Raw genomic sequence first — 72,089 nt, forward strand, 5'->3', positions numbered from 1 at the left:
TATGTTATATACATATATGTATGTATATTTATATTTCAACTAATATTAGTCAAGTTATTACAAAATATATATATATATATATATATATATATATATATATATATATATATCCAAGTCAAATCTTTAAAATATAAAAGATAAATAGTCAAACTCAAAGTTTTTCTTTGACAAAAGTTGGACCTGAAAGCCTATCAAAGTCTATAAATATTAATGGTAATAATCACATCCAACTCTTTAATCTTACACTAAATATAATTTTTTTTCTGAAACTGGGCTTATTTTGATAGTAATATTTTTTATTTCTTTCTTACTTTCTCTTCAAGCAAATAAAAGAAAACATATTCTTATCACCATTAGAGTTATTGTAGGTACTTACTCTCCCCTCCGAGCAAACCGGAGAATTGTACTGCGATATTAATCGATTTTTATTTTATTTTTTATCATTTTGAAAAGTAACTTTGTAACTAGTTTCTTAATAAAATTGTTCAAGTATTGGTTACAATAAAATATTAAGTTTAAAGTACCAACATGAAATTCTCAAGTTGCAAGATTTGCGTTCACATTTTGTGTGTACGATATCTTTTTTATCGGTAAATGTTAGTTATTATTTTTGTTAACGGAGAACTGAATTTATAATCTTTTTTTTTTACCTTCATTTTTGATAATTCAAATCAATTTTATATTTTTCAAAATTAGAGTGGTAAAAAAGGTTGGAATCCGCGAGCTAACCCGGTCCATCACGGGTTTAAATTCTGTTAAGATGAAATTTTTTTACAAATTTTAATACGGGTTAATTTTTGATCCAATTCACCTAGAATTCGGCTCACCACAGGTTCGAGTTGGCTCACCAACCCGCAAACAAAATATTACATAAGTGTTTTTTATTAGGTTGGACTTTATATTTGGGTCGGGTTATGTTGTTTTTTTAGCCAACACATTGGTTTTTTAGTGATTTTGGTTTGTAGTTGAAGTTTAACATCCTTTTGGATTGCATTTAGATTTCATTAAAGTTTATTTAGATTTTAATGAGAATTATAATTTTTAGTTTTTTTTAGATTGAAGAAAAAAATGTATTTTTTTAATTAAATGAGCCGGTGAGGCAAGCCATTTAATCCACCAATCCATGGTGGACCAGATCGAGTTCAATTTTTTTTTTGTTTGTTAATAATTAAGCCGAATTATATTAACTCACTAAATGAACAACCCGTGATGGGTCAAGCTGCACCAAGCCAAATTATCCATTTTGATAACTCTACTTAAAACATTAGTGAAAAAGTTGAATCAACGATCTATCACATAATTCCTTTCAACCTTTATTAATATGCCAACCTTATATTATAGCTTGTAATTTTCCTGTATTGTGTATGCATTCTGAATGTGTGAAGTGGCATAAGTGAGAGATTGTAATGAAGTGATAATATAGGTTGAAAGAGGTAACAGAGTGCACCGTTTTTTGATGAGAATAGACGTGGAACTGCATTTCGTACTCTCAACCAGCTGTTACCTCCAAAAGTCAAAGAACCTTTTGCAACAGTTAACATAAATGGATTCCATTGACTTAAATGAATTTTTGTGAGTGGTTTATGGTTTCATTTAATTAATAATCCTTAATTACTAGACCTAATCATTTTTAAAAATGATAACAAGCCTTGAAAATCATAAAAATTCAAAGCCTTACTTATACGTTTTTCAAATGTAGTAGTTGAGCGATTTAAATATGTTAGGCTAGAGTTTTCGGCTATCACCAAGATATAAATTCGCTTATTATTATCAAAGAGAAAAAATTCATAAAAATTACTTAAATAAAAGGAGTTTCCGTTAAAGAATAAATTAGATAGATTGTTATTATTAAGTTAAAATATTTTTTGTCTTAATTTTCGTCAATTTTGTTTAATTGAGTTTTTTTTACTAACTCCATTTAAATCATTAACAGTCATACACAGTGACTGTTACGTGTTATTTCGTGATATTTTTAGATTTTTGAATTTTTTATTTTTTATTTTTTTAAATGTCCACATGTCAATGTGTTATGTGTCAAAGTCGATGTTCTATATTCAATTTAGTTCCAATTTTGTTTAAAAATTGACCAATTTTGTTCCTATCAAAGATGTCACCAAATTTAATTTTTATATCAAAGTTATAATGATGTGAATTTTAATATATTATATAAAAATATTTAATAAAAAATGTAAATTTTAATATAAAAATTAAATTTGGTTTCAATTTCAAAAATGACCATATTGGTTCATTTAACAAAAATTGTAACTAAATTGAAAAAAATAATAAATTCAGACCGAAAATCCTTTTTATTATTATTATCATCAAAGTTAAGACTTGTGTATGTTGTTTCTTTATTATTTTTTTATGCTGGTTGAAGAATCAACGTAGATACATACAATGGCAGACATAGGAAGGGACACGGGAGCCACGGCTCCCCCAACCATTTTTTAAAATTTTTTTTTTCTATATATTTAAAAAATAATTTTTATAAATTATTATTTTATTTATATTAATTGATTTTTATTTTATTTTATTTTCTATATATTTTAAAAAAATATTTATATATTATTACTTTATTTATATATTATTATTTATTTATATATTATTACCTTATTTATATTAATTTAGTTTGAAAAATCTTTTTTAGAATTTAAAAATTATGTTTTTTTTTCTAATATAATTTTTAAAATTTTTTTATTTGGTTTCTTTCTTCCGTGCCTTCATCTCTTTCTCCCATTTTATTTTCATCTCAATTTTCACTATCAATTTCTTATTATTTTCAAAATCAAATTGCACTACGACAAAATTGAAGAGTTAAGGAACATTTTGGACCGAACAATTTCTTCTTTTGAGTAAGTTCATCTTTTCCTTTTTATTTTTGAAGCAATATGTTTCTCTCTTGTATGTGGCTTTTCTACGCTCTAGGCATATCTCTATCTGTTAGAGATCATAAAATCATGCTTTAATTGTTGATCAAACTCTTTTTTGTGTAGATAGAGCTATTTTAGGCTTTGAAGTTGTGTAAGGGAAGAACAAGATTAGGAATCTACTCTAAGGTAAGGGAAGCTAATCATTTAGAAGTTATTAATTTTCTTAAAATATTGATTCTTGCTTTTAAGATTTAATTATTCATAATTTTATCTTTTTGTAAATAGGTGAGAGGTGGAAATTTTATATTAGAAAAATTATGATAAAGAGTAAAAGAATTGATTCTTTTTTCAAGAGGAAGGCTTGTGATGAAGATGAAAAAAATGCATCTGTCATCTAAAATTGAGAAACTTCATAAGAATCCAAATATTGAAGAAAACGAAAAACAACTCTCTAAGGTTCCTAAAGTTACATATAATAAATTTGAAAATACTTTAGAACGTGATCTGGGAGAGCGTTTTCAAATTTGGCAATACCCACCAAATTAATTTGATGAGTTACGAAGGGCTTATCTAAAATGGGATCCATATCAAATGTGTTTATAAAATTATCCATTGTTATATTGTTTAGATTCTATTGTCATGAGTGCTTATTTTGAATAAAAAAAATAATATAAAGAAATTGATTTTTTTTAATTAAAAGAAATTAATTTTTTTTAATTAAAAAAATAATTTATATATAACAAATATAATTTGATCCCCTAGAATTGTTGGTCAAGTTCCGCCACAGGATACATATAACAAATTTAAATTTTATAATTCAGTTAAAGAATAAACATTGTACATAAGAAAGGTTAAAATATAATTGTCATAAAATCAACCATATATCATTTTAAAATGAATTTAAATTTAAATCATCTTTACATAATTGACATAAAATGTCTTTGATGTGTGATGTCCGACACATCTTCTTTACACACACACACATATATATATATATATATATATATATATATATATATATATATATATATATATGTCTGTTTTTTAAAAACCATCAACGAGTTTCACTAATAAAATTATAGTAATTGGCCAAGTAAACGCATATTCACTTAAGGTTAATTTGTTAAAAATTAAATATTTCTTCCAGTTGACCAATTATAGTGAAAAAAAAATATTTTTTAAGTAAATAGTCAATTGTAGTTTTTAATTAGATGAATTAAAAAAATCTTATTTTACATATTAAATTATTTAATTATAATGAAGAATTAATGTTTAAATAGTAAATGTTCATCATTTAAATTATAATGCAATTGTTTAATTTTAATTATAGTTTTTTATTTTAATTTTGATATTTTAAACATATACATAAAATGAAAGTTTGTAAGGATAAAGAATAGGGGCACATGTAAGTCTTTAATTTGAGAATTAGTATATCACGTCAACGTATATTAAAAGTGCCGGAAAATTAGAACCAAATGCGTTACTATTATTATATGTCTAATCCATAATTATCTTCTAATTTTCTGATAAAAATAATTACTAATATTTTTCAGGTATAAGCAAATTATTTTACCCTCTGGCTTGTAAAAAATCACTGATTAAGTTTTAAACTAGAAAAATTGACATGACAAAAATAAATATTAAAAGGTATTAAAACTGAAAAGTAGTTACGCTGAATTTAATGCAAAAAACTCAAACAGTGTGGAATGGGCCTTGTCCCAATTTAATGCCATAATTTAGTGACAGCATATTAGCGTCGTACGTTCTTTATTTTTATTTTTTTAATAATTCATGCAAAATATCATAGTTAGAATTACAATTTTTAATATAACTTAACAAATATCCACGTAACAAATATTTAACAAACTCATCCAGCGACAAATTGTCATATACTGTACCATAATTTGTTAACTATTAACATTAAAGTAAACTAAGATTAAAGTCTAAATAAATTATTATAAAGTTTTAAATAGGGTTAAATGTGTTTTTATCTCTTAACTTTCAGTAAATTTTGGAATTAGTTCATTTTAAAATTTTGAACCAATTTAGTCATTTTAATCAAATTTTATTAAATTTATTTGACATTTATTTTATATTTCAAGCGCATTTCATAATAGTATTTGACTTAACATTAAAGCAAAAATGTATCAAATAATATAAACAACTCAAATACAATCTTGAAATGCGTATGAAACATCAAATAAACCTAACAAATTTGATTAAAATGACTAAATCCACATATTTTGAAAGATGAAAGACTAAATTTATCTAAAATTTCGAAATAGATTAATTTCAAAATTTACTGAAAGTTGAGAAATCAAAAACATATTTAATCCTTTTAAATATTATGTTTTTGTTTTGATAAATAAAAAAATAAAAAATTGAGTCGAAAAATGGCGGCTGAGAGAGAGTGATAAATAATGGGTCCCCATTAGAAGAAGAAAATGCATGGAGAAGGTGAGGCACTCTATAAATGAAGGCAACATAGTTTGGTCTAAATCACACTTCAAGCTTTTTTTCTTTTTCACTCAAAACTTTTTGAAGTTCCTTCATTCTTTTAACATGGAAGAAGAAGGAAGAAGAAGAAGTGATGATGAGTACACGGAAGATGGAACTGTGGATCTTAAAGGAAAACCCATTCTCAAATCCAAAACTGGTCGTTGGAAAGCTTGTTCCTTTGTTGTTGGTATCTTTCTATCTATTTTTCTTATATTTCTTTTCAAAATCACTTTTTTTATCTTTAGATTCTTTCATGTAATCTTAGCATACACTAAATTCCTGTTTGATTTTTCGTTAAAATGATATAAAATTGGTAAGAATTGATTTTTTAATGTATATTAATATGTGTTTGATTTCTAAATTCAATAAAAAGATAAAAAGTTCGAATTTGGATATTTTTGCTAGTTTTTTTTGGATTGTTTCTTTAGTATATTTTCATAATATAATCATTATCACTAATTTTAAACATTTTAAAATATATTAAAAAAATATTTAAAATATCAGTAAAGAACCGCACAAAAAAGTTATCAAATAAGAAATAACTAATTATTACTTTTACATTAAGAATTGGATCTTACCCAAACACACACTAAGTTACTGCTTTGAGAGATATTTCATAAAACCAAACATTGGTCTTTGAGTTGTCTCCTTGCAATGGAAGACAGTAACCATGATATTGTAAGTAGAATGAGATAAAAGTAAATTTATTATACCGTTTTTTTTATTGATTATGAAATAAAATATTTAAACTTAATTTATGATATTTATTATTTAGGTGTTGGTATTTAAAGATTGATATTAACATTATTGATGTTTTAGTTTAAGAACGACGAGGAATGAAAATAAGTGCAGAATCAAATTGAATTTATTTAATATAATGAAAGACGAGATAATTAACCATTGAAAGACCCACTGATTACCTTTTTATACTCTTTATCCATTTTTGTTTACTAATTTATTTCTTTTACTTAAACATTTTTTTTCTTTTATCGTTTACTTTCTTTTATTCACTGTAATTTTGTACATATTTCTTTCTTTACTACAATAGGACCCGTAGTGGAGAAGTAGGTTATATTTCAAAATCTAATTTATGACATTCTGGAAGAGTTTAATTGATTCTGGCAGAAGGTAGGTGTAGCTATATAAATAAATAAATAAATAAATAAATAAATAAATAAATAAAAAAAATATATATATATATATATATATATATATATATATATATATTTCTTTAGTGTACAGAAGGGATTCATTGCTGGAAGACCACAATTCTTCACAAGAGTCTTCATGATTTTTTAACATAGGCACATTGACATTATGTGTATGGAGAAAATTCTATTAGTAATAAGTAGATTTAAGAGAAAGAAATAAAAAAGTTTTACTGGTAAAAGTTAACCTTGTGGTTTTCATAATACTTTTAATGATTAAAAATATTTACATAATTGAATGTGAGGTTATTTTTTTTCTATTTTTATTATAATAATTACAATACTTAAGAGTAATAAAAAATGTACTAATACAAGTAGTAATAATAATAATAATAAATACGTAAATAGAGTTTTGTCCATAACATTCTTTGTAATAGTTTATTCTTAACACATTCTTTTAGTAATTAAAATTCACTAGTTTTATTAGTTTAAAATAAGACCAACTACATACGATAATAAACCTCATGCTTGATGAAACTCACATCAATTTTGTTTGATAAAATAACATATTAAAAATCCATTTGGCCATTTGTTATGTGTGAGTGAGTGATGATGCATTGAATTGGATTGCAGTGTATGAGATATTTGAGAGAATGGCATACTATGGAATATCATCAAACTTGATTTTGTATCTAACAAAGAAGCTTCACCAAGGAACTGTCACCTCTTCCAACAATGTCACCAATTGGGTTGGAACCATTTGGATAACTCCCATCTTAGGAGCATATCTTGCTGATGCTCATCTTGGTCGTTATTGGACTTTCATTCTCTCCTCAATCATCTATCTATTGGTAACACTCATAGTAATTTAGATCTTCTGCTGAGTTATATTTTTACTGTCATAAAAAGATGGTAGTAAAATCAACTCAACAGATGATCTGAACTCTACTTCTTATCTCTCACATTTTCTCTGAAATGTTCTTTCAATTTGAAAAAGACAAAAAATCATAATCTTTCAATGTTGGCAGGGTATGTGTCTACTAACACTATCAGTGTCCCTTCCAAGCCTAAAGCCACCAGAGTGCCATGAATTGGATGTAACAAAATGTGAGAAAGCTTCCACACTGCATCTAGCTGTGTTCTATGGTGCACTCTACACTCTGGCACTGGGAACAGGTGGAACCAAGCCCAACATTTCCACCATTGGTGCTGATCAATTTGATGACTATGACCCCAAAGAGAAGAAGTACAAACTCTCCTTCTTCAATTGGTGGATGTTCAGCATTTTCATTGGAACCCTCTTTGCAAATTCTGTCTTAGTCTACATACAAGATAATGTGGGGTGGACTCTTGGCTATGGTCTTCCCACTCTTGGACTTGCAATTTCTGTAGCCATTTTTTTGGCAGGCACACCCTTTTACAGACACAAATTACCCACTGGGAGTCCATTCACTAAGATGGCTAAAGTCATAGTGGCTGCTATTAGAAAATGGAACATTCCTATTCCTAGTGACACTAAACAACTCTATGAGCTTGATCTGGAAGAGTATGCCAAGAAAGGGAGAGTCAAAATTCATCCTACTCCAACCTTGAGGTCTAACTTCTACCTTAATATCTCATCCACTTCATATTCTTAACTTCTCATATAATTCTGTTTAAATGTTAAAAATGATTTACCGTATGACATGGATTCTGACGTCATATTTATCCTAAACTCTAAACCATAAACGTCACAAAATTTTATCATAGTAAATCATATTTATTATGTTAGGTCATAACATATTAAGTATGACCTGACATAGTCCTATTGGAGTGTTTTGTTATCTTAATTAATGTTTCTGGCTCTACTTCCATATATATGCATGTAGGTTTCTCAACAAGGCATGTGTCAAGACAGATTCAAGTGCAAGTGGATGGAAACTAAGTCCGGTTACTCATGTAGAGGAGACCAAACAAATGTTGAGAATGATCCCAATCTTGGTTGCCACTTTCATTCCCAGTGCAATGGTTGCACAAATAGGTACCCTTTTTGTGAAGCAGGGTATAACACTTGACAGAGGCATTGGTAGCTTCAACATTCCCCCCGCAAGTTTAAGCACATTCGTGACTCTATCCATGCTTATCTGTGTGGTGCTCTATGATCGTTTCTTTGTGAAGATCATGCAAAGATTCACCAAGAACCCCAGAGGAATAACCCTTCTGCAAAGGGTTGGAATTGGCCTCATAATCCACATAGTGATCATGGTAATTGCATCTCTTACTGAAAGGTACAGACTTAGAACGGCCAAGGAACATGGGCTGGTGGCAAATGGAGGAGAAGTTCCTCTGAGCATTTTCATCTTGCTTCCTCAATACATTCTTATGGGAACTGCTGATGCATTTCTTGAAGTTGCAAAAATTGAGTTTTTCTATGACCAAGCCCCAGAAAGCATGAAGAGCCTTGGCACTTCTTATTCAATGACTGCATTAGGCATTGGGAATTTCCTGAGCACCTTTATTCTCTCAACAGTTTCACATGTCACCAAGAAACATGGCCACCATGGATGGGTTTTGAACAACTTGAATGCTTCTCGTCTTGACTACTACTATGCCCTTTTGGCCATACTCAACTTGCTGAACCTCGTCTTCTTCATGGTTGTGGCAAAGTTCTATGTTTACAGAGCTGAAATTTCAGACTCCATTAAAGTGCTTGGAGAAGAGCTCAGAGAAAAGACGTCGAACCAAGTGATTCCAAGAGATTGATTAGAGATGATAATGGTGGACATTTAACATGGGATGGTTGGGATAATTGAAAACCAGTTTAGCAGAAATCAAGAATATGTTGTAGCTGATATGATAATGTGTTTGACGTGTGATGCTTTGGACTCGATTCATGTTCATTATGGAAAGAACAAGGTAGATGAGAATATTTGAATTTGTTTATTGTAGGCTTAAATACTTTGTGATAATTAGTTGTGCATATTAAGTGTTTTTTTAACAAAATAAATAATATGTTGCTTTTTTTTCCTTATTTTTCGAAAAACTTAAACGAGGGCTGGTGGAAGATTTTTTTTTCCTGCTCATTAGCTTATACCTTTCTCTTTTTCTCTCTTAAATACTTAGCTGTACAAAATAAATGTAGGAGTATAATATAGAATCATAGTTCTATAATATATAGGTTGAATTGTTAGTCTGTGTTTATTTTTTTAAAAAGTAATCTTTTTAATAAAATAAACATATTTCGTCCAATTATTTATTTAAAAAATAAATAATTGTCTTTTCTTTAATAAATGAATTCTGCATACTTAATATTTTAAAAGTTAATTACTTCAAAATTACCTATTTTAAATTTAATGAAGGGCTACTTATGTTTTCACTCATTTTGTCTTTATTTGAATGAATGTAATCTTGTAAGTCAATTAAACACATTGAAGTGGGAATGTGTGAAATGGTATAAACAAGTCAAAATGAAACATGTTTGATATATTAACAAATTTAACATAATTGATTTAAAATAATTATATATCTATTATTTTTAAAATTTGAGACTCAAAATGTACCAAAATTTTATAAAAAATACTAATTTCAAATTCACTACAAAATTAAACTAACACACATTCGTTTGTTTGACTCAATGCAAGCACAAACATATATCCATAAATGTAACAAGAATAAAAAAAAAACAAAATATGTTACAAAAAAAAACTTACTCAACAGCAAAAAGCAAAATATGATTAGATGAGCTTGTTCTATAGTCAACTACCTTTGATAGAAACTCAAAATAAAACATAAAAAATTAGTTTTAAAATTTAGAAAAAAATCATATATTTTGTATTTAAGGGAGATGAAATACTTTAAATAAAATAAATAAATTTATTTTAGATTTTATATAACATTTATAAATTTTAAGTAATAAAATTTACACTTCGTTTGACTTAATTTTTTAAATTTATAAAATATTTCCTAATAATATTAAATAAAACACTTTTCATAAGCTGCTTTAAAATTATGGTCATATCACTAATAATTGTGTACATTTTAGGAATATTGTCCAAGATGTCATCAAGAATTCAAGCAATACAACAATAAAGATTGCATTTATTAACATAATCGATGATGAACAATGTTGGATCGAAAGGAAGGTTAGTTTGTGATAATTATCGGAAAACATGGATTGAGTAGACACAACGAATACAACGTGAATAGTTTTGAGACAATTATTATATCGATAGAAAAAAAAAAAACATAAACATAGGTTATTTAAAAGTAAGGATAACAAATTGTAGTTACAATTACAAATTATAGTTACAATTCAAATACTAGAACACATCGAACAAGAAAAACGACAAATCTAGTGATCAATATTGCAACTTGGATTACCACTTTTATAATTTTTTTGTATCAATTTTTGTTTTATCCTTATAATTTAGTTTCTTACAATTTACATTTCTAATTTATCAGTGCAATCTATCTCCATCTTCTTTACTTTCCTTTATATTTTTTTCACTTCCCACACATTATTCTATCTTTATATACAAAATACAAAAATATGATTATTAGAAAGAACACACAAGTTTACCATTCAAAATCATATCAAAAGAGATTGTAATGGATTACATATATTTGTGAGACAGATACATATTGTAAGTAATTTGTATTTCGTTACAGTTGTGGAATCATAAAACCAACACACTCTAAGTTAGATTAAAAAACAAAGAATCCATGTCAAGTAGATTTGGTTCTTCACAAATATATTGGACAAGTGTCGAACCAACATTCTTAAGAAATAACTATATATTTTAATTATTATAAATATAATAATAATAATAATAATAATAAAATAGAGTAATTGCAATAATAATAAAAGTAGAAAGTTATCTATTTGATTTATGATTTTTTTTTAATTTATCTTCGTCGTTGTTGTCGACTCTCCTTGATCCATTCTATATTGACTCGATGTTATATTTTTATGCTTTTTAATTTGATCTTTAATTTTAGTTTAATTTGATTTTTTTTGTTTAGTTTAGATGTATATTTATCTAAAAACCAAATCAAACTGCACCAGAAACACTCTAGTTATATACAAAATTTTGCATATTATAACTATATATTATCCTATTAATTTTATTTTAATAATGATAAATTGAAATTTAGTATAATAATTATATTAAAAAATAATTATTAAATAAAAACAGAAAAATGTAATTACCCTCACACAAGTTTTTATTTGAATATCTTTAAAAAGTCACCACCATTCTGTATCAAAATTGTTGTGATCCATATTCTTGTATGAAGACATTATTTGATCCATATTCTTCACATGGATTTATTTATTGCACTTGCTAACCTGTGACGAATAAGTTTGGCAGCTGCAACCATATTAGTGAGAGCAGGCTTGACCTCAGTGTACTTGCGTGTCTTGAGGCCACAATCTGGGTTGACCCACAGAATGTTGCTTTCAACAACTGCAAGCATTTTGTTGATCCTCTCAGCAATTTCATCTGTGGGTGGAATCCTTGGTGAGTGAATATCATAAACGCCAGGACCAATCCCAGCACCATACTTCACTCCCTCGCGGAACACTGAAAGCAATTTCTCATCTGATCTGGAGTTCTCAATGGTGATCACATCGGCATCCATGTCTATGATTGAGTGGATGATGTCATTGAAGTTGGAGTAGCACATATGAGTGTGAATCTATTAAACATCAAAGTATATTAATATTATTAATAAATTAGTAGATATCAGAAGATGAGAAATGAAGGTGAACCTGAGTGGTGTCTCTCACACCACAGTTGGTAATCCTAAATGAGTGAACTGCCCAGTTTAGATAGAAAGCCTCTTCAGACTTCCTCAGCGGTAAACCTTCTCTTAGAGCAGCCTCATCAATCTGGATTACAGTAATACCAGCATTCTCAAGATCATCAACCTCATTCTTGATAGCCAAAGCAATCTGGTAGCATGTTTCAAATCTAATAACAAATAGATAATGTTAAGTAAGACAATATCCACTCAAACCTGCAAGGTAGCAAAATAAAGGTTTTCATACCTTGGCTGGTCATCTCTAACGAAGGACCAGTTCAGAATAGTAACAGGGCCAGTAAGCATTCCCTTCATAGGTCGTTTGGTCAAACTTTGAGCTGTTGAAGACCAGAAAACAGTCATGGGCTTGGGACGGCTCACGTCACCATAAATGATGGGAGGCTTCACACATCGCGATCCATATGATTGCACCCACCCATTGGCAGTAAAAGCAAAGCCAGATAATTGCTCTCCAAAGTACTCAACCATGTCATTCCTCTAAATTGCCAAACATTTTTCAACAATTAAGTTTTATATTTTTCTTCAGAAAGAAGTTTTTTTTATTAAACTACTACTAATCAAAAATATCATCTACACACCTCAGGCTCTCCATGAACCAAGACGTCAATACCAAGTTCTTCCTGGAGCTTCACAACATTGTTAATTTCCTCCTTAATGAAACGGATATAATCTTCCTCAGAGATCCTATTCACAGTAATTATATAGCATTCTAAATGTCATACTGTAATGATAGTTGGATTTGGCAGGTGGCAGGAGATGAACACTTTATACTCACTTATTAGCCTTGAATTCACGCCGAACTCTTCTAAGATCTGCAGTCTGAGGAAAAGATCCAATTGTAGTGGTTGGAAGAATAGGAAGATTCAGTTTCTTCTGTTGAGCATCCAACCTGGCACTAACATTTGTGACCCTGCGATGATTAGATCCCTTCAGAGTTGCAACCTGAGGAAAAAACATATTAAGCCTTCTAAAATTGGTTGGTCTTTCCTTTTGCAGGTTCTGAAATAGTTTGGTATACATGATAGATTCTGTCATTGGGTTAAATTGGTTTTGGAATCTGCTAAGCTATATCTTTTTCTTTTAATGGGAATGTTGTTGGCTTTATTAGTTGTTTGTACAAGAAGCGTCCAACAGGGTTATCATCCATCACCCCTTCTCTTTTGTTTTCCAGTTAACAGGTTCTTGGTAGGGGTCTCCCTCAGCTGTTATGAAAAGGGATTAATTACTCCTTTTGTTGGTCTTTCTGGTAACACTAAAATAAGCCTATGCTTTTGTTTCAGGCTCTGGTAAAACACTTCCTCTATCCAAAGTTTTCTGGTATAAATTTATTCCTGCTGCTGTGTCTTTTTTTGGTTCGAGATTGTTGCTTAAGCTGCCAACTAATGATATGCTTATTATACTTGGCTATTATATTGTTTCTACGTGTAAACACTGTCAACATGCATTTGAAACTGCTGATCACCATATTTTCATTGCTCCTATGCTAAAACAGTAGTTCTAGCTTGAAAATTTATGTTGATCATGATGATATTCAGTCCCGTTCATTACATATGCTCCAACTTTAGTTGTAGTGTTAGGGATATGAGTTGATTATGTTAGAGATATGGTTTGATTACATTAAATAGGAAGATATGATATGATTTGATACGGATATATTGAAACCAAATATTTCTCATCATTAGATATTAATTTTGTTCCTTATTATTATATCCTTTCTTTGCTATAAGAGTACATGCATGTACTAACACAAGGAATTCATTATATTCCCTCACAATTTCTCTCTTCTCAACATAGTAAGAAAGTGATCACATCCTCTGTGACCAGTTTAGTAAATAGTCCTTTCAACAATAGTGATGATTCTGCATACGTATCTTCTAAAACAATCCTCAAGTAAAAGAACCAAATTGAAAATCTAAATCAGCACTTACGGCCTTTTGGACGGCCTCATTTGTCACCCTTGGGGAGGACTTCCTTGAAGCCAAGGCTGCAGCATTAGCAGAAAAGTAAACCTGCAAAAAGATAGGCCATAAAAAAACAAAATGATGTAAGTTTGTAACAAAAAGTTTTCAATTCAATGGGTATGATGTACCTCATCCTTCTGTCCAGACAATGCCTTGGCCAACGCATTGACTTCAACAACCTTTTGTGCCGCAAATGAAAGCCAAGATTTAATCTCTTGGTCCAACTTGGTCTCATTCACAAGATCAACTGCAGTGTGAAGAAGAGAACAGGATGTAGAAACCACAACCTTGTCTGCAGAAGTAAAAGATGGTTCAGATTTAATTTCTGGTATGCTGAATATATGTCAATAACAATGCTAATTGACAACAAGTACCAGTCCCAACAATGTCCTCAAGTGCCTGCAAGGTGTTCAGAGAAGATGCAAGATTATTGGCCCAAATATTTCTTCCATCAACAACACCAGCAAAAAGAAATTTTCCAGATGGAAATCCCTGCTTGATCAAATCAAGGGTCTTTGTTCCACGAACAATGTCAAACCCATATGCAGTAACAGCCTTCAAAGAGGTGAGAGTTTTGTATGCTTCAGCAGGAATGTCAGCAAAATATGTCTCAATCAGAACATTCAAACCAGACAAACTTGATTCTAGTTCTGCATAGGCATGAGTAAATGCTTGTAACTGGTGGGCATCAAGATCCTTCACAAGGGTAGGTTCATCAAACTGGACCCAAGTAGCACCGGCTGCCTTCAAATCAACCACAACCTTCCTAAAATATTTAACGAAGTATGATTGAAGCAACATTAATATACAATTCCAGCACATATCAGCACTTTAAGACCATACCTGTAGACAGGAAGGATCTTGTCAATTAGGGAAAGAAGGGAAAACGACTTATCAACACCCTTTGCTGGTTTTGACAGCAACAAGTAGGATACAGGTCCCACAAGCACAGGTACAGTATTAATTCCCAGCTACATTATAGAAAGACAAAGGTTATAAGCATCGGTGAATGAAATTAACAATTCAAAATAATTTATTTCACCCTTTGGCCACTAACATTCTTTGCATATCAGAGACCTTTGCAATATGTCAATAGTTAAGGTAGTAAAAATTCTTCTAAGCCTAGAGTCTACAGAGGTTTATTATGAACTTTTCAGATCAATCTAGGATAGTTGTGCTAAATCTATTTAGAACTTACAACTTTGGCCTCTTTGTATTCAACCACAGCCTTGTGTGATGAGTATGAGAACTTAACATCTGGACCCAATTCAGGAACAATGTAATGACTGTAACATAAGGGATCATAAGTTTTGCATTAATGAGAACTAAACAAATATCAAAACAATTGCCATATTAAATTTTGCATTAATAGATTTAAATCAACTACAGTGTCAAGAGTGAACGTATGTGTGTGCTCCTGCAGTCATTCAAAGTCCCCAACAAAATCTCCATCATACACTAACTTACACCTTTCATGTTAATCGTATTTAATCTAACTATATGTAAAACTCAAAAATTTAGAAGGGGTGATTTTACTTACTAGTTGGTGTCAAACCACTTGGTCAATTCCATAGCTGGTACGGATGCATTCCCTCTTGCCATTGAGAAGTAAACATCAAACCCAATCTCCCCGCCATTCCAATTATATCTAGCAGGAACTGCCCCGAGCATGGCTGTTGTATCCAGCACTTGATCATAGTATGAGAAGGTGTTGCTTGGAATATACTTTGTACCAGCTTCGGCCATCTGCTTCCAGATAGCAGACCTAAGGTCTGCAGCAACCTGCTGCAGCTCCTCAGCACTACTCTTTCCATCCCAAAAGGATTCCAAGGAAAATTTAAGCTCTCTCTTGGGTCCTATGCGTGGATAACCAACAATATGAGATGCCATTGCTCTGTCATTGCAATATTCAAATCCACAATTTCAATATACAGTTACAAACGAAGAGTAAGGCTACAATGTATAGCATGTGGTTTTCCATGTTAGGTTTCACTGATTATGGCCAGAATACAAATAGATGTGAGACGACTATAATTGACATTACACCTCCACTAGAACATCTAGTCATGGAATCTGAATTTAGAACACCATTCATCAGATTGTTTATGTACTTTCCCCATAAAGGTGAATGAACTATCTGGAACTAAATCCACATCATTCCAGATATGTGAATTTTCATAGATTAAATTGTAGCACAAATATGAACGTTCTATTTGTATGTTTTTCTAAATTCAGATTCCATAACTAGATGTTGTAGTGGAGGTGTAATGTCAGTCTATCTCATCTATTTGTATTCTGGCCCTAATCAATGAAACCTAACATGCATGCTATACATTGTTATACATTGTTATACATTGTAGCATTACTGCCAGATAATAAAACTACATAAGAACACAGTCAGCCTAGGCATCATCTAAACCATTTGATGTCCACGAAACGCAAAGACAGGTTTGAAAAGAACGAAAAGAGCTACTCATCTTTGAAGTGGGCCCAAACGCGATCCAACCGCTGAAGATGATGCTACTGATACCAAATGATGACAAATGGTTCGGTAGAACATTCTCGAACCCTCGTTCTCGCAGCGGAACTGGTGAATGATCGGTGAATGATGCAGCGGAAGTGAAGAACGATGGAAGCAAACGAGGGTTCCAATCATGGAGCTCGGTGCTTACGGTGAAGCAAGGTTAGGAGGAGAACCCTAACTCTGGTTCGATTTGAACTCTGAAGGTGAAAGGAGAAAAGCTAAAAGGCTAGTCACTCTCGTATATTTTCAAAGTTAACCGCTACAAAAGGTTGGCCTGCCTTTTTATGATGAAGGCAAGCCGGAAAACGTTAACAGAGAACGGAAATGAAGAAGGTAGTCGTCTATCAATCCTAATAACAAGAAAATGTGTAGAAGGAAACGTGGCCACTTAGTCTATGCAGCCACAACTAAGAAAGTGTCCCTTACCCACGTGTTGAGGGCCCAATAAAAATGGGCTGCATGAACAAGTTGAGGGCCCAATAAGTTAACTTCCGTGATTCACTTGCTGAAGATGCAGCTGGCTTCTGGCCCAAACAACTTTATAACAATTAATCAATGTTAAATTTGAACAACATAACTTACTTAATTAGAAATTCAAGCATGGAGTGAAGGAACAACAAAATGAGTTTTGTCTAACATAGAAATTAAAATATAATTTTTTCTTCAGGCAAATCATTTCATTATGTCTCGTTAATGGCATTGCAGATCATGCAAAGGACAATGATATTTTAATTTATTTCTAACTCACCACTTCAATCATTCTTATATCAACACATCACATCATTAAAATAATCAAAACAGATGATTTAAAAGTGACAAGAGTAATGGATTAAAGTGAGTCCAAAAAAATGGATTAAAATATCATTATCCTTCTACAAAACCTAAATAAGTCTGCAGACTAGAAAATTTAATATGTCTTACTCTTTCTTGTGAGCTAACGGAATAGTCCACATAATTCACCCATATACTCATCCTAATTTTACTCGATTTACAAAATTCTTTCTTACAAAAATACTTATACCATTGTTTCCAATTTTTAAATATCTTCAGCCAACATTAAACCAATTATAAACTATGTCAAATAATCATATACACTACAATATAAACAACATATTATTCATTTTCAATATCATAAACTAAATAATAATATATCAGTGCAAGAATTTTAATGTTATTTAACACTTTAATCACAAAAACTTGATGATACAAAATAATAATACATGCATGTTAAATTTTTTTTCTCAGCAGCCATTAAAGACATCAACCCTATACTTTTATAATAATATTAAGTCTTCAGCCAATAAAGTTGATAAATACATATGCTATTTTTTTAGTTATCTTAAATTCCATATTATACAATACACATCACATATTTTATTTCATACACAATCACTGAAATAGGTTATAAATGATAAACAAAAGGGTCATAAATTATGCTCACTCTTAAGTTACTATAAAAATTCATTTCATTGGTTGCAAGATCAGTCTAAGGTTTCTTAGTATTTTATTTTATATTTAATTTTTTCTACAGAGAAATTGAGAAGTATGATTAATATTTAAATTTTTAAAACTATATTATGTAATTTTCTAATTGTAACAATTAGATTTCCTCTAATATATAATTTCATTTTATTTTCTCACTCCATAATAAATAGCCAAGAGTATAAAAAAGAAAATATTACTTCTTTGACTTGCAAAAGAAAAATTAAAATAAGCTTTTTCACTAGAAAAGTCAAGTAGAATCTGCATGTTAGGTCACACATCTCAAGAGAATCTCAATTAATACAAAAAAAATTAGTATTTATTTTAGGTACCAATTCATTATCAATCGAGATAACCCATGATATCATGTATGTATATTATAAGAAAATGTGGTGAGAGAATATATTTATATGATATTATATTAATAAATAATTATTTATTTAAGTACGTAGTAAAAAACTTATTTTCTAAGCATTTGTATATATTAGACTTGAATACATTTTCATAACCTAAGATATTAGTATCTAATATTTTTATATATCTCTTGTACACCAAAAGGAGAATATGGATACGTTAACATTGTGTATTTTCATGATATTATTATAAATTCCGTAAATACGTGTTAGACGTATGTAATTGTTCATAACTTAATTGAATTAAATGTTACAAAAATTGTTGAAATCATTACTAGTAAAAAAATTATATTTTTATAACCAATAAGTCAATTTTAATGAGATTGTTTTTAATTTTTTTTCGTTTATTTTATAATTTTTTGGAACATGTATGTCTTCATTTTCAACTTATATTTAACAAATAACAAATATATGTATAAAAATTTGTCATCAGTATCACTTATGGTAAGAGTAGTCATAATAATATTTCTTTTCATTAGTCAACACCATTTATACCATCTCATCTTTTGAATAATAGCATATTTTGCTATTGCGAGAAGAAACTTAAATGTAACAATTGTCACTATTATGGTTAATAAGACTTGTAATAAAGGTGTTGTTTATATGATCATTTATAATTTATTTATCTAAATTATTTTTATATTTTTTTATTAAACATACATTCATAAGGTCAAAATGTATTTATTTAATATTTAAAACTTTAATTACAATAAAGTATTAAATATTTATTAATTAAATAATTGGTGAGATTAATATTATTTATTAAAAGAAATAATTATTTATCAAAATGAAAAAAATATAATATAATAGTTACTGACAAATTCAAAAACAATAAATGCATAAAAGTTCATATTATATTAAAATTTATTAATTTAATATTTACAACATTAGCTACAATGGAATGTTTATTAGTTATATAATTAGTCAAACTACTATTCTCAATTAAATTTATTAATTTATTTAAATTTATTAAATGAGTAATTACTATTTATTAATTAAATAATTAGTAAAAATTATTCTTCTCTTGATAGACATCTCAATAGGCTTTTACATATTTAAGTGTATCAATTTTTGTGGGATTCTTAAAGCACGATTTATTCAGTCTTTAGTTGATAAGATTTGTAATTAGATTGATTTTTGGAAAGGGAGATTGTTTAGTATAATAGGAAGAATTTAACTAGTAAATTCGGTAATTGTTGGCTTGTTATCTTTTAACTTTAAGGTTTACAAATAGCCTATATATTAAGCTTCTTTTTGAGGTGGAACAATGGATTCGAAATTTTGTTTGGATTGGTGATTACAAAATTGGGGACTGTTAACTATTAAATGGTCAATCTTGTGCGATTCTAAGGAGAATTCTAGTTTGGAGGTTACAAATATTCATTTAGAGGTTAGTAATATTTAGTTGGAGAATAAAGTTTGTTTGCTATGTTTAGCCTGAATTGAACTTATGTGTATTTCATTTCTTAAGTCTAAGTATAAGAAATATATGTTCATTAAATAATCATCAATCTGGCATGATATTAAGATGCATATGATGTTGTTCTTAAAAATATTTTTTAAACATTAGGTAAGGGTGATTGTATTATGTTGACAAGGGAAGATTGTCATACAATATACAAGTTTTTGATGATGTCCATATGCACATTGATAGTGTCCTAGATCTGTTACTAGCTTTGTTAGAGCTGCCCAAATCTATAATGGTAGTGTCAATCTAGAACTATTGTAAGCCAAGCTTAATGCATTTAAAATCAACCTAATCAAGGATAAATCTAAACCAAGCAAAGTTTTCTATATCTCAATAATTGATTAGCTAACTAATCTAATCAATTAAGTTGATCATTAGAGCCACTAATACAAGACCTGAATTCGATAATCGATTATATTATTTCCCCAATCAATTAATCTCATCAAAAGCAACCTTATCTTTAAAAATCAACATTGTCTCTCATGTAAAATAGGAATTTTGAAGTAAAAAAGGGGAATTACTAAGATTGAGAGAGTTCTCGAGTTCTTGGTGAAAAGCTTGCCTAGGACTTTGAAGTTCACCAAGAATCAATTAAGATAGGTTTGATCTTAAGGCTTCTTGCTTGGCAATAGGATTGGGTTGTAAAATCTGCACTTTCATATGTACTCGTTTCATTTACTTGTTGTATTTCTCAATTTTGTAAAATTTGCACCTCTAGGTGCACCATTTTTATTTTAACATTTTATTTATAACATTTGTTTGCATATATACTCATAAATAAATATTTAAGCTTTTAAATATTTTCTAAGCTTTGAATTGATCGATTAACATTTTTAATTTGACAAATTTACACTTACATGTTAAATTACTCTATTATAATTAATAATTGGAACTTAATTTGTAAATGTTAATGATTTAAATTATAATGATATTTCATATTTACATTTTTACAAAAATATAATATGAATTTTTTTTTTAAATTTTAAAAAATATATAAAAAATAAAAATGGTTTAACGATTCAAGACGAGCTAATTCGTCTTTGGCAGACCAGATCAAAACGAACTGACGGATTGAAAAATATAATCTAACCCACCCTATTTTGGCAAGCTGACAGGCTAGTAGACTAACCCGTCGAATCCAGTTCGCTTTGTCATCCATAGTTTTAGTTTAGAGGGTGTCAACATATAGAATCATAATGATGTCAGCATACTTCCACATTAATTATGCTCATTTAGGCAAAAGTACATGGGAACCATTGGAATTTAATTTCTTTTCATTTAATTTAAGACAAAATCATGACAATTTTTTTTTTTCAATAGAGTCATTAATTTGTAACTGCATTTATCCGTGGTAACATAAAAAAGTTTTCATAACAAGTTATTGTTCATTAATTACTTATTACTAATTTTGTATGCATATATTTATATAAGTTGACAAATATTTTATGGAAGAAAGAGATTTTTTGGGTGCTGAACGTTGAAAGTAGCATAGTTGTGTGTGAAGAGAAAGAAGATCATTTGCGTGTTTGGTTGAGTCTAAGAAAGTCATAGGATGTTCATTAAACGCGAAACATGAGTGATTGTTCTGTGCGTAGTTTCAGAATTTTGATGAGAATTTATAGGCAAACGTGGGAATCTGAAGACAAATCCAAAGACATAGTTTTGGTTTTGTTCAGAAGTGAAGATTTTTTTGGGTATGGAAAGAGGAAGAAGAGTGAGTGATTATGCAGAAGATGGAACTGTGGATCTCAAAGGAAAACCTGTTCTCAAAGCTAAGAGTGGTGGTTGGAAAGCTTGTTCTTTTCTTCTTGGTAACCTTCTTCTTCTCACTTTTATCATCATTTCACAACTTTAACACTTTTTTAACATTTACATGTTTATATCTATCCAAATTTTAGATTCCATGTAGAAAATTAATTTTAACCATCATAAAATAACTAGTTTTTTTCTTTATATATATTTACATATTTTTTTTCATATATTTTGTTTAGTTTCGTAAACTAATTTTGAAGACATTGCTACGTGTTTAAAAGATTGTTTTCTTGGTAAGAAGAGAAAAAAAAAATTGAAACGATGAAGAGGAAGAAAGAAAGGATATAAGAAGTGAGATTGCAGAGAGAGAGAGAAGAGTGAAAAAAGAGAGATGATGTGATTTTGGAATATAAAAAAGAAGAAAAATTGAAGTTGAACGTGGAATGTTAGTTTGTCAACGTATTTTGGCATATATGTTATTATATAGGTTTCTTCTAAAATTTAAACTTGTTTATAATAATAAATCATGTGGATATGCTATCAATATTATGTTTTAAGTTATGTAAAAAAAAATCATGTTTAGATCTTTTATGTTCATATTATTAGTTATAATTAGATGATTAATAAAAAAATATTAATTAAAATGATTAACATAATAAAAAGCATCTTAAATTGATGTGATTAGATTATTGCTAGGTGAGTAATTAAGTTAAATAATTATTTATTATTTTATCAATTACTTATACTTTTATTGAATGAGGGGTGAATTAAGTTCTTGAATGTGTCTTATGTTATCAAATTTAATCCTTGAAATGATTTATTAAAGGTGTGAATTGGTTATATAGCTTGACGAGTATATTGGTTGTGATTTATAAAAGTGTTAAAATGAATGTAATCATATAAGTTAATATGAAGAACTCTTAAAATGAGTTACGTCGATACCAAAATATTTATGGCATAAAATATATTATTTTTTTTTATTTACTATGGTTTAATTTAAGGCCTATTTTATAAAGTTTGTTATATGATATGATATTGTACTCAAAATTTGTACAAAAAGATTACTCCAAAAGATACCAAAACATTAACTAAAATTTATTAACCAGCAGAAAATCCAAATTCAGAAAGTAGTATATAAAATTTACTTACTTAATCCTTATAATGGTATGACTTTACTTAGAACTTGGATTCTCCGCTGAATTTTGTTGTGTTATTTTTCTACTGTACCTTTCATAATATACTGATTACCATTAATTTTAATGTTTTAAAATATATTAAAAAGATATTTAAAATACCAATCCAGTGTATTTTTAATGTTCATTAAAAAACAACACAAAAAAACCAGTAGAGAATCTGGACTTCCACTTTATGGATAACATCTTTTGAAGTAGCTGCAATTGAATGGAACTATTTGTTGTTTAGGTCTATGCTGTGATTTTCTAGGTGAATCCTTACCATTATATTGTTGTATGAACATGCAGTCATGCATAAGCCAAACATTGTCATATGTTTCTCATAAGGTTGTGAATATGTAAAACAGAATTGCATTGTCTATTGAATCGATTGGATTTGATTTGGTTGAATAAATCAATGAGATGTGTGATGCAGTATACGAGGTGTTTGAAAGAATGACATACTATGGGATATCATCAAACTTGGTTCTGTATCTGACAAGGAAGCTTCACCAAGGCACTGTCACTGCTTCTGACAATGTCAATAATTGGGTTGGCACGAACTATATAACTCCTATATTAGGTGCCTATGTTGCTGATGCTCACCTTGGTCGCTATTGGACTTTCGTCATTTCCTCTGTTATCTATCTACTGGTATGTCTTTCTACACATTTTACACATCCTTATCAAGTTCAAAGCCAATTCTGCCATGATTTTGTGAAATGAAGTTGTTGTATGTCCAAATCTTTGTGCAAATCACACTAACATGTCTTGTTGAGTGCATCATCAATGAATGAATAAGAAGAGTCAATGTTTAGGTTTATCTTCAGTTTAGGTATTGTACATTGGCTTAGCTTCTACTACCTATCAATTTTTCTGCTAAATTGTTAAATCTGTTGGCTGGGTTGAGAAATTAATGTGTATTGGCATTGGCAGGGTATGTGTCTGCTTACACTATCAGTTTCCCTTCCAAGTTTAAAGCCTCCAGAGTGCCATGAAATGGATGTGACAAAATGCAAGAAGGCCACCACACTACAGTTAGGTGTGTTCTATGGTGCACTATACATCTTAGCAGTGGGTGGTGGTGGAACCAAGCCCAACATTTCCACCATTGGTGCAGACCAATTTGATGATTTTGACCCCAAAGAGAAGGCATATAAACTCTCATTCTTTAACTGGTGGTTTTCCAGCATCTTCGTTGGGACCCTTTTTTCATTCACAGTTCTTGTGTACATACAAGACAATGTGGGGTGGGCTCTTGGTTATGGTATTCCAACTATTGGGCTTGCTATAGCATTCATCACATTCATGGCAGGCACACCCTTCTATAGACACAGATTGGCCTCAGGGAGTTCCTTCACTAGAATTGCAAGGGTTATAGTGGCTGCTGTGAGGAAAAGGAATGTGAATGTTCCTGTTGACTCTACACAACTACATGAGCTTGATGTGGAAGAATACAGAAAGAAAGGGAAATTCAGGATTAATTCCACTCATACATTGAGGTACTATGATCTGTCTGATTCTCTTCTAATTTTTTTGTTTTAAAAATTTTCCTTTCACACTGATGGATAATAATTTCTCATCCAAACTCTACTTAAACTTGGAAGTAAAATTAGAATTTGTTCTTGTCTCAACTTTAGTATATTTTGATCTCCAAACTTAAATAATGAATAGATATAACTATTTTAAACCAAGGACATTAATTGTTAAATGACGTTCGAAGTTGACATTTGAGTTGGAACATGTCAAACATTGTAAACTGTTCAAATATTAGCCTAAAATACTATTTTACACATCTAAAAAAATTAACTCAAGTTAGGTTAGAAGGATTGTATCTATTCATTTCTAAAATTTGAAAACCAAATTATGTCCAAGTTTAAATTCTAATTTCGCGTCAATGTTTTGAAACTAAATATATATTTAACCCATTTTGAAAATAGTTTCTGAAATAATTTTTAAAAGCCAAAGAAGAGAAAGAGTTAGGAGAAGCTTTCTCATCCTGTTCTGTTCTCTTCAAACTTTGTTCAGGGGAAAAACTTTTAGAAAACAAAAAAAAGAAATGTGCATAGAGGACAAAATACTTTCAAATGTGCTTAGGCTACAACAGTTTACACAACATAGAATTGTTTTTGAAACCTGCAAACAAACAAGGTGTAGTTCTAGCCTATTTTCTCATTCATTTGATGTGTGATCTTGTTACTATGAAATGTTATGTTCACAAGTACAAATATGCAGGTTCCTCAACAAGGCTTGTGTGAGAAGTAGTTCAAGTACTAGTGAATGGATGCTGTGCACAGTTACTCAAGTAGAGGAAACTAAACAAATCCTGAGGATGATCCCCATCTGGGTTGCTACATTTATTCCAAGCACAATGCTTGCTCAGACAAACACCCTTTTTGTAAAGCAAGGAGTTACTCTTGATAGACACATTGGCAGATTCAACATTCCACCTGCAAGTTTGATTGCATTCACATCTTTCACCATGCTTGTCTGTGTTGTACTCTATGACCGTGTCTTTGTTAAGATCATGAAGAGATTCACCAAGAATCCCAGAGGGATCACTCTTCTTCAAAGAATGGGCATAGGAATCATGATCCACATAGTGACTATGATAGTAGCATCTTTGACAGAAAGGTATAGACTTAAAGTGGCAAAGGAACATGGGGTAGTTCAAAATGGAAAACAAGTTCCTTTGAGCATATTCATTTTGGCTCCTCAATTTGTGCTGATGGGATTAGGTGAAGCCTTCTTAGAGGTTTCAAAGATAGAGTTCTTCTATGACCAAGCCCCAGAAAGCATGAAGAGCCTTGGAACTTCATTTTCCATTACTACTGTTGGCATTGGGAGTTTCATCAGCTCTTTTCTTCTCTCCACAGTTTCAAGCATCACTAAGAAAAATGGCCACAAAGGATGGGTTTTGAACAACCTGAATGCTTCTCATCTTGATTACTACTACGCATTTTTCGTGGTTCTAAACTTTCTGAATTTCATCTTCTTCATGTTTGCTGCAAAGTACTTTGTGTACAGAGCTGAAATTTCAGATTCTATTGATGTGCTTGCACAAGAACTGAAGGAGAAGAGATGCGATGTGTCAAACTAAGTTTCAAGTGATTAGTTGATTCAATATCGATTTATAGACAGCTTAATGTTGTAAACTCCTATTTAACACTTTCAATCTAGTTTTTTTCTCTCTTCTATTTTATCATCACATTCTATTTCTCCTGTTAATTAGAGATTGAAAGTGGAAGAAAGAGCATAGCAACAGCTTAAGTGTCAGAATAAAGAACTTAGGAATAGTTTAGTATTTGTAAGCTTATTAAGTTGTTTAGGGTGTGACCATTTTGCTTTTCACTCTCTTCACAATTGGAGAGATATCACATTGCATATTTTGACAGAAAACAAGATTGGAGAAAGAAATATGATTTAATATAGCTGAGCAAGCAAAAGATAGTGTGTATGCTTTCTAATGAAAATGAAAGATGAATTTGCACATGATTTTTTTTTATCTTTAACTACTGTGTGAAAGTTTAGTATTCTCCATCTGCTCCATCTAAGAAAAACAATTAAATCAGCTTTGCTAGTTGCTTTGGGACTAAATTATAGTACGCACTAAATTGGAATAAAATCTGGTTTATATAATGAAATAATTGTGGTTCAGAAAAATGAGAAAAGTAACTGGGTAATCTACTAATCATTAAGAAATTCAAAGATCTTTCAAATCAAATTATTATTCTGGTAAAAAAATATTAAGAAAAATTTACAATATTAGGGAGGGTTAACCCTCTCACACACACACCCTAATTTTTTGGTCTAAATTTCTGTATATACGTGATTGGTAGCAATTGACACTTTTTTTCAACAAAATCTTATATATTTTACCCCAAATCCTTCCGATTTCTTTATTTCACTCACAATCATGTGTTTAGTTTCACTCAACAGAAAATTCAATGGCAATTCAATATGAATCTTTATTTTAATTTTATAAATTTCATGGTCATTTTTTAATTGTTTTCACCCTTTAAATTCAATTCAATTTAGTTAAATATTTATTGTTATTTTAAATTTGTACTATTAAAAAATATATTGTAAAATGATAGTACAAATAAGTCTCCTAATTTTTATATTTGATTTATTCTATAAATAAAAAGATCATAACAAATAAATTATTGAAGAAATGCAAAGGTATGAAATTATTTTCCTACTACAAAAATTCTTTTGGTCATAGTTTGCCAAAAGTTGTGCTTGTTTGACAATTGTTTTGACTGAACAGCATGTATTGCCAAGACGTACAAAATGACAAAAAAGTTAATAATATGCTATAATATGCTATAATTATAGCATATTACAAGAATATGCTATAAGAACAGTTAATAATATGCTATAAGAACAAAACACCAAATATAGGTAGAACTTCGGCTGCTGTTACAATAAAGAGTGGCAAAATCAAAACACAGCAATTTGGAAGAAGTATTTCATAGAAGTCAAAAATGTCTCTTGCATATAAAAGAAATAAGGAAATGACCTTGGTGCCGGGATTATAATTCTAGCCGAAAATTATCAAAGTATACATATGTTTCAGTCCATGCATATGAATCAACAGACTTCGAACAAGCAAGTTGAGAATGGTTGTTGAATAACATGTTCTTCTAAGAAAGTTAACCCAAATAAATAATTCAATCAAATCCGGTGGACATGATACCTCATGATTCACTGATAACATGCGTAAGCATGAATTGTTTCTCAAAATTAATACAGTATACAGATATTATTAACAAATTACAGGAAAATGTGTCAAATGACAAGCAGGTACACAGTTTAAACTCTCCCAAATGGATTCCCAGGTATGGTCCAGCCAATAACTGCTACAACATGAAAAAAGTAAATAGAAGTAGCGATAAAGCTACAGTAACCTGATCCACCTATTTTTGCAAAATGACTGGTAATGTTTTATTCTGATTCTTTTTATCCACCAGACAGTCATACCCCTGCATATAATACAATTCGTATGTAAAGAGCGGTCAGGCATCAAACATCATATAAGCAAACATCTTCCCATTGCATAGCATAGTTAATGTTGATATTTAAGTATGAATTTTCTTTCATATTTTTTATATTAAGATGGACTCAATCGGTAGCAATGTCAATGCGAAAGACGTTTGTCAACATTTATAAAATAAAGATATAAACCTAGCATTGGTTTCAGGTTAACCTTGCCAGTCAAAAGCATCTCAATCTCACATGTTAAAAACTAACTATACAACATCAATAATATAAAAAAAAAATAAAAAAGAAACTATTTTGAACTCCACCACGGACAAAGAAATTATAATGGGATAACTGGTCTTTGACAAAAATATATGAAGTGATAAAGTAAAGGTTCACGTACACTCTTCATACGAAGTGGGCTAAGTTTACACGTGACTTAATACAAATTAAGGGTAGATAAGCCTTTACTCTTCATATTGCTAATAGAGCATACAACATAAACATAATTCTTTCAGCGATATATTTCAATGAGAAATAAATGTTACATAAATCAAACTAATCTTAGAAAGTCAATTTTAAACATGACTCAACCTCACAAAATCGACCTAAAATAAGATTTCCACCTATCTACATACTATAATTTGACTATGTCTTTAGTTAATTTGATATATCTTATACACTACCTCACTTTGAAAATTGGACATCATGAGTATGTATGAGACTAGATATTTAGGTGATTTGATAGCAGCACAATAGCAAGTAGAAAACAAGCTACTTATTAGTGAAAAACGACTACGAATAGACCTACTAGAGATAGTTCTCCATTCTCCACAGCTTTCTTATTGATTTGAGGACTTCATAATATTGGATGACATTTTTAAAATCCCTCTAGTTTGAAAGTTTACCCATAATTTTCATTTCATCTTCTAAAGTCCCTAAGATCTATCAAATCTCCAATAAGAGTGCTTACACTAAACTGAACCAAAGGGAAGGGGGGAGTGCAATTTACTTGGAATAAGTTCGGGTCACAACTTTCTACCTACAAAAAATTTTGCTTTTATCGAAATATATAAACCAAAAACTCTGCTTTTGTTAGCCAAACACTAGAACTTTCTCTAAGGTAGTTAATTTAACAAGCAATATCCTGAAAATAGATTTCATCAACACGTAGATGTCCCACATTTATCACTTCAGGAATAACATACTACTAAAGTTGAACTCTAGGACACCTTATTATGCATTTAAGTTCGTACTAGCTCTGAATAGGTATCTGATGCGTCTTTAGGCTGTTGTTTAGGATGTTATGTATCTGAAGTATTTGTTGGTGTACTATTTGTCTTCAGGCAGTTATAGATTTGTGGTGTTACCATATATATACATGGCATAACAGTTTCTGTGTTCTAAAGGTAATTGGTAGGGATTGTATTTGAAAGAGAAAATGCCTGTGTTGGGGATTAGACGACCAGTTTATTGTTTATTGAGAGAGGTCATTCTGTGAGAGACTTTGCCCTGTGTTCGTCCTTTGTTGTTTGATCAGATATCTGTTTTAAGTTATTTTCAGATTTAATCCAGAAAATATATAAAGAGAACTATCTGGTTTGTATATGCAATTCTCTTGGGTCTAATCATGCCTCTCTTGTGCCTCTCCAAACATCAAGTTGTTCACTACAAAAATTTGAAAGCAAATATATTCTTTTATCTATTTAACCCTGTTTTTATCTAGCATTTCCAAGCTTGATCAAACAAATATGGAAAAGTCTGATAAAGAGATGTTCCCTTAAATGATTAAAAGGGTAAAGTAAGGTAACTAAGTTAAGAAACAACCTTAGTAATAGCCTAACCAGTGGCCTGCAGCAGCTCCCTTTCAGCATTCTCTCTAATCCTTCTCTCAAGCTCAGGCCTGAAATGCCTGATAAGACCCTGCACTGGCCATGCAGCAGCATCACCCAATGCACAAATTGTATGACCCTCAATTTGTTTAGTTAACTCCTGAAGCATATCAATTTCTTCTAGCTTGGCATTGCCAACTTTCATTCTTTCCATGATCGTCCAAAGCCAGCCAGTTCCCTCCCTGCATGGGGTGCACTGCCCACAGCTCTCATGCTTGTAGAAGTAAGAAAGCCTTGCAATAGCATCCACAACATCAGTAGATTTATCCATCACAATTACAGCTGCAGTTCCCAACCCAGACTGGACAGCCTTTAACGCATCATAATCCATCAAGACATCATCACATATATTCTTTGGAAGCAGAGGAACAGACGATCCTCCTGGGATCACTGCAAGTAAATTATCCCATCCTCCTCTAACACCTCCACAGTGCCTCTCTATCAACTCCTTCAGTGGAATACTCATTTCCTCTTCAACAGTGCAAGGCTTGTTGACATGCCCTGACACACAATACAGCTTTGTCCCAGCATTGTTCTTCCTACCAAAACTGGCAAACCATTCAGGCCCACGCCTTAGAATGGTTGGAGAAACAGCCACAGTCTCCACGTTTGTAACAGTGGTAGGACAACCATACAACCCAGCATTGGCTGGGAAAGGTGGCTTCAATCTTGGTTTACCTTGTTTCCCTTCAAGACTCTCCAAGAGGGCTGTTTCCTCACCACAAATATAAGCTCCAGCACCAAAGTGGATATGAACATCAAAATCATAGCCTGAGCCACAAGCATTCTTACCCAATAAACCAGCTGCGTAAGCCTCTTGCCTGGCCTTTTCAAGATTCTTACGTTCATTCACATATTCACCCCTGATGTAGATGTAGGCAGCAGTAGCCCTCATTCCCACTCCAGCAATTAAGCAACCTTCTAACAGCTTATGTGGGTCATGCCGCATGATCTCCCTGTCTTTGCAAGTTCCAGGTTCACTTTCATCAGCATTAACGACAAGATAGGAAGGGCGGCCATCAGATACTTTGGGCATGAATGACCATTTAAGGCCCGAAGGGAAACCAGCACCACCACGCCCACGGAGGCCAGACTTTTTCATTTCATTCACAATCCAATCAGTACCCTTGGTTACGAGATCTTTCGTTCGATACCAATCACCACGTTTCATGGCACCTTTCAGAAAAGGGTCATGTAGCCCATATAAGTTAGTAAATATCCTGTCCTCATCCTTAAGGCCACCAAAATGGGTTTTTTCTGGCGGTGGAGGAGGTGGTGGCGGCTGTGGTGAGGTAGGAGTAGAAGCACCCTGAGTGCTAAATTGTCTTAAACCAAAACCCAATTTCTCACTACGATGTTGAACCAAGGCTGTCCTTAGTGAAAGAATTCCCCTCATGATTGCCTTACCTGACATTAATTCCAAGTTTCAGAACAAATTATTTTGGGTTAATCAAATCGTCCACAACTATACATCATCAAATAAAATTGACTATTGACTACGGGACACATGAACACAATAATTAAAATTACCAATTACAATTACTCATAATCAAACCCTATTCAGCGCAATCAAATCAAATAACATAAACAAGGACAAAACTTAGATGCAGTTTCATTTGTAGGCATCACAATTGGAGTTTTATCTCTGTTAACTATGTTCACCTTTAAAACAAACCTTAATCACTAAAATTATCAAGATAAAACTCTGATTCTCTTCTGATTGAAGAAAACAGTGCCAAAAACAACTACGGGGCTGTATCTAAGTTTTTTCCCAAAAAGAAAAAAAAAAAAAAAACAACCCAATAAGAAAAATTCAAATTTTCTCTCAACATAAAATCCACACAATAATTTCACACACACACAAAATAGCGTTTTATGAGAAATTGGGGAAACATCAGAAAGACAAATAAACGTGATGGGTCTCATGCATCTGCAAGTCTGGGAAGAATGAAGAAAGGGTCAGATTGCATTGCAGGCGAATCGTAACCACGAATATGTTTTGAAGGTGAAATCTGAAGCAAAGAAAACTAGGGCACAGGTTTGAGAAATTCCAACATTGTTGGATTTGGGAAGAAGAAGGGTGAGAAACACGAAAAAAACGTACCAGTGGAGATGCAATTGATTGTTCAATGGGATCTGATGAGTGTTGAAATGGGAACACTTCTTCCTGCTGCTCTGTGTTGTGTTCTGGATTTGATTGCTATGAGGATCGTTTCGTTCCGTGTTTTTTTTTTTTTTGTGTGTGTTGGGTTAGATTTTGGGCTTCTATTTAGCCACGTTGCGTTTTTGAAAAAGGGGTTTTTCATTCAATGCTAAAAAAAGAAAACTTGAAAGAGACATAAGTTTTATGACGAAAAATACATTCTACCAAACTCTTTGATTTTTATTTATTTTTTTGCTTTTAATTTTTCTTTGTTAGAAAATTGGAGAAATTTCAAGAGGTAAAATTGTGGAGTTTACTTTAAAAATAAATTATCTATAATTTTTACTATATACATATTTGAAATGATTTTTTTAATCTTAATAAATGATTGTAAATGAATTCTATTTTAAAAAGTGTATTCTTTAATAGATTTTTCTATTTGACTGTTAAATAAAATTTAATCACTAAAATAATTTTTTATTATTCTATTGACATTACATGGTGGTTAATTTATATTGATCAACATAACGTAGAACAGTTAAAAGAACTCCAAATAAACTATAAGTTTTAGTTCCATAGTTTAATACTGTAGTTTGAAGATCACACTTTGAGCTAGCTTTCAAAAACAATGGAAAATTGGAATTGATTCTATAACATATTCAATTATAATAACAAAAAATAATAATTAATATATATATATAGAGAGAGATTTTCAATTGGATACAATTTTTTAACTATAAATATCTTATAAAAAATAGCAAATAATTCTCTTATTTGATAATATTACATAAAAGATATTCCCTCTTTTTAACTGTAGTGATGTCATTTTTTAATTAAACACACTTATCCTTTAACAAATAAAAAAGAATTTATTTATTCATTTAATAAGTGTATAATTTAATCTATAAAAAATAACAAATAAAAAAAGAATTTATTTATTTATTAAAAAAAATTATTTTTAATAACATTTTTACAAAGTTTTTTTTTAAAGAATATTATTTAACTGAAATAAAAGGCAAATATAAATGCACTATGAACGTATAAGATTGCAAAATAAATTCGTAATTTCTTAAAAATCATGAGGTTATTAATATAAAATAATTTTGGTCAACTATAATTTAAATAAATAAAGAAATGATACATAATTCAAATAAATAAGGAAATGATACAAGATGCTTGCGATTTAAATGGATTCCTTTTTAAGGTAAAAAAAATTGTCTGAATTAGACATAAAAATAATACGTAAACTAGTTCAAACTAAACCAATTGTACCACACGATCAAAAATTGACTAGTTTTAACTCAGTATTATTATTTTACTTTTTTTAACAAATATACTAAAACAATACTAATCTGAAAACCAACAAATTTAATACATTATATTTTAATTGAGCAACAAATAAACTCTTACCAAATACTAATCTCTTCCAAAAACAACTACAGAAAAAAAAAAAAAAAGTTCTTCATATTAAGAACCTGCTTCCAACCAATTTTCCCTGATTTTACTCATCCATGACCAGTTCAACCAATTTTAGACTCATTCCCCAGTTATCTAAATTTGAGTCACAGTATCATTTTTTTAACATGTGAAGATGATGCAACATAAATGATAAACAGTCTTGTAAGGCATGATTTCAGCAGTAAAATTTGGACCCTAACATCAGATAACAGAAAATGTTAACCTACAAACCAATCAATATCTATAAGTTGTACAAAAATGTGTGAATTGCACATCTTTGTCAGAACTTCAACTTCAACAGTAACATAATTACAGAAAAAGAAACTATGATATTTAACATATTGAAGTTTGATAGAAGGTGAATTGAGGAATATACACCTTATAACATTTTTCTAAGCAAACAATATCCCAGTCAGCTAAAAAAACCAGCAATCCAAAACCAGAGATTTCAGGATCTGCTGGCTTCCAAATCTATCAACTCCAATCTAACAAAAGAATGTGAGAAAATGAACAATCAGTAGACATCCACATTTGTTTGTGTCCATGGTCTTCAACATGTCCTGTAAAAAATATTTGTATAGATCATTGTGATTCGCTTTTTTCAGGAACTTCCATTTGAGGAGGTAAGAGATTTAAGAAGCTCCCTCTCACAGGTTGATTCGCAGCCACAGCTGATTCATCCTCTGTATCACACAGTAAAACTGATTCATTAGAGAATGTATCAAGCCGTTTGAAGATATAGTGACAAAAGGTAACAGCAACTGCATGAGAAAATTATCATGACTTGTGAACTTCTGAAACCTCTTAATTTGCTTTATGGCAGCTTCTAAAGCATTTTTTATATACACACATTATCTAAAGTGATTGAGAGTTAGCTACCATATGATTTTCTGATGAGAGTTACTCTTGTTGATTTTAAGAAGACAATGTGTTTGTGTTTACGTTTCTTAAGAAAGTCTCATGAAGATCCTCATTGAACATTAAGATAACAAGGTTATTTTAATGTGAAGGTTCAAATTAACAAAAGAAAGAACAAAGAACACAAGATAAAAAGACAACATAAAAGTGCGGAAGCATTAAATGGACTAAAATCTTAAAAGAAAGTTTTTTCTATGCATGTCTTAGAAACTACAGAATTGGGATTAGGGAGAAAAAAGGGAAGGAGAAAATTTGTTAAAATTCATGTGGTTGAGGTTTACTTTCCCCTCTTTTTCTTGATCTTTATCTATTTCCTTCTAAGACAACATAAAATATAATCTTGAAATATGTCAGAAGAAACTGTCTGTGATACAAAGTAGAAGGAAGAAGTATATGCAGTTCTAGAATGGAATCATTCGGGTATCACTTATACTTTCATTGGATATATAGAAAGACAAATATCTGAAAAAGAATAACATATTCTTACCAAATAGGGCCTTAATAGATGGTCTTTTAGGTTTTGTGGTCTTCTTCTTCAGTTCAGCTGATAATGTACACAAAAAAAATAGTTGTGAAGAGAAATGCAGTGATGGCTATAAAGTGAAAAAATGAAAAAGAAAGAAATGATCTCAACAAAAAATTATGGTAAAATCAAAATTAAAATTATTCAACCCATCAAGATCCAAAATTAGTTATTATCTCATGCAGGAAACCATATATAACATGGGAATAAGACAACATTTAGAAACAAATCTGCTTCATTTTAATTGTATGGCAATAAAACAAATAGTTAATGAAATATCAATTATACAGCTTTGGAATCAAATTAAATTAACAAGAGAATCAAATATCAATTAGATTAAATGGTCAAAAGAATCTTTAAATACACAATAAAGAAAATATCTGTTTTTGTTGTTCTGGAAAGAAAATGATGAAAATGAAATGAAAAGTTACATAGTAGAACAGTTATAACACATAGATATATACATAGGTACACACACACACACACACACACACACACACATATATATATATAGAGAGAGAGAGAGAGAGAGATTTGTAAATACCAATTCCTGGTATTTCATGATCATTTACGATTTCAAAATTCTTGTATGTGTAGCCAACGAAGTTAACATCTTTAGATGGCAGCATCTGCAGCAAAATGTACTCAGAGTAAATTGCAAACCAAATGTTTTAGTGGCAATCTGCTACAAGCATAATAGCAGATTCCAGAGATAATGAATCAACCTTCTGGAAATTACTCAAACCAATTCTAAGCACCTTATTTTCTCAATTACATTCAAGTTAAATTGTCAAGATGTTTCATCACATGAGAAACCAATGAAAAATTTATAATAGATAGATTAATGGATAGGTAGATACATTAAAATAATAGAGAGATAGACTCGTTCTAGCAGTTTTACTTGTGATGAATAACCCAAAATAATCTGATTATGTATAATTTGAACTTGGCAGAGTACACTCCTGATAAACCTAGACTCCAATATGTACACAGTGAATGAAGGAAATTCTGAAATTCAATATAGTATATTAATCAAAAAGCATCTCTAATCAAATATATATCCCATCAGTCTATTTATAACCCAATATCCAGAAACATAATAAACTATTTCTATTCTAAGTTGGAATAAGATATCCAAAACAGAATAAGATCCCTTAATCAAAGTAACAATAAAAAATTCCAGATGAAAGACTAATTGCGAGAGCAAAATCCTAAATATCAAATCTAATGGCCTAATCCACATCAATGACATTAACAAACGGTACAAATAAAGCAGCTCTTGTAGACCAACTATATACAAAATGTAAATAAAAAGAACCAACCTTTCTCCAGGGCCCTGCTTTTGAGCAAGCTACAGTTTGCTTGTCTACCTACACATCATTGGTAGAACAAAAAGAGCATGACAATGGTGACAAAAATAAATAAATAAATGAACTCTTCTATATCCATGAACATCAAGACACATAACATACCTCTTCAAACTTCTCAAAGTTTTGAGTATCTAATTCATCATTGACCTCAGGTATGAAAGCAGCTTTCATTTTGTACAGTTTGTCCCATTCAATGCCTTTGAACCATGGATGGGCCTGGACAAAATGATCAACCGCTCATTTGTTAATGTACAACTGTATTGTAAGGTAGATTGTAAAATTTAGCAAAGAACACACCACAACACCTTTATTTCATCGGCTCCTTTGGTTCCAAGCCTCTGCTCCACATTACACAGGAGTCTACAAATAAGATCTTTTGCCTCTACTGAAAGTTTAGCTTCTTCTGGAAATTTCAAATTAGTTCTCCAATTTACTATCTGCATATTGAAGGTGACGTACAACACAATTATAATTGACGAAGACAAAAAAAATGTTACAATAAAAGGAACACAATGGAAAACAGTTAAACATTTCACGCTAATTGCCATGAGAAACAGTTAAATCTTGCAGAACACAATGGACTCAAAATCAGACATGGTGTAATCCAATTCATACTAAATGCATTATGAATTGGAATGGAATCCATTAAGATCAGATCTGCATGTTACCTTTCTACAAGTCAACATTGGTTCATCTGAGTAAAAGGGTGGATACCCCACAAGCATTTCATACATTATAGCTCCGAGAGACCACCTGGAAGAATTCACATAACATCAGAATGAACTGAAACAATAAAAAGTTCACAAGAAATTGGGGGGCTTTGTGTAGACTTTTGAATGGAGAAGTAGAAGATATTATCTAATACCAATCACATTCCACGCCATATCCTTTCTTCAGTAGAACTTCTGGAGCAATATAATCAGGTGTTCCAACTGTAGAATAGGCCTGCGTTATTGCAAAGAAAGAAAGGCTTAAAACTGAGGCAAAATCAAGTGTTCAACAACTTACATGTTAAATTATACCATTTGATATAGGAAGGAAGAAATGAGACTTCAAATAACAAAAATGTATATTGACATATGGTGCGGATGATATTTTCCAAAAGACAGGGCACTAACACTTATTTATACTAAGACTTAGATTTACACTTCTAGTCCAAATAAAATAGCATAAATAGCACTAACCCCTATTTACTTTAGGGATGAGAATGGAATAGTAAAACCAAAACCCACCCATCCCATTGTCATCCCTAAACCCAAGAGGAAATGATGTAAAATTCAAGAATGCCAAAAACTTTCTCAATAAACACTGCAACCACAGCCTCCCTTCTTTGACCAACCTCCTATTTATACTACTAACTACAGAACAGTTAATTACAACTATAACTACTCTTAGTTCGTTAAAAATGTATTCCAGTTAGTTATAACTACTCTAACTGCTCCAAGTTAGTTACAACTGTATTTGTATCCCTATCGTCATTTATGTTCCTCTATCTTCTCACATACACTTTCCTAATGAGAGGTGGTGTATCACTTTGATATCCACCTAAAAAATGCCTATAAAAATAAACATATCAACATCCAAAACCTGTAAGTAATTAACAGCGAATTGTCTATTTAATCCTAGAAATGGTTCTGGCCTGAAAATAAACAAGGAATTAAAATGATCATAAACGTATGTGGAAACTAATATTGAGGGTTAATATTGAGGGTCTTACAAGCATTCGTCGATTTTTCTGCCAATGCTGCAGTTGTTCCTGTTGAGTTCGTTTAGGAGCCACTGGACGTCCATCACTTTGGAGGGCTCCACTTCGATTAGTTCCAACAGAAAAGTCCTTTTCTTGAAGATTACTGCAGTCTAGTGGTTTACATAATCCAAAATCTGACAACTTCATGTGACCATTTCTATCTAGCAGCAAGTTGTCAGGCTTGATATCTCTGGAATGCATTTAAAAATCAAATCATCAAAAGAATTTATAGATCCAAAAGAAGGCCACTCTAAATATCGGTGATCCATGTCATAAAAGAATACTACAATTTTCCATCATTTATGTTTGAGTTTACCTATGAATATAATTATGTTTGTGAATTGACTCTATGGCTAGGACAGTCTCCCCAACATAGAATCTGGCTTCATCTTCTGTCAGTATATCCTTCCGCATCAGCAATGTCATCATATCTCCACCAGGTAGATACTCCATTATGAGATATAAGTATTCCTCATCTTGAAAGGAACAATAAAGTTTAACAATGCAATTGCTGTCAACTTCAGCAAGTAGGTTTCTCTCAGCTTTTACATGTTCAACCTGAAAAAGTATCCAAAAAGTTTAAGAAAGCACAATTTACTCCAACAATGTGATCATTTCAATACCTGGCCACGACGAAGCATCTCTGATTTCTTTAGCTTCTTCATAGCATAAACATGACCAGTGGCCTTCTCCCGGCAGACTCTAACCTATGAACAGATGGAATTGCAACATTGTAACAAATCATTAGACAAGTTTATATAATCAGAGTTTCAAAAAAATACTCATTACTTGCCAAAGAGGCTATCCAATAACAGCAATGTCTCCAAGCCAAATTCTTCATAAAACTTCACAGGTTACTCAATGGTGGAAACAGCTAATATGCATAAAACAAACTAGAGTTTTCTTTGCAACTAAAATAATTGATATAATTCAGCAATTCAGTAGAGTTTAAACCAGCACAATGTCAAAATACAATGGTTCTTTAAATGTTAAATTGAAGGTTCTTGATCGCAAAACTTCATCATCACTATAAATTTTGAAATGCCGATATCCCTCTTTGCAAGACCACTTCTCCCTAGCATACCTTAGTTATATCCTTAATCTAAAAATTTCTAACATGTGTAGAAACAAGTGCAATATAAAAATGATGGGCCAATGGCAGTTGGGCCTCCAACTGAATTTTATGAGAAAGAAGGGGTTAAGGGTATAATTGAGAAGGAGAATTCTATTACCGAAACAGTGTAGGGGGACTAACAGAATGGACAACTGTAACAAGGAGATTGGAGAGGTAGGTATGGGGAAATCATGCAGAAGACATGGATATGAGAGAGGGGGAGGGGGGGGGGGTTGGAGAGCAAGGAGTGAGGAGGATGATTTTTGTCACTGAGCAGAGAGCATTCTCTGAGTAGATTTTCTTTTTGCCATTTCTATTTTTATTCTTTCTTATACTAATCGTACTGCAATCAAGGCTAGTTCCTTAAATTCCCATCAAACATTAATAGTAAATTTCAGTTCCTGTCAATATAGTAGAGTTAAATAACTAATATGAGTGCCATTACTCAATATGACTAGCAATTCTACCTCCAAATATCAGGAACAGAAATGAAAATAGAGAAGAACAAAACTGATCTGATTGTTAAAGAGAGCTATAAACTTGTAACCAGAATTTATGGTTTCAAATTGCAATCAACATCACCAGCCACCACACATACATATCAGTCAACTCATTTTAGTCACTGGAGGTAACAGAACTCAATGCAATCTACTCAAGATTCTACAAAGGACCTACCTAAAAGGCAAAATTATACTGATATACACATGTATATGCATACAAAATAATATAGATAAGGAAAACACCCTCTAAATCACAACATTAAACTATCTTAAATAGGAAAATCATAATCATAAATATTAATAAATAGCCGATAAATGTGAAACAATTAACCTTCTTTCCTTTCAGTTGATAAAAATAGCACATTTAAATTTGAAAAGAAAATAAAAAGTAATGGCAATTATGATATATGAATCAGAAAACCGAAACTCATTCAATTATGAAACATAAATAAGAAAATCACCACACATATTGCATGTACCCGTTTCAGGCTAACTACTGTCAATTTCAGTTCATTACAGCATTTTACCCTAAAAAAAAGTCATCGGCCATCATTTCTACTCCCTAATTCTAATAGAAACAAAAAAAGACACTAAAAGTTATCATTCCGATAATATTGCATCATTCAGCTTTTTGTGTGTGCTGAGAGCCAACAAACAACCTACAGCCCCGAAGTAAATAGCAATGGCAACAACAGCCAGAACAGCAATGATAGTTGCAATTAAGAATATGGACAATTGCCGCCATGGCACCCACCAACACCCTGTTCTGGCATTAATGCTAAAGGATAAAAGTCAAGGCCATCCACCTAGGAAAATAGAGGGTGACAGACAGATGGCTTTGTTGCACTCGCAGAATAGAAAGGCAGAGACTAATATTATGAGTTTTTGGAACCTAACAGAAAACGGGAAACTCATTCAGGATCATTAATCCTGTGATTACATGGTCAAGATCACAATCCAAAGAAATCTGACCTGCAACTGCAAAGTTAGCTCGCTCTAGGGGCCAAAATTCGTAGAGTTGTACAAGTCAACAAGTTAAATCACAATTTTAACAACACTTACTGTAACATTATTGCCAAGATCTGTTCATATAAAATTAAGGTCAAACATAAAGATGGTTTTACTTGGATGCACAAAGATAGTTTCATTTAAATACATATATAGATAGTGTATACCTCTCCAAATGCACCCTTCCCGATCATAGTCAGCGGCTCAAAGTCATCAGCACCCATCTTATGTCTCTGAAGCCGCATGTACTCCCTCTCCTTTTTCTCCAAATACTGAAGCAAGTTGTGCTGCTCTTCCTCAGACACTTCGGCATCTGCCAACTTCTTTTCTAGCATATTACGTCTGCAAAAAAAAATAATTTAGGTCTTATTAAAGACTTAAAACAATTTCCATTTCCATTAGCTATTTGCACATAATAACATATCACTTCAGAGACCATTGAAGACGATCTCACACAAAACTATATTCCATAATCAGTTGGAAGAGAGCTTGCTTGGCAACAAAAAAGCAGTGGCAGTAAGGAAAACACATTTCAATCAGCTCAGATATGACAATAAGCATGCTAGAAAATTACTTCATATGTACAGAACTCATCAAGAACACTAGATTGAATTGTCATCATGGGCTAAAATATATAATTGAAGTGAAGATACCTTTCCTTCCTCTCCTGCAGGCTTTGCATCTGCTTCTTGTAATGATTTTCTATGTACTGCTTTGCAGCTTCAACTTTCTGTTTGGTTACATTTGAAGGCGGTTCTTCATTTGTTGGGGGCTTTGGCCCTTCTTTGGTCACACCTGTAGTTTCTTTTGCAGACTTCATTTTATCATTTCCCTTGAACTTACTAAACCACCGCCTTGTAGTTTCCATTTTATTCGTTCACCTCTTATGTTTCCGTTTTGTGTTTCTACTTCACTAAAGATCAAAAGTTTTGCCAAACAATGATCTCGTTTTATTACCAGACATGAAAATCAAGGTACTATTGTTCCTCACCAGAAGAACCCAAGGCACATTAACTGCTATGTCTGTCCAAAGAAGAAAATAAACAACACTCAGCTAACAATCCAGCACATAGTAATAACTGATCGGAATTAAAACTTTAACACACATTCAAGTATAGAAGCAGCAATCAATAATCATTAAATAGGAAGCACCTAATAAAAGAAAAGAAAACAAAAATAACTCAATGGTTTGTTTGTTAAGCAAGTAAAGGATAAATCAGATGAAAAGGTTGATCATAACTAATCTCACTTCAAGTAAAGGAACTGTCAGAGAAACTGCAGAACTAAAAGTAAAATTTAAACCTAAACACTCATTGTCAAACTTGTTAGTCGAAGAAAACTTATGGGCTCCCGAACATATATACTTGGAAGTTTACTTACCTAGTATAAAAATCCGTATAGAAAACTATTAATGACACATGCATAGCATAATACTCTTAACATGGCAAGAATTAACATTTCAACTTCATCAAAAAGACAAGTAGCAAATAACAATAATAAAGTTGGATAGTACATTATTAGCACTAAATAAGATCAAACCATATAAATGGCCAAATCATATATAAATTCATCAAAACATAAGTTCCAAAAGTGAAAATATTTGAAAAAGATTTAAAATATTGAAATCATTTAAACCCTAGTACAACACTGTCACTTTCAGTTCAATTGGAGGCAAAATTTTCAATTGATTTCAAGCTTGTTACCTGGCTTCTTCAGTCTAAGAATGACATAATTTAAGTTCATCTAGAAACAGTTTCATTTGCAATTTAACTCATTTTCTCTACTCACAATCATAAACTCTCAAGAGTTCACAAGTTAAGGAGTTAACTCGAGAATTTAACAAACAAGCCTAAAATGTTTCATAAGTGAAGCCACCAGTCACAAATTTCAGAAAACTGAAACATTGCCAACAATCCCCATTTCACAACAAACCTTCCAAAACCATCTGATTTTCCACGCCACCATGCGTTTCCATAACTTCTAGGTTTCTTCAAGAGCGCACACAAAATACACGCAAAGGATATCATATGCAAAACCAACGAAATCAAAAGCCAGAATACATATCCAGTTCATTGTAATCAAACAATTCACAGTGCATGTCAAAATTACTCTTCTGGGCAGCAAGGAACATGGTCAAAACACAATCTTTCTGGACAATCCAAAAAAAAAAACGATTTTTTCCTTTTCCCACATGTTCCCGCTGACCCAGTGACAGAAATAGGATAAGACCCCCACACACACCCAAAAGAATAAATAAACAAAACCAAAAATCAAAGTCAAAACTGATTAAACAACAGCAGCACAAGTAGAAATTTAGATTGAAAGAGGAGGAAAAAAGGAACCTTGAATCTGGAAGTTGCGAGAGAAAGAAGTGAAGAAGGGTGGTGTAAGAGCGTAGAGAAGCAGTTTGCGTTGTTGTAGTTGTTGTGGTTGATGATGACGATGGTGGTAGTGACAGTGATGTGAATGCGATTCAATTTGCTGGTTTTAGTTTTTTGTTTTGTTGTGAGTTGAAAGTTCACAGTTGAAAGTTGTAAGGCACTTTTAGAATAATATTAAAGTTGGATGGATATTGGATACATAGTGGAAACCGAGTTCTCTCTTCTTTCCCTTCTTTCTATTCCACCTTACCCAACCTACACCCAACACAACACACTACGTTACTTTTTTCTCGTCTTTTGTTGTTACCCTAATAACACGGATTCATTAATTGTTTCGATTTTCAAACATCCATGACTAAACACGCTCTAAATTTATTTTCTAATCTTTTTAATTCAATTTTATTCTATTAAAAGTTGCTTTCTTTTATGATAGTCACTTCATAAGTGCAAAGTGTTTAACTTTTGATAATAATCATAAATTTAAACTTTAAATGGGATTTTAAAGAATTCAAGACTTCAATTCAAATCATTATTGCTATATTTAATATTTCTATATGCAACGTGAAATTTTAATGTAATTTTTAACTGTGTATAACAGATTTGCAACGTGAGATCTGAAAAAGAGAAGAAATAGATAAGTTACTCTGATTGTGACTATACTGGTCAATTTTATTTTAGTTTGATGGATCTTTATTATGATAAGTATGAGAAGATTTGTTAAAACATTATTATTAGACCATATAAATATATATTTAATTTTGAAAAGAAAATGGTAAGACCATAACAAATGCATGAGAATAAGTGGGAAAAACATAATTTTATTCCATATGGAGGAAACATGGATATATAGGTATGTGTGTGTCCAATTTTTCAATTATAATAAAAATATAAAAAGTTAAAAACTTATTATGTTAACTGGTATCACTGTAGGAAATTTTATTGTAGGAAAATTTTAATTTTTTTAGATATTTTTTCATTATTTATTTTAAACTAAAAGAAGAATTAAATTTTAGGAAAAAATGTCAAGGAGAACAGTTATGTTGGAAAGAAAATGTCACTTAAAAAGATAAAATTGATAAAAACAATTATTTTGATTTCAAAAGTATGTTTAAAGATAAAATTGGAAACAAAATATAATCCTCTATTATTATATAGATAAATATAGATAATTATCAAAATAAAAATTATTATTTAAATTATTAAATATGTATTAATTACGTTGTATTGTTTTTTATAATATTTATAATTTTTCATTGCAGCAATTAATATTTATAATTAATAATTTTGTATAGATTATTAAGTTAATAAAAATAACGTTTACGTTGAACAATTTTGTATGGGTTGTTATATAATATAATTAATTATCTTCGTTACATAATATATATATATATATATATATATATATTTAAATTATTAAATATGTATTAATTACATTTTATTGTTTTTAATAATATTTATAATTTTTCACTGCAGCAATTAATATTTATAATTAATAAATTTGAATAGATTATTGAGTTAATAAGAATAACGAATGTTTACATTGAATAATTTTATATACGTTATTATATTAATATAATATTCAATATGTTATATATATATATATATATATATATATATATATATATATATATATATATATATATATATAAACGTGTTTTAACAAAGTTTGAGTTAATTAAGTTATAAGTGAGTAGATTATAGTTTTGCTTGGAATAAGGAAAATATGATATGAGTTGAAATGAAAGTTTATGTATATTGTGATAGGTATGATAAATTAAAACTAATGTTTTAATAATTTTGGTAATATAAATTTAAATATTATTATAATAATATTTATTATTTTTATTATTATAATATAGTTATTAGGTTTAAAATTTAATGGAATAGAATAAAAAAATTGGGAGAATAAAAACTCCATACACAATAGAATAATAGCACAAAACAATAATTTAGTCAATTAGAGAGTCATAATCGATTCTACACACAAAGAAAATCGATTCTTGTATTTCTCATGCTGCATGTGCAGTGAACAACCTATTTCTAAAAAAGGTGTAAGGTAATTTCATTCTTTCACGTTGTAGACATATTATATCATGTTTATCTCCCCACCAATGCATGGATGCAAATAACACACTCACATGCAAATCCAATTTTTCAAATACCTTCAAATCCATCAAAACAAGCAACCTATCTACTCACAAATCCATACGGAATAATTTTGTTGTTGAGTTTTTAGGGTTAGTTTAAAGATATAGTTTTGGGAATATTACTTCATAAATTTTAAAAGTTGAATAAAGAATTATAGTTGTGTTTTAAGTTTAATTTTGATTATTTTAATTTTATTGTATTTTTAAAATATTTGTCTTTATTTTTCTTAAAGAATTATTTTCTCTAACTTAATACTAAAAGTTTGGGAATTTATCTTTCTCTATATATCTCATTCTTTTAAAAATAGTCAAACCAATTTTAAGACATATATCAAGAAATTTGTTTAAGATAAAAAAGTCCTACTTAAAATTTAAATTGTTTTTAGCTTACATGTTAATATGTTTGGAGTTACTAGTTTTACATGAATATTATGTTAAAATTACATTTAGTTTAAGTACACTATTTTGTCCCTTTCAAAAATTTTAGTCAATATTTGTCATTGTATATTGATATTGAAAACCTTGGCTTACATTGTTTTTTAATATTTGTTGTTGTTTGTTTTGTTAACGAACAATTGAACATTAAATATTAAAAACAACAAAGCATAAAGCATTACCTTACTTTGTAAAATGCAAATCTTGATTAAAAATAAGTGTTTTATTTGTTAGATGATATAACATAATGTAGTTTTGTTTTTACATATGATAAGCATCAACATGCTTAAATAATACACATATAGTCTCAAGATGACATCGCATTTCACAAATATTGTTATGTTTGTTCCATATTGCAGTGAATGTTCATTTCTTACATTTGACCAAAATAATTTTCCTTTAAACTTATATCACGTCAACTATCTCTAAAAACTCGTGTTGAAGTTTGTTTGTTTCATCAATTCCTGACAATAACTTTGTCAAATATAAAAAATACTATGAATTTGTGTGTTTACATGAATTCAAGTAAAGGTTGTCTAATTAAAACTCGATTAAGTTCAATCATTCATCAAACTGCTTAATAAAGAGGAAGAATACATCTGATGCATATTCTATGTCAAAGTTATCGAGATGTAGGGAAGTATAATGTTGACTCAATTGTTTGAAAAGGAATTGCAAATGTTTTTGTCTTCTACATCCATGTAAAGCCATTTTTCAATAAGAAATAAAAGACATTTGAGTTGTAAAAGTGTTAACTTGTTGATAAAATATATATGACCCTATATAGCTTAGCAAAAAACATTATTTGTGTTCATTTAGCGAATTAGTAAAAAGTTCATGACATGTAAATGTAAAAAGACAATATTTTTTAGTGAGCGAAACTTGTGGTTTGTTGATCACAAAGACATTTTACTTTGTTTTAAGACAACAATAGTTTGTAGTTTAAATAATACTTGTGTTAAGACAATAATGACTTGATATTTAAAGAATACTTGTGCTAACTTATGAGAAATTTTTTGTTGAAAAATGCTCATATTAAGTTAGTAATGATTTGTTGAAATAATACTTTAGTTTTTTAGCTAAACATGGTTAAATGTCACAAAATATTCAACGGATTAGCAAAGAGTGACAACATTACGAAATAGACTTGTATGGGGTTAGCCAAAAGTGGCCATAAGCCAAAAAAATAAATACTCGTTTGTATTTCACAATAGTAGTATATTTAGTGAAACTTGGCTAATTTATCAAGAATTGAAAGTAGTTATCAATATAAAATATGGTATAAAAATACTAAGTAGTATTGTTGCCCTATTTTGTTACATTGCATTTTAATTCTAGTGTGTTAATTAAATAAGTTGAGCATTTGCAAAAAGGAATTTTAGAAACTCATTAACAGATCGTCATATAAACAATCATTTGACTATTCAGTATTAAATGATACTTTGTAAGAAAAATATTTTAAATACAATTCAACCATCCTTTTTTTTGTGATTTTCCTATTTTCAAAAGCTTTTTACATATCTCACCTAATGAGTTACTCATGACTCAAGCGATGAAGTACATTGCTTGAGTGACGAGGTACACTGCTTAAGCAACAACCAATTACATAAACGAAAAGAGGGTTGAATGCCTTATTTGTTTTAACAAATGACATTACTTTAATGAAGAACAAAATATCGCTCAAGTGATAAGGAAATCAAACGTATCATTTAATTGTATTACTAATTTTAATTATATTACTGAGACAATGACGTATTGCTTAAGTTATATTTCCCTTTTTATATGACATGTTTCATTGTTTAAAATTATTTTATAAATGATATCACTTCCACATAATTATATTATTACATGATATTTTGTCTTTTGTGTTAAAAGGTTGAAGGTCAAACATTAAAGAGTAGTTTGATATCGAGATATGGATTGTATAAATGACTTGAGTGTTACTTACTTAATAGGTAAATTGATATGATTTGGGTATAATGTGAATATTTAGTGTTGGAATAAGATATCAAAATTTAAGTGATAATCAAAATCACACAAATAAAGATATTATGTGCTAAAATATTAATGAATAAGGTAAATTATGTGAATGCTAGTTACCTAAGTGAAACATTAATATGGTTTGAACATAATATGAGACATGTGTATTACAGTCATTATGAAAATGAGATATTCACACTTCAAAAATCATGTAGACGAAAGTACCACATATAAAGAAATCAATGAATACGTGAATTTGCTTAAAACTTTTTTTTTTTAAACTATTGAATGTTGATTATTTGTACTTGAATATATTGTGTGGTACATTTATAATGATGAAATTTTGGAAGTTATAAGTCTTTGGTAAAACAAATTTTGATGTAATTAGTCTTTGATGAGACAAATTTTAAAATTATAAGATCTAACAAGCCTTTGATTAAACAAAATTTGACCTTGTAAATTTTTAGAGAAACCATATTTAATGTTGTAAGCATCTCGTAAGAGGATATTTAATATTGTTCTTGTACGAAACCAAACAATCTCAACAGTCTCCTTCCCTTAACTTGTACTCCTCCCGACTTGCCTGGACTACTCCCTTGGCAAGACTCCCAGAGGGTGTATACCTGCAGACACTATGACGCTCAAGTTAGGAATATTTTGATATGATATCTAATGTATGTTAAGCTCATAAAAACATACATTTTGTAAACATGGACCCTTACTTTATATTATTTCCCACTAATTCTGACTTTATTACCTTTAGCTATGTTTTTATCCTTCCATAAACATTAATAACTCTCATCAATACCACATCGCAAACCTCACCTTCCAAGCCGGTTTTGTGGGGTTGAGTTAGGCTTAAAGCCCACTTCTAACATGGTATCAGAGTCTGGTTAGAGCCTATCCTAGCGAACTTTCTTGGACATTCTGTTCCACCCGATATCGGGTCGCTAACGGACCACCTACTAATTTCTTGTCCCACGCACGAGATGAATATGCCTCGGCGTGAGAGGGTGTGTTGGAAGTCCCATATTGACTAGAAATAAGGTCATTTCATAGTATATAAGTGAGGTGCAAACCTCACATTCCAAGTCGGTTTTGTGGAGTTGAGTTAAGCTTAAAACTCACTTTTAACAGTTTTTTTTTTTATAATTTTGTTTCAAAACTAAATTTGACTAAAATTTCGAATATAACTTTTACCAAAAAAATTTCAATAGAAAAAACATGATTTAACCCTTTTCTAAATAATGAACTATCCAAACTTTTACCTCTTACAGATAAAATAAAGATTATTTCAAAATCTAGCCCTACCATCTTTGGACCTAAACACTTCAAAGAAAAAGAAAAAATCAGCACCTTAGAATATTACATTTAAAAGGTACTATGTATGTATAATATTTAAATTAGATTATACAATATGAAATCAATAATTTTCCAAGAAGATCAATCCAAATAAGATTATATAATTATTTTATCTTCTGAAACATATTAATACTATTTTTTTTTATCTGTGCAAGGTGTAATTTCTTAAAGAAATAAATTATAAAATATCATTTTAAAAAACTAATAATAATATTATTTGTTGAATCTATAACTATATATACATAAAGAGATTTTATTTTTTGTCCATTTTTCATAATTTCAACTTTATCCTTTACGATGTAATTATTTGTTAAATTTTTTAAAACTAATAGTTACTTTTACAAGTTTTAAAAAACTATTTACTTATTCCCTTCTTCTTTTTTCTCTTATTCATTAACAAATATTTTTTCATATTTTCTCTACACATCTCACTTTATTTTTGATAAATATAATTTTTTTTATTAACTTAATAACATTACAATATCATCAACTACTAATATAATAATATGCATATTCAAAAAATACGTACACACAAACGTTATTACAAATATAATTATATTAAGTAATAATTATATTTTTGTTTTTATATATTTTAGACTAAAAGCTTTAATATTTTCTCGTAAATTTTTAGAGTAAAGAATTAATTTAGTTCATAAATTACATTTTCTTATATTTTTAATAACTGCAATTTAAAAAAATTTTAAATAAAATTTTGAAAAATCTCCAATAATATATAAAGAGATATATTTTTATGTTTATATTTTATTATTTTAGTATTATTCTTAATTATTTTATAAATAATTTATTTTTAATCGTTATTTTAATTTTTTTTTATTTTAAACTCTTATTTTAAAAAATTGTTTTATATACATATTTTATTTTTTAATTTTATGTTTAATAATTATTTTAAAAATTGATTACATATCTTTTATTAATCTTATATTAAATTTTTATGAAAATTAAAGAAAAAAGCAAATATGTATTTTTGCTAGTTTAAGAATTAAAACGAATGGAACTATTTAAAAAAAAAAAAATGAAAACTTTAGAATATTTCAAGACCATATTTATTTAAGTTTTTCTTAGTTTGAGATAGTGGCATTAACAAAAGGCACAAACACAGCAAACCAAAGAAAAACCCTAAACAAAACCCTGTGCTGTTGCTTGCAAAATCCATGGCGAAATCATCAAAACGCAGCAGCAGTGGTAACAGCACTGATTCGAAGAAGAAGAAGAAGAAGAGCAAGCAATCAGGTCCTGAAGGCGTAGCCATGAAAGTGAAGGCCAAAAACAGCAAGAGTACTGGCGGCGGCAGCGGCAGCAATCCCTTCGAGTCGATTTGGTCGCGGCGGAAATTCGAGGTGCTGGGTCAGAAGCGGAAGGGCGAGGCCCGCCGCATGGGACTGGCCCGAACCCTGGCAATCCAGAAGAGGAACAACACTCTATTGAAGGAGTACCAGCAGAGTGCAAAATCATCGCTTTTCGTGGACAAGCGAATAGGAGAGAATGACCACGCACTAGATGAGTTTGGGAAAGCCATCTTGCGATCCCAACGTGAACGTCAGGTTCTGGATAATTTATTATTATTATTTTGTAGAGACTGATAGAAAATAAGTGGAGACTTATAAAAAATTGATTAACTTTAGTTTTAGTACAGTGTAGACTATAAAAACCTATTAAAATGACTGGTTTTTAATATAGTTATGGTACTGTTCGAGAACCTTAGCTTTGGAGGAGTGCTGGCTACACATTTTGGTTAAAAGACATCCAAGCAAGAGTTTTTAAAGTAGTGAGAAACTCACAAAAGGCTGTGATTTTCGATGGATTTTGGTTAATGGGAGAATGAGTGTTTACGTGAGTGTTGTTGTTGAAGATTGGGTTGCGAGCATTTTTTTTCTTTTGCATGCATAGATGGCAGTGTAAATTTTGTTGAGGAATCTCATTAACGTGCCCCTGTTAAAATTCCTTCAAGTAAGAGTTTTTTATATAAGAAGTTAGAGACACACAAGTTTGCTATTTCCAAAAAGTTTTAACTAATGACGGAAATTGTGTTAAAGTGAATATGTTAGAGATTGTGTTGCAAGCATTTTTCTTTAGCATTCATGAGTGGATGACATTGACAGTTTAAAAAAGTTTTGAGAAGTTGTAGTAACACACTGTATGTTAGAGTTTTTGTTAGCATCTGTCTGATGTTTTATACTTTTCAGTGTATTTGATTTAATATTAGTATTTTCTAAATTTATTTTAGAATAAATATCACATGCAATGGTGATGGATTACAATGTTTTCCAATCACAAACTGCCTATATGTTGGTGTTTATGATAATTATATTAGAATTCATATGAATTTTGATTAGTTGGCAGTGAGAAAACTATGTTTTTTTAACTTATTGTTTCTGATGTGCTATTACTTAATTTATTTCTTTGCGATGTTTTTAGTTGAACATGAAGCTGAGTAAGAAAAGCAAGTATCACTTGTCAGATGGAGAGGAAGATGATTTTGAGGGAATTGATTCTCTTGGAAGAGATGATTTTGAGGAAGAGATGCTTCCCGAAGATGTTGATGCTGAGACTTATGGTATGCTAACTATGTGATACTTAGGTGATTTTATGCAATGTTTTTTCTTGACTGCTGAAATCAATGGCTTATTTGTGAACATTCTGCTTCAACTGTAATGAATGACTTAGTAAGCTGGTGAGTTATTTTTGTATGTTGGGTTTATGTTGACTGCTGGTTTTGCAGAGGAAAGATATTTGGTTCAGCATAGGATGCAGATACCTCGGGAAAATGCGGTTGACGGGGAGGAAAATGTGAGTGCCTACGTAATGTGTTATATCATGTATGGATTGCTTAATCTGCTAGTGATTTCTCACGTGGTGATTATCAGAAATATTAATATCCTGTCCATGCAAAATTTTTGCAAATGTTGCTCAATATTTGAAATACTTTGAAGTTGATTCTTAAATGTGATATTTTCTGCAGAGACACAAAAGCAAGAAGGAAGTGATGGAGGAAATTATCACAAAAAGCAAATTTTACAAGGTGTGAAATATTTCTCTTTAATTAGGGCTAAAGTGGTTTATTTGTCTTTTATATTTGTGACATCTTTTCTTCACTCCAATATTTCCAGGCTCAAAAGGCTAGAGATAAGGAAGAAAATGAACACTTGGTGGACGAGTTGGACAAGGACTTTACATCCTTGGTTCACTCTCAGGCCTTGTTATCTTTGACTGAGCCAAACAAGATGAAAGCTTTGAAGGCTCTAGTGAACACTAATGAACAAATTAATAAGGACCACGTACCTGCCAGTCGTACAATAGAAAATTTGGTGCAGGTACCATTTATCCACGAACTTCCTCTTATTTATAAGAACATCCGACATTCTAACTTTCTCTTTATGGCAGGAAAAACCTGATGACTATGACAAACTTGTCAAACAAATGGGATTGGAAATGCGTGCTCGCCCTTCAGACAGGACAAAGACACCAGAAGAGATTGCTCAGGAGGAAAAAGAACGTCTAGAGCAATTGGAGGTATGCTTGCACGACTTTTAACTGAAAGTTTGTTTCTGTACATTTGATAAATTACCCTTACATATGAAGGACCGTTTTTCCACATATTTGGGTAATAAAGCTCTGATCTTAGCTACATAGCTAAGCTACATTTTAAAGTGGTTTAGACTATTGTTATGGTTGAAGTGGAGGAATGGGAACCCTGGGCTGCTAAACTAAATTCATGAATCATGAGTGATATTTGTATTTAGTATAATATATTTTGTTTTTTGGGGTGAGTGAAACTGGTGACTCAGTAAGGTTGCTGCCTTTATAATCCTGCGGATGTGGATTCCAATCATAGACTATGTGCACAAGGCAAAGTTTTATTTATATATATTTAGAGTAAACTAATGAATTCTGTTATTCTTTAATTAAGGAAGAGCGGCAGAAGAGGATGGTTGCTGCTGAAGATTCAAGTGATGAAGACAATGATGATGATTCAGAAAAGGCATCTGAACAGAAACCGAGATCTCTCTCTGGGGATGATCTAGGTGATTCCTTCTCTGTCAGTGAACAGATTGTGACTAAGAAGGGGTGGGTTGATGAGATTCTTGAAAGGAAAGATGAAGATTCTGCTAGTGAAGATGGCGATGATGACGATTCTGATGATTTGGGAAGCTCTGAAGATGCTGATGAAGAATCAGATGAGGGGGAAGAACATGCGAAGGATCTTTCTTTAAAAGATTGGGAACAAAGTGATGATGATGATATTGGTGCAGATTCAGAAGATGGAGACGAAGATGATAGTGATGATGACAAAGAAACAAATTCAGAAGACCTTGATGGGGTAGAAAGATTAGATGATGCGGTTCATATAAAGGCAAAGAAAAATGATTCTGTTAAAAGTGTGAAAAGGGATAAGGATTTTTCAAATGAAAAGAAGATAGCTGTTGGAGGAAAACAGTCAAAAGAGTCGGACATTCCCTATATAATTGAAGCTCCCAAGACCTTTGAAGAATTATGTACACTGGTTGATAAATATTCAAACTCCAACATTATTTTGATTGTCAATCGGATTCGCAAAAGTAATCCAATCACACTTGCTGCAGAAAATCGAAAGAAAATGCAAGTATGAAACTCATACCTTTCTTACTTTTTTTCTAGATTTGGATATTCTCTTCTCACTTGTGCATACGTGTACTGCATCTATAATTGTTTTATTGGAAAAGTGCAATCTCTTGGATGTTTTCAACTTGGCAATACTTTTTCCTTTGATATGAACTTCAAAGTTTCATTGACAATTAATGAAAAACCTGTATCAATACCTAAAATATTTCCCTTAACGGTGTTAATATATTGGTGTTTATAGCTTTCATACTTTATAATTTAATGAAACCTAGCTTAGGGAACGAAATACTGTTGCTGTAGCTACTCCCTATAGGATCATTACTGTCTATAGTTTAGTGATTGAAAAACTTTTCCCAAATTGATTTGATTCAATTATGTCATTCTTTATTGACGGAATGCTGCATTGTTGGTTTGGTCAAACTGATGGATTAATAATACAGGCCACATGATGTCTTTTGTTATATATAGACTTAGTTTGTATGCATGTGCCTGTGTGCCTATATTATGTTGTAAATTTTTAACTGTTCATTCATTGAAATTTAATTATTTTGCTTTTGAAAGCCATTCATGTAGATGTACACTCTTTTATTATCCTCTGTTGGTAACATCCCAGAATCAAGCATTGGGTAGTTAGATATGAAGCTCCAGTTTGTATTTCCATTTATGGGGATGAAATGGATAGGTATTATGAATAGCTCACTATGTATTGGAAATTTGTTAAGATTAGGAGTCTAGGGTGAAATCTTTAATACTTAATATAATTTGAGAGAAGAATTGACCTAGAGATACAAGCCAACAGATGGCCGATCTGCTGGTTAACAGTCAGGAAAATAAGTTAAGGACATCTGAACAATTCCCTTTTTATATGTTTGAAATCTTATTTAAAGACAAATCCTAACCATTCGAATTCATTTAATCCTAGTTTTCTTTATTAACTTGGATAAAATGTAAGTGGAAGGTTAAAATAAAATGTCAACTAAGAATGTTACAATGCAGTGGACTGTATGTAAACTAAAAAGTTTGTACAATAATTGTACAATGGTATGATCGTTGAATTGTAACTCAGTCCTTATTTTGCTGTTACTTGCTACTGCACCACAGATAGTTAATTTAGTTTATGTTTCCATTGATGTATATATGGCGAGGTAGTTTACCTGATCGTTACTTTTGTTCTTTTTGCGGTAGACCAGATTGTATTAGCACTATTTTTGGATGAAACATTTGACACTTTTACTTTCTGTTCCTAAATGTTTTGTCAGGATATTGTGGTTTGTTATTGTTATATGTCTAACTATATGAGAGGTGTTTATTATATATCTTCTCTTTTCAGGTATTCTATGGAATATTGTTGCAATATTTTGCTGTTTTGGCAAATACGAAACCACTGAATGTCGAGTTACTCAATCTGCTGGTGAAACCATTGATAGAGATGAGTACGGAAATCCCATACTTTGCTGCAATATGTGCTCGCCGCAGAATTGAAAGTACTAGAAAGCAATTCATTGAGAGTATCAAGAAATCAGGTCAAAATTAAATATAGTTGAATAGTTGCATTCTTTATGCTAACATGTTGAGAACTATTTGTTAGATGTTTTGGTAACACTGTCTCTAATTGTTCTCTTGGCACAGAAAGTAGCTATTGGCCTTCTTCAAAAACATTGTGCCTCCTGCGTTTGTGGTCCATGATATTTCCATGCTCTGATTTTAGGCATCCAGTTATGACCCCTGTGGTATTGTTGATGTGTGAATATCTGATGCGTTGCCCAATTGTATCTTGTCGGGATATTGCCATCGGCTCTTTCTTATGCTCTATGCTTCTCTCAGTAAGTACTTCTTGCAACATATTTCATTGAGTTTATTTTGTCTAACTTGTATGCTTATCATCTGCTTTTAATCTATTTGAATTCTATCTTTGAATGGTGGCTGTCAAAATGGAAAATTTCATTAGTGGTATATGATTCCACAAATGAGTTTAGTTTTTGAATGATTACTTAGATATTTATTGCATTGTGGAACTTCAATTTTCACTTTTCTCCCTTGTTTAATTTTGTGCTTGCTTATGTACTGAACAAAAAATGGCACAGGTATTTAGACATTCTAGAAAATTCTGTCCGGAAGCAATAATGTTTCTTCGAACTTCACTGTTGGCAACTACTGAAAGTAAACATATTTCAGAAGAAGATTCCCAGGTATATATTTCCATTGATCATTTGTAGTTTTAGTCATATTATGTGACGGGTGTATGCATGTTATTGGCCGCCTCCATTCTTCTTTGAACAAGAAAATAATTGTAGATATTTTAGTACTGTGGTAGAAAACTGTCGTCCTCACAAATATTGGGAATATTGTTGTCTACTCTTTTCATTTAGACAGTACCCACATTTCCTTGCAAACAGTTTTTTTTTTTTTTGCTACTGCAAGAGTAAACAAGAGCATTCGGACAGTTGCTGTACATTTTTTGGCCTTTTGTTCTGATGCCCTATACCTTAGCATTGTCATTTTCCAAGTTTACAATTCCAAGGCTAAATTACTCTTGACAATTAGTAATAAATATGGGAACGAACCATTTTACTTTTTCTTTTATTAATTAATTACTATACTTTTAACATAATAATAGCAGAACATATTTGATGGATGATTATTATGATATCCTAGCACCTACTAAATCCATAACCTAGTTAAATCCTGAATTTGGGGTACAATATTGAGATGTGGCGCTGTTCTTCATGGCTGTACTACAGTTTCATGTTTGGACACTGAAATGACCATATAATTTGTTTTATCCCAGATATATCATCTTATGGAACTGAAAGCGCTCAAGCCTCTCCTATGCATACATGAGACAGTGAATGCGATTAGCCCTCTGAATTTCTTCAAGATTATAGACATGCCAGAAGACTCCTCTTTCTTCAGTGAAGTTGGTTTCAGGTAACTAATAAGTTGTTAGAACCATTTATCCAAAAAGGAAAAAACAGGTTACCTGCGTGTTGTTATTATGTTGACTGTCTTTGTTTTGAATGTGGTCCCGATGCTTTTTAAACCAAAAAATGTTAGTACGAATACTGTATGATATGTGCTTGAGTTGCATTATCAATAACTGGTGATTTAGATTGTATTATAGCTATAGTTTTGATAATTAAATACTGGCTGCTACTAATATTGAAGATTGTTCAGAGTATGGCTTGTTGATTTCTTTTTGAAGGCTTATGGTTTTCATTTATCTTGGCTAATTATGATTCATTCATTACAGGGCTAGTGTGTTGGTTACAGTGGTTGAAACTTTACAAGGATATGTTGACATCTATAAAGACCTAAGTTCATTTCCTGAAATATTCTTACCAATTTTGAGAATATTAAATGAGCTAGAAGAACAGAAAAATATGCCAAATGCATTACGAGATAAAATTAAAAATGTGGCTGAGATTATTAAGTTGAAAGTGGACGAGCTTCACTCTTCGAGACGACCACTTCAAATGCGAAAACAAAAGCCAGTACCGATCAAACTACTGAATCCTAAGTTTGAGGAAAAGTAAGTCCCTCCTTTTCCTTTGCTTGCATTTGATAACATGTTTCCTTAGTCACAGTGAATCAGAATATCAACATAAACAATGTAATATTTTCTTTTTGTTTTCCAGCTATGTCAAGGGTAGAGATTATGATCCTGACCGGGAACGTGCTGAAATGAGAAAATTGAAGAAGCAGTTGAAGCGTGAAGCCAAGGGGGCTGCACGAGAATTGCGTAAAGACAACTACTTCTTGCTTGAGGTGAAGGAAAAAGAGAAGTCTTTACAGGAAAAAGATAGGGCAGAGAAGTATGGAAGAGCTAAAGCTTTCCTTCAAGAGCAAGAACATGCCTTCAAATCAGGACAACTTGGAAAAGGGAGGAAAAGAAGGAGATAAAAGCTTTGCATATTTTTCCACATTCACTGTGTTAAAAGACGCAGGGCTTACCTTCATATTAATCAGCTCAAGGAGTGGTTTTCTATTGCCTAGCTTCTAGAGTGGATAAATGATGAACAAGCTTGGAAGAATATTTATGATGTGGTTTGAGATAAGCTAGGCCTTACTTTCCCCACTCAATATCAAAAGTTGAAGCAAATGGTAGTGATAAAAGAGCTGAATATTCATTTGACAATACTCTTGCCTTCCCAATTTCATCTTCTGGGAAGGAAGGTGTTTGTTTACTCATGTGTTCAAGTTTTGGGATTAGGAGATGCAACTTTTCATGTAAGTTCTCTGTAAACAATCACAGCCGTTGAACCAAGGTAAAAATTTTGCGAATGAATTTTCTATCTAATTTGTGCTTTATTTCCTTTCTGCAATGATATGGATTTTTTTTATTCAATCATGATTTAAGGATTTTTGTAGTAAGCAATTTTTAAGGACTTCCACGAGTCTGGAGTTTTGAGGCTATGTTGATCATGATGACAAATGCAATTGCTTGAAAATTGATTTTTTCCAGTTTTTTTTTTTCTTGAAAAAAGCATTTGGTAGTGTAACATTTGTTCGTTTATTTCTAAACGTTATTTAAGGCAATGCTACAAATTAAGATATATAGTGAGTATTTTTATTTGATAGGAAAATTCTAATTATTATCCTCGAAACATATTACGAGAACTAGTTAAGAACAAAAGGTTCAAATGTTTAAAGAAATCCATTTTTAAAAATTGCAGTAAAAATATGTGAAAAAAATGTAATTAATAATTTCTAAAAATTACATTCAAACGTTAAAATTACTTCTGAAATATAAAACCAAACAGGCCAAACCACATTTTATATATTCTCTAAACTGCATTGTCAAGCAGATCAACGTCTGTAGATTTCCTTTTAATGAACCTCTGGAATTTAACTCACGAAAATGTTCTGTATTAAAACAAAACAATAAAAAGTTTCCTCTTAATTCAAATAAAAAAATATTCAAGGACATAAAAAATAATTTAACCGTATAATAAATACATCACACGCTAACTCATAAATAAACAAGAAATGTTTAACCAAAAAATACTTCAGTCTCATCAAGAAACAGCAAACATAGTGTTTGATACTACACTTCAAATATCAACACAAATTACAACATATTTGGAACAACATCAAATCACCCAAATCATGCCACGCATGCACCATCCAAAACACAAACAGGCCTTAATATAACAACCAACACCACTTAATAAGTTCAAAGAAGTAAAAAGTACTGCTTTGGCGTGGGTTTACTTCAACATTTCAAACCAAACACGCATGTTGATCATTACGCAGATTACGAAAATAATCTCTAGGATTGCGTTCAAAGTTGTCTCTAAAAATGCGACAGTTCCTCCCTGGAGCCGTCATTGTCTTCCTTCTTCTTCTGCAACAACGACAGTAACAACGGTAAAAACATCTGAAAATCAGCATAATCATCTTCCAAAGAAACCAAACAACAAGAATGGCCACCACAGCCACCCCAACAGCACCAGCAACACGCAACCACGTTTCTCCATCAATTCCAACTTCATCACAAGAGTTATCCTTAACATTGAATGTATATCCTGTGAATTTTTCGAGTATTGGATTAATCTTTGCCCCTAAACAACTTATCAGGGACACCAACCTGAAACATAGCACCATTTCTCTTTGTTTCAGTCAACCATATCAAATTGGATTCATAGATTATCTTACCAACATAAAGATACCATCAAATTATAATAAATCTTATTTTTAAATGTATTAATTTATATTTTTATAATAATAAGTAAAAGAATCTCGAATCAATGACAAGAATCTCACCAGTTGATGACAGAATCCATCATAGTTTGAAGACTCGGAAGAAAGCTGGAACCCCTGAATAGGAAGAAAAAAAGCTCTCAATAGTTTGAAAAAACCCCAAACCAATGTCACTTTTATGAACTTCAATAGCTACGTTTTAAAGTTGGAACCATTTCATTTCTGTCCTTAAAAGTAAACAAAAAAAAAAATGCTCTAATACATGATTAAACTAAAACTAAAATCTGCATAGTGCATGGAAAGTTAACTCCAAAAAACAAGAAAATAACCTAAAAAAGATGTATATAATCTGGATACATCGACAATGACATAATCTTACCAATCGGTGAAACGATCCATGGTGGATTGAGACTCTAACAGTGTAGAAGCCCTCAGAAGAAAGTGTGAAGCTGTATTGATGAGACCGTCCATGGTGAAGAAATGATGAGCCTTTGAAGAAGAAGAAGAAGAATTTGGATGGATATTTGAAAATGTTGGAAAAAGAGAAGGAAGCAAGGATTGGTGGAACATAAAGTGAAAGAAAAAGAACGGAGTGAAGTGTTTTTAGTAGCTTCCTCGTAAATAGATTTTATATATGTAAAAACAAATATAATAAATAAGGTTTTATGATATCCATTTAGTATTTCAAAACCAATTTAACATGACATGAAGTTGATTTGTACGGAGAATTCAAAAGTCAGTCAACACAATAACTTAATTGCTAAGCAGCACAAATATTCTATTATATTTCTAAATATTTATACTTTACTGATAAAAAAATAGCATAAATTAAGTTATAGTAGTATTTAAGTGCTTAGTAAATTAAAACACGACAAACCAAGGGTATTATAAAAAATATGAAAATGTTTCCAGAGGCACAAAATTTGACATAGGGACAATGATAATGTTATACCTGTGCTTTTTCTTTTTTCAAAACTCCACAAATTAACTTGTTTTGTCATGTAAAAATGTTATTTTTATCGATTTGTTTATTTTTAGTTCATAAAATACACATCATGATTATCAGAGAGATATCATTTAATCAATTCAAATAATTAAATAATTAAATCTTTAATGGATCGTACACAATATGATAATTGATTTATTAAATCTTATTAAATGATTTTTTATACTTATAACAATATATTTCATAATAAAATATTATTTTATATAGACTTAATTAGTATTTTAGTTTTGATGTTCCTTCCACTTTGATTATGTTAAAACACACCCGGTTTTACATTCTTATTAATCGGCTGAAGCAATGATTTTTTATTATCTAATTTATTGATAAGTTTTTCAAGAGTAGAGATGGCAAATAAACCTGTGCCCGTGGGTATCACCCGAACCCGTCCCCGTTTTGACTGGGTATGGGTATGGGTATGGATAATACCCGAAATTTTCAACTGAGGATGGGGATGGGATATATATATACCCGCCCAAATACCCGTCCCCGCTTAAATTACTAAACTATTTATAATTTATTAAATAATCTAAAAAATATATATAAATAAATAATATATTTACACATAAAATATAATATAATATAATATAATATAATATAATATAATATAGTATATATACATATAAATAAAATATACTTATATATATATATATATATAATATATATATATATATTTACACATATACATTTAATATAATATAATATAATATAATATAATATATATACATAATAATATAATATAATATATATAATATATACGTATAAAACAAATTAATCATTTAACTAGTGAGATCTTTTATAAACAAATTTATAACATTACAAATTTATAAAAATTTAAAAGAAATATATATATATATATATATATATATATATATATATATAAAAGCATAAAATATCTACGCATATACATATAATATATATACATAATAATATAATATATATTATTATATTTATATTATTATATAATATAATATAATATATACTTAAAATAAATATATATCTATAAAAATATATATATATATAAATATATATATATATATATATATATATATATATATATATATAAACATAAGATATCCACACATATAATATATATACATAGTAATAATAATATATAATATAATATAATATAATATATATAAATAATTATATATATATATAAACATAAGATATCCACACATATAATATATATATATACATAGTAATATAATATATAATATAATATATATATATATATATATATATATATATATATATATAACATATTTCTCATTCTCTTTGTTTTTTGTTATATAACATATTGGCAATTGCTTCAGTTTTAGATCCAAGGTACAAGATGAACATGTTAGAATATTATTTTTATAAATTGTATGGTAATGATTTTGATCTGAAACTTAGTAGGATTCGTCAAATGTGCTATGATTTGGTTTTGGAATATCAATCAAAAAAGAATGAAACTTCTTCTTATAGAGCTACATCATTGGAGTTGGGAAAGGATGTTGATAATGATGCGAATGAATTTTTAGAGTTTATGGCAAAAAAGAAAAAATCTAGAACTACAGTTATGAAAACAGAGTTGGATTATTACTTGGAAGAAGATAATTTGCCGGTTACACAAGAATTTGATATCCTATCATGGTGGGTTAAAGTTTCCAACCCTTCAAGCAATTGCAAGGGATGTTTTAGCTATTCCAATAACAACTGTAGCTTCTGAATCTGCTTTTAGTACTGGTGGTCAGATATTAACTTCTCACCGTAGTCGACTTCATCATATTACTATAGAGGCTTTGATGTGTACAAGAAGTTGGATATGGAACTCAAACCATCTAGGTAAGTTACTCAAATTTATTAATATTTTTTGTTAGTATTTTTTGTGAATTCTCATCTAATATTCTACATTTGGTGTTTGTAGGTGTTAAAAAATTAAAAGGAAAAGATGTTCTCATGAGTGAAAATGAATCTGATGAAGAAGGTACATTATATTCTAGTAATTAAAATTTTCAATTTCAATTATTATATCATATCTAATTTTTCATTTTTTTTCTATGTGTAGGTGGATCGAATGCAAATGAAACCACTGATCATTTGTAAAATTAATAAATATTTTGGTTATTATAAAATTTTAGTAATGTGTAATTTTTTAGCTTTTATATAATTATTTGAATTTTATTTAGTTGTTATTTGATACTTTAATTTGAGATTTATACTATTATAATATTTTTCTTAATATTTGACATCATGAAAATAAAAAAGAGTATGTTATTTTAATATTGAATATTTTGATAGTATCATGATTTCGTTGGTGTGATTTTTAAATTTTTTTTATAAAAAATATTTAATTGATATATGGAACAATAAAAAAATGGGTATGGGTATGGGTATAAGAAAATACCCGTTATCCGGTGGGGATGGGGATGAATTTTTATTATGGGGATGAGGATGGGATCATGATACCCGTACCCGCCCCGCTCCGTTGCCATCCCTATTCAAGAGAAAATCAAAAGAAATACAACATTAATGAAACAAAAGTTGTGAAAGCTTAGAGAAAAGTTGATAGAATAGTAGTGATTTTAAAATAATAACGTTATAATATTTTAATAAAAAGGTTCAAACTGTAAAACAAATTTTTAATAATTTAAGTTAATTATTATAAAACTACTACCTCTTAGTTCTTTCTGTTTCCTCTCTAAGATATGGACTTATGTTTTTTATCCTTTTGAAGGTATCGTAAAATTCATTGTGGCGAAGAAATACATTAGATAAAGTAAAATAATGAACAAATTCAAAATAATTGATAGAATTAGGCTTTAGGGTTTTGTTACGTTAACAATACCAAAACTATTTTAAATAGTTTTCTAAAATATTCATAATATTAATAGGTTTCCATCTATTTTTACCTGTAAAATATAATTTTACACGACTACTTATTTCATCAAATCCAACTTCTCGTGTTGGAATATATATTTATTCTTTTTGTAAAAGATATTCCACAATAAAAAATAAAATGTTAATATATTTATTTTATTATTTGTTAACTTCAAATAAATGACTCGTTAGAAATTTTGGTGAAAATTTTGTCCATTTATTCAAAGCCTGTAATTTGGTACAAAGTATCATTAGTTAACAATATTTAAGTTGATATATTTAATATCGAATACATTTATTCATATTTTTGTTAGTATTAGTAAAACACGGTTACTTAACATTTATGAAATATAATACCTTTTTTAAGCGATTATGAAAAATAACAATCTTCATATTTTTTATGTATGGATTAATAAAACGTGTTATAAAGTTATTATTGTTTTATATTAACAGAAAACAAGAAACAAATATTTTAAATATATTGGTATTGTTGGTAAAATCTAATTACATCATGATCGAAGTTCACATAATGTCAGTAACAATTCCTTTTTTCATTTCAATTTTCATGTGAATTTTAAATCTTCATTTAATTCTATTATGAAATTTCCGATGTGGAATGTGTGACAATATCCTTGTAAAATTCAATTGTTTATTTTTCTCCAAGACGAAAGTATTGTTATCGCTGTAAATCATATAGTCATAAAAACACAATAATATATAGTTATGATTCCATAAATTTTAAAAGTAAACAATTTAATTAGTACAAATAAACACAACAATATATAGTTATAATTCAATATCAATCTAGCATAGTATTTTTCGATATTATCGTGAACATCACTTATTTTTTCTTTTAGACTCCGAAATTAGATATTCATTTCATATATAATCATAGAGTAAATAAATATTGCAAATATTAATGCTATATTAAAGCTGGTTTCCTCTCAATATTTATATACTGTTTGAAGCTTGTGTTCAAGAGATTGTTGTTATATTTTTTCATAAGTTTTTCTCAATCAATAAAATTATGTTTTTCTTTCTTTTCTCACACTTTCGATACTCAATATATGTCCGTGAGTATATAATCTCGTCTAGGTGAATAAAATTTGTGTTCGAAAGAAAATAAAGTTTTTAATTAATAAATAAATAAATAAAATAACTTTTCTTTTAAAAAATTTATAATTAGTAATAAATTTAAAAAAATTAAAATAATATATTTAAAATTTATATATTTAATTATTGTTATTAAATATATAAATAATGATATATAATATAATATTACTGAATTGCAAAAAAGTCATACATATTTTTAGGATTATCTTCTGTGTTTTCAAATCCTCAAACCTAATAATAATTAAATAAAAACTGAAATTTTCAGTTACTTATTTTTAAACGTAAATAATTATATTTTCAACAACAACTTCATCTTCTTTTCCTATATCATTTTTCAAAAATGAATTTGTTATTTATTCTTCATCAATATACTTATTTTTATTTTAAAAAATAGTCTTAAAAAATAATTTATCATATATTTAATAACAAAATTCAGAGACGTAATTACTAAAGAGAAATCTATAATAATTTTGTCAGCAATTAAAAAATAATTATGAAAGAAATATACACTACATTATTTTTTATTTTATATTCATACAAAATGAATATACAAATGCTTGTAAGATAAAAAAAATACTAATTATTAAACTAAAAAAATATTATAAATTCCTTTTTAGTGTTAGAAACAAAAACAAAGTAAGTCAGAGATAAATACAGTACAGTAAACATTCGTTTAAGTCAGCATTTTGATCTAAGAGTTTGATGTGAACTTAATTGAGATGTAGACTTGTGAAAATTTTAAATCATATTACAATATGAAGTAGTAGGAGTCATATATATAATTAGAATATAAAATATTATGAGTTGAAAATTTGTAGAGATCACAAAAATATGAAAAATATATATGAAAAATATAAGAGAAATGTTACAAGAGAAATTTATTTTATTTTATTCATATACTTTCTTTCTCAATACAATATATAAATATATATATATATATATATATTATATTTTATAAAAAAATACCTAATTTAATTTTTACCAATTCGAAATATACACAGCATATAATTTAAAATTTTTAAAAACCTTCAAAATTTTCTGACATATAAGTTTAAAAATTTTCAAAAAAAATGGGGACCATAGCACTCTATTCATGAGAAAATCCGCTATAACCTTGGAATTTTGTATAATCTTATAATATATATATATATATATATTAATATTATCTAGATTTTGAGATATTAATTGTGATACTCTAACGTGTTTATATATATTTATCACGGATACAAACATAATGCTGTATAAAGAAAAAAAAATTCCATGCGATACGTGTAAACTGTAATGGTTAATATTTGTTTGTATATGCAACATTTTAATGATTCATGATTACGATTCTACGTAAATTTAACATACGAATGAAAATGGTACCAAAATCTAAATCTAGAATAACATGTTTTTATTTAATTATATGTGATCTATGTGATAAAAGTATAATTTTACAAATAAAAACTTAAACTAAAACTCATACAAATTTAGCCATCCAGGTGAGGATTTTACCTCTTAATGAAATTTAAATTCTTCAAAACAAGAAATGACTATTGAAAAATATTTTTTTTCCACACACACACACACACACACACACACACATATATATATATATATATATATATATATATATATATATATATATATATATATATATATATAGTAATAATACATTGACACCCCAAACTTACCACTTTCATGACCACCTGACGTGGCAACAACATTTGGATTTTAATTTTTTATTTTTTAACTGAAAAATTAAATTTGCATTCGGAAGTGTCATTTCCCGCACAAGCGCGTGTAGCCACAGCCACTTGCCCACTCCTCACACACCAGCGCAAACATTTTTCGTTTTTGAAAATTTCTCTCCTGCACCGCTCTAGTTTCTCCAAAGTGGCCAACAAACCCTCTGCTCGCCTTCTTCCCGCACACACACAGACCCCTGTGCTGGCCTTCTTCCTGCACACACAGACCCCTGTGCTGGCCTTCTTCCTGCACACACACAGCCCCAAATAACCCTTCCCGCATCACACACACACTTCTGGTCCAGCCGCCGCAAACCCCAAAACCCCTCTCTGCGAGAAACCCTAACCCGAATCCCTCTCGACACTCCCAATTTCATAACCTAACCTATATTTTGCCCCAATTTCAACGCTCACCATTGCTGCTCCCACCACTCAGGGTCACTATATTTGAAGAAGGTCCACCAATATTTGTTGTCAATTATCAACTACACATTTATTAAAAGAAATTAAATATTGTCTGCCTCCAAAGGGGGGAACAAACTGGGGCCCAATAATGAGGTGTCATGATTATTTTATTGAAATATGTCAGAACAAATTTATACAAAAAATATATCCTGGGTTACAACTTACATTTCATTGGGTCGCATGTTAAATTTCAGCAAGGTCCACAAATGTTTTTAGTCACTTATAACATATGCATTCAGTACAAAAAATTACATATTGTCTGTCTTCAAAGGGGGGAACAAAATGGGGTACACCCTTGCCCTGGGATAATTATTTCATTCAAAATTCGTACAAGTAATTTGTCCAAAAACTGTATCCTGGGTTACAACTTACATTTCACTGAGTTTGCATGATAAATTTCAAAAAGGTTCACCAATGTTTTTAGTCACTTATAACATATGCATTGAGTAGAACAAATTAAATATTGTTTGCCTTCAAAGGGGGAACAACGTGGGGTCCACCAATGCCCTGGGATAATTATTTTATTCAAAATTCCTACAAGTAATTTGTCCAAAAAGTCTATCCTGGGTTACAACTTATATTTCACTGAGTCGCATGATAAATTCCAAAAAGGTCCACCAATGTTTTTAGTCACTTATAACATATGCATTGAGTAGAACAAATTAAATATTGTTTGCCTTCAAAGTGGGGAACAATGTGGGGTCCACCAATGCCCTGGGATAATTATTTTATTCAAAATTCCTACAAGTAATTTGTCCAAAAAGTCTATCCTGGGTTACAGCTTATATTTCACTGAGTCGCATGATAATTTCCAAAAAGGTCCACCAATGTTTTTAGTCACTTATAACATATGCATTCAGTACAATAAATTAAAGATTTTCTGCATTCAAAGGGAGGAACAAACTTGAGTCCACCAATGCCCTGAGATTATTATTTTATTCAAAATTCCTACAAGTAATTTGTCCAAAAAGTCTATCCTGGGTTACAACTTACATCTCACTGAGTCGCATGATAAATTTCAAAAAGGTCCACCAATGTTTTTAGTCACTTATAACATATGCATTAAGTACAACAAATTAAAGATTGTCTGCCTTCAAAGGGGGAACAAGATATTTGTCCAAAAACTATTTGCGTGATTACAATTTAAATGTGCTTGGGTAGCATGTTAGATGTCAGTAAGGGTCACCCAACACTTCCGACAATTAAAATTAATACTTCGCTGCAATAGAAAATAATGTGGTGTGTTTTAATGGTGTGCACATCATGGGGTCAATCAATGATTACTAAAATAGTATCTTTCTCCATTAATAAAACACATTCACTCATGAAATGATAAGCAGCGGTGGTGACCGTTGAAATTGGGGCAAAATATAGGTTAGGTTATGAAATTGGGGAATTGGGAGTGTCGAGAGGGATTCGGGTTAGGGTTTCTCGTAGAGAGGGGTTTTGGGGTTTGCGGCGGTTGGACCAGAAGTGTGTGTGGTGCGGGAAGGGTTATTTGGGGTTGTGTGTGTGCTGGAAGAAGGCCAGCACAGGGGTCTGTGTGTGTGGGAAGAAGGCGAGCAGAGGGTTTGCTGGGCCACTTTGGAGAAACTGGAGCGGTGCAGGAGAGAAGTTTTCAAAAACGAAAAATGTTTGCGCTGGTGTGTGAGGAGTGGGCAAGTGACTGTGGCTACACGCGCTTGTGCGGGAAATGACGCTTCTGAATGCCAATTTCATTTTTCAGTTAAAAAATAAAAAATTCAAATTCAAATGCTGCTGCCACATCAGGTGGTCATGAAAGTGGTAAGTTTGGGGTGTCAATATATCATTACTCATATATATATATATATATATATATATATATATATATATATATATATTATACAAAAATCAAACTTTTCTTTTACATTTTACATTTCAATATAATTTTTTATAATTCAAGTGTGGTACTAAGGACAGTGAAACAGAAAAAGAAAGAGAGTACCTTAAAATTTAACTACCTTAACCATGGAACAGTGTGACACATATTTCCCTTTTCCCATTTGCCACTTCCCTAAATAGAAAATCTAAAGCAAACACTCAAATCTGATTACCTCTTTCATTCCATATCATATTCCTTCTCTCTAAATCTGAGTTCTTAACTTTCTCTTATCACACCCCAGACTAAGATTTCATCCATCCCAGTAAGCTTCTTCTTCTTTTCCTTCGCTTTCTCTGTTGATTTTGCCTCAAGTTTTCATTTTTTGCTGGATCTGGATCGTTTTTCCTTCTGGCTTCGTTTGATTTCGCCCTTCCAATGCTCACGGAAATCTTTGCTTGTGTATATATTTAATGTACCCATGATTGCAGTTTTTTTTTTTTTTTTAATTTGTTGTTGTTGTCGTCGTTGTTGTTGTTTTTGTATTGAATGGTGGTTGAGTTATCAACTACTTCTACCCTTTTTGATGTTGATGTTGTTTCCCATTGTGCTAGATCTGGGAGTTCCATTGAATTCTTGGACTGATATTTGATTTAGATCGAATGTTGTTTCATAATCGGGTTTTCATTATTCATGATGCATTCAGTCATCAGAGTCGTGGGATCTTTATGGATCCATCATTTTCATTGGTTATGTATCAATGGATTTGAGGTCATTATCGCTTTCTTTCATCTCATTTCTTTTAATCTTTTATTATTTTTTTGTTAGCGCACACAGTTTGAGGAAAACTAGGAGTGAATGTTATGGAACGGGTTTCACCTTTCTGGTGGAATTAATTAGAATATCTTCACTTACACTCATTTATTGCATGTTAGAACTTCTGTTAGCTAAGACCATAAATCTTTGATTCCTATTGATGTTAATTATCCTTGGCCATTTAGTAGGATTACTTTAGTTGACAGGGTATAATTGGTAACATTTGATCATGTTACCAATTATTGCTATCATCATCTTCTATTTCTTTCTACTTACGTGCTTACATCTCATCAAACTCACATCATACTAGAAAAGCAAAAAAGTTTTAAATTGGTTTTTGTATTTGGACCTGTTCTTGTTTTAATTATTTTAGCTCTATGATTTAAGAAGACAAATTAGTAGTGAAACTGCATTTATTTGCTGACTGCAATCCCCTTCCATTTTTGCAGGTTAATCTTTGAATCAGTTTTCAGTGGGTCAATTTCTGACAAACTTTGTTAGGAAGCTGGTTTGGACTGTTGGGGGTTGCTAGTTTAAGTGTTGTTTTGGGTGGTAAATTTGGTGCCTCATGTCTGGTGAAACAAGATCTGTGCTGTGATCAGTTTCAGTCCATAATTTAGCTGTGAAAAATCTATTTGGATTTGCATTACTGTCATAAATGTCGAGGGGAAGATCTGATGGATCGCAAAAGAAGCGTGTAATTGCTTATGCTTGTGGCGTGGCAATCTTTATCGGATTTCTGTATGTGTACCAAGGATCCATCTTTGGTTCTCAGAATGTTAGTTCATCTGCACTTGAATATGGCAGCAAGTCATTGAAAAGACTCGGGGCATCATATTTGGGTACAGATGATGCTTCTGATAGCAAGCAAGAGGATTCTTCACCAAGGATTGGGCAGGGAGATGCTGAGGATGATATTGTACCGAAGAGTTTCCCTGTAAGTGTTTGTGCAAGCTTATACTCAAGTCAGATTTCAGTCTATTGTTTCATGAACACTCCTTTTTGGTTCTCAGCTTGCACTTTATGACTCTGCTATTATATATCATGAAGAGTTATTTTGGTTCTATATACTAGTTATTTTAATTCGGTTGCTTACGGTTTACATAACAGTATTAATAATTCGTAAGTGAATATGTAACTACACATTTTATCTAGTTACCAATAAACAATGCAGGTCCATTGATATGACAAAACTTGAACAAAAGTAATAGCAAACTCAAGCAACTAAGGTCTTGATTGCATAATTAAAATAAAATTTGTAGTTTCATAATATAATCAAGAGAGCACAGCCTCACAATAGTGGAAGAGGTAAAACTAAGCATGATAATTAAAATTTTCATTATTTTCCTCACCATATTCAGGTTCTATTTCTTGGTCTCTGATGAGATACATTCACCACCTGTATTGTAAAGGTTATCTAAGTCGGTATATTTTTAACCCCCATCTACTTGAAGGTGGTTCATGTAATATCAACAAGATAGTGGAATTCATAACATTTCTTTTTTTTTTTGAAGGTTTGTGATGATAGTCATTCGGAGTTGATTCCCTGCTTAGACAGACACCTTATCTATCAATTGAGATTGAAGCTGGATCTTTCTTTGATGGAACATTACGAGAGACACTGTCCTCCTCCAGAGAGGAGATTCAATTGTTTGATTCCTCCTCCGGCAGGATACAAGGTAAAGAGTACGCTGAGAGTAGACGTGATTTGCAATTTCAACATTTCCTTGTCGATACATTTGTATTGTGTTTGTCAATGCCAAACAATTGTTGTTCCTTTGGTGTTGCAGATCCCTATAAAGTGGCCACAGAGCAGAGATGAGGTATGGAAAGCAAACATACCACACACTCACCTTGCACATGAGAAGTCTGACCAGAACTGGATGATTGTAAAAGGTGAAAAGATAGTGTTTCCTGGAGGAGGGACACATTTTCACCATGGAGCTGACAAGTACATTGCATCAATTGCAAAAGTAAGGCTTACTGGTATATGTATTATTTTCTACAATTGTAGCATCATTGGACTTTATGCATGTTATGCCGTTTGCCTTCATTTGATTAACAGAAATGTGATCTATAAGCTAACGAGCTTTCCAGTACCATGTTCGACAGTGTTTATTGTTTGGTGCATTTTTATTATTAAAATTCACTTTACGGATCTCACTGTGAGTTTGTATTGACAGATGCTCAATTTTTCACAAAATATTCTTAATAATGAAGGAAGACTGCGGACAGTTCTTGATGTTGGATGTGGTGTTGCGAGTTTTGGAGCTTATCTTCTTTCATCGGATATCATTGCAATGTCCTTGGCACCCAATGATGTGCATCAAAATCAAATTCAATTTGCTCTAGAGAGAGGAATTCCTGCATATCTTGGTGTCTTGGGAACCAAGAGACTCCCTTACCCTAGCAGATCTTTTGAACTTGCACATTGTTCTCGGTGCCGGATCGACTGGCTTCAGAGGGATGGAATACTACTCCTTGAGCTAGACCGGTTGCTTAGGCCAGGAGGTTACTTTGCATACTCATCTCCAGAAGCATATGCTCAGGATGAAGAGGATAGAAGGATATGGAGGGAAATGAGTGCCCTTGTGGGACGTATGTGTTGGAGAATTGCTGCAAAACGGGACCAGACTGTCATCTGGCAAAAACCTCTTACAAATGAATGTTATATGGAGAGAGAACCCGGCACTCGGCCTCCTCTTTGCCAGTCTGATGACGACCCAGATGCAGTTTGGGGAGTAAATATGGAAGCTTGCATCACACCTTACTCTGACCGTGGGTACCTTCTTATCTTCAATTTAGGAAATATGATGTTTTTTGCACTTTATTTCTATGCCCTGTATACATATTATAGTTATTTTTTATTTTACTAGAAATATATT

At 30.7% G+C, this 72,089-nt stretch overlaps 7 protein-coding genes and 1 pseudogene across 8 annotated transcripts in view; 4 read left to right on the forward strand and 4 right to left on the reverse strand.

Annotated features, from left to right (window-relative positions):
• The first annotated feature begins 5,362 nt into the window (after window positions 1–5,362).
• On the forward strand, window positions 5,363–9,527 carry LOC114190575 (protein NRT1/ PTR FAMILY 5.2-like). Its single transcript, XM_028079520.2, has 4 exons — window positions 5,363–5,556; window positions 7,151–7,368; window positions 7,546–8,111; window positions 8,386–9,527. Exons 1-4 carry the CDS (start codon window positions 5,433–5,435, stop codon window positions 9,257–9,259), a joined length of 1,782 nt encoding a protein of 593 aa, XP_027935321.1. The 5' UTR covers window positions 5,363–5,432; the 3' UTR covers window positions 9,260–9,527.
• A 2,171-nt stretch (window positions 9,528–11,698) lies between these two features.
• On the reverse strand, window positions 11,699–17,166 carry LOC114190227 (5-methyltetrahydropteroyltriglutamate--homocysteine methyltransferase 1-like). Its single transcript, XM_085675770.1, has 11 exons — window positions 15,821–17,166; window positions 15,479–15,566; window positions 15,124–15,251; window positions 14,655–15,046; window positions 14,409–14,572; window positions 14,248–14,328; window positions 13,095–13,261; window positions 12,898–13,003; window positions 12,546–12,796; window positions 12,267–12,468; window positions 11,699–12,193 (listed from the first exon to the last, which is right to left on the reverse strand). The coding sequence occupies exons 1-11, from the start codon at window positions 16,168–16,170 to the stop codon at window positions 11,813–11,815; spliced, it is 2,310 nt and encodes a 769-aa protein (XP_085531896.1). The 5' UTR covers window positions 16,171–17,166; the 3' UTR covers window positions 11,699–11,812.
• A 4,448-nt stretch (window positions 17,167–21,614) lies between these two features.
• Window positions 21,615–26,288, forward strand: LOC114190267 (protein NRT1/ PTR FAMILY 5.2-like; annotated as a pseudogene). The gene is made up of 4 exons (XR_014996642.1): window positions 21,615–21,978; window positions 23,528–23,745; window positions 24,028–24,593; window positions 25,327–26,288. The product of XR_014996642.1 is annotated as a protein NRT1/ PTR FAMILY 5.2-like (transcript).
• A 1,475-nt stretch (window positions 26,289–27,763) lies between these two features.
• CI51 (51 kDa subunit of complex I) lies at window positions 27,764–32,209 on the reverse strand. Its single transcript, XM_028079974.2, has 3 exons — window positions 32,071–32,209; window positions 29,902–31,373; window positions 27,764–28,076 (listed from the first exon to the last, which is right to left on the reverse strand). The coding sequence occupies exon 2, from the start codon at window positions 31,360–31,362 to the stop codon at window positions 29,914–29,916; it is 1,449 nt and encodes a 482-aa protein (XP_027935775.1). The 5' UTR covers window positions 31,363–31,373; window positions 32,071–32,209; the 3' UTR covers window positions 27,764–28,076; window positions 29,902–29,913.
• Window positions 32,210–33,807: 1,598 nt separating this feature from the next.
• LOC114191700 (uncharacterized) lies at window positions 33,808–43,316 on the reverse strand. The gene is made up of 14 exons (XM_028081050.2): window positions 43,090–43,316; window positions 41,401–41,770; window positions 40,915–41,089; window positions 38,749–38,832; window positions 38,442–38,683; window positions 38,096–38,315; window positions 37,244–37,323; window positions 37,047–37,131; window positions 36,684–36,815; window positions 36,481–36,594; window positions 36,331–36,378; window positions 35,553–35,637; window positions 34,973–35,029; window positions 33,808–34,250 (listed from the first exon to the last, which is right to left on the reverse strand). The coding sequence occupies exons 2-14, from the start codon at window positions 41,613–41,615 to the stop codon at window positions 34,150–34,152; spliced, it is 1,638 nt and encodes a 545-aa protein (XP_027936851.1). The 5' UTR covers window positions 41,616–41,770; window positions 43,090–43,316; the 3' UTR covers window positions 33,808–34,149.
• Window positions 43,317–50,148: 6,832 nt separating this feature from the next.
• On the forward strand, window positions 50,149–57,994 carry LOC114191528 (nucleolar-like protein). Its single transcript, XM_028080744.2, has 13 exons — window positions 50,149–50,614; window positions 51,489–51,627; window positions 51,793–51,860; window positions 52,033–52,092; window positions 52,181–52,384; window positions 52,455–52,583; window positions 52,981–53,673; window positions 55,003–55,195; window positions 55,302–55,495; window positions 55,757–55,861; window positions 56,461–56,600; window positions 56,923–57,201; window positions 57,308–57,994. Exons 1-13 carry the CDS (start codon window positions 50,225–50,227, stop codon window positions 57,570–57,572), a joined length of 2,859 nt encoding a protein of 952 aa, XP_027936545.1. The 5' UTR covers window positions 50,149–50,224; the 3' UTR covers window positions 57,573–57,994.
• Window positions 57,995–58,644: 650 nt separating this feature from the next.
• Window positions 58,645–59,991, reverse strand: LOC114190428 (uncharacterized). The gene is made up of 3 exons (XM_028079306.2): window positions 59,752–59,991; window positions 59,436–59,489; window positions 58,645–59,259 (listed from the first exon to the last, which is right to left on the reverse strand). Exons 1-3 carry the CDS (start codon window positions 59,940–59,942, stop codon window positions 58,893–58,895), a joined length of 612 nt encoding a protein of 203 aa, XP_027935107.1. The 5' UTR covers window positions 59,943–59,991; the 3' UTR covers window positions 58,645–58,892.
• An 8,505-nt stretch (window positions 59,992–68,496) lies between these two features.
• LOC114191575 (putative methyltransferase PMT3) overlaps window positions 68,497–72,089 on the forward strand; it is a 5,762-nt gene continuing 2,169 nt past the window's right edge. Inside the window, exons 1-5 of the mRNA XM_028080824.2 lie at window positions 68,497–68,713; window positions 69,654–70,141; window positions 70,719–70,883; window positions 70,995–71,177; window positions 71,388–71,982. Of these exons, the coding sequence (XP_027936625.1) occupies window positions 69,863–70,141; window positions 70,719–70,883; window positions 70,995–71,177; window positions 71,388–71,982 (1,222 nt within the window). The 5' untranslated portion in view covers window positions 68,497–68,713; window positions 69,654–69,862. The remainder of the gene's footprint in view (window positions 68,714–69,653; window positions 70,142–70,718; window positions 70,884–70,994; window positions 71,178–71,387; window positions 71,983–72,089) is intronic.

The sequence above is a fragment of the Vigna unguiculata genome, chromosome 7 (genome assembly GCF_037176805.1).
Source record: "Vigna unguiculata cultivar grain cowpea cultivar isolate G323 ecotype 2 chromosome 7, ASM3717680v1, whole genome shotgun sequence".
NCBI lineage: Eukaryota > Viridiplantae > Streptophyta > Magnoliopsida > Fabales > Fabaceae > Vigna > Vigna unguiculata.

Excerpts from the sequence above, each read along its gene's own strand:
- LOC114190575 (XM_028079520.2), top strand. The coding sequence starts at position 5,433 with ATGGAAGAAGAAGGAAGAAGAAGAAGTGATGATGAGTACACGGAAGAT. Across the intron at positions 5,557-7,150 it reads AGCTTGTTCCTTTGTTGTTG|TGTATGAGATATTTGAGAGA; the intron begins GTATCTTTCTAT and ends ATTGGATTGCAG. Across the intron at positions 7,369-7,545 it reads CCTCAATCATCTATCTATTG|GGTATGTGTCTACTAACACT; the intron begins GTAACACTCATA and ends CAATGTTGGCAG.
- LOC114190227 (XM_085675770.1), bottom strand. The coding sequence starts at position 16,170 with ATGGCATCTCATATTGTTGGTTATCCACGCATAGGACCCAAGAGAGAG. Across the intron at positions 14,573-14,654 it reads TGAGGACATTGTTGGGACTG|ACAAGGTTGTGGTTTCTACA; the intron begins GTACTTGTTGTC and ends TTACTTCTGCAG. Across the intron at positions 12,469-12,545 it reads GTTAGAGATGACCAGCCAAG|ATTTGAAACATGCTACCAGA; the intron begins GTATGAAAACCT and ends ATTTGTTATTAG.
- CI51 (XM_028079974.2), bottom strand. The coding sequence starts at position 31,362 with ATGAGGGGAATTCTTTCACTAAGGACAGCCTTGGTTCAACATCGTAGT.
- LOC114191700 (XM_028081050.2), bottom strand. The coding sequence starts at position 41,615 with ATGGAAACTACAAGGCGGTGGTTTAGTAAGTTCAAGGGAAATGATAAA. Across the intron at positions 36,595-36,683 it reads AAGGAGCCGATGAAATAAAG|GCCCATCCATGGTTCAAAGG; the intron begins GTGTTGTGGTGT and ends CATTTTGTCCAG. Across the intron at positions 36,379-36,480 it reads ACTTTGAGAAGTTTGAAGAG|GTAGACAAGCAAACTGTAGC; the intron begins GTATGTTATGTG and ends AATGATGTGTAG.
- LOC114191528 (XM_028080744.2), top strand. The coding sequence starts at position 50,225 with ATGGCGAAATCATCAAAACGCAGCAGCAGTGGTAACAGCACTGATTCG. Across the intron at positions 50,615-51,488 it reads GATCCCAACGTGAACGTCAG|TTGAACATGAAGCTGAGTAA; the intron begins GTTCTGGATAAT and ends CGATGTTTTTAG. Across the intron at positions 51,628-51,792 it reads TGTTGATGCTGAGACTTATG|AGGAAAGATATTTGGTTCAG; the intron begins GTATGCTAACTA and ends CTGGTTTTGCAG.
- LOC114190428 (XM_028079306.2), bottom strand. The coding sequence starts at position 59,942 with ATGTTCCACCAATCCTTGCTTCCTTCTCTTTTTCCAACATTTTCAAAT. Across the intron at positions 59,490-59,751 it reads ATGGATCGTTTCACCGATTG|GGGTTCCAGCTTTCTTCCGA; the intron begins GTAAGATTATGT and ends CTTCCTATTCAG. Across the intron at positions 59,260-59,435 it reads ATGGATTCTGTCATCAACTG|GTTGGTGTCCCTGATAAGTT; the intron begins GTGAGATTCTTG and ends GCTATGTTTCAG.